Source organism: Aythya marila (genome assembly GCF_965140915.1).
Source record: "Aythya marila genome assembly, chromosome: 3".
Taxonomy (NCBI): Eukaryota; Metazoa; Chordata; class Aves; order Anseriformes; family Anatidae; genus Aythya; species Aythya marila.
In genome coordinates, this window is record NC_139044.1 from 59,879,932 (window position 1) to 59,936,708 (window position 56,777).

At 39.9% G+C, this 56,777-nt stretch overlaps 2 protein-coding genes across 4 annotated transcripts; both read left to right on the forward strand.

Moving 5' to 3' along the window:
• Window positions 1-1,875: 1,875 nt before the first annotated feature.
• Window positions 1,876-4,331, forward strand: RIPPLY2 (ripply transcriptional repressor 2). The gene is made up of 3 exons (XM_082756386.1): window positions 1,876-2,255; window positions 2,365-2,429; window positions 4,037-4,331. Exons 1-3 carry the CDS (start codon window positions 2,079-2,081, stop codon window positions 4,200-4,202), a joined length of 408 nt encoding a protein of 135 aa, XP_082612512.1. The 5' UTR covers window positions 1,876-2,078; the 3' UTR covers window positions 4,203-4,331.
• An 877-nt stretch (window positions 4,332-5,208) lies between these two features.
• Window positions 5,209-39,689, forward strand: LOC309876400 (cytochrome b5 reductase 4-like). 3 transcript variants are annotated; one of them, XR_014317166.1, is made up of 16 exons: window positions 5,209-5,320; window positions 6,056-6,209; window positions 8,853-8,953; window positions 11,073-11,157; window positions 14,757-14,798; window positions 20,398-20,452; window positions 21,901-21,958; window positions 22,062-22,155; window positions 22,792-22,824; window positions 23,503-23,625; window positions 28,978-29,118; window positions 29,253-29,405; window positions 30,004-30,154; window positions 36,797-36,883; window positions 38,278-38,416; window positions 38,936-39,689. XR_014317166.1 is itself a non-coding variant. In XM_082756622.1 (16 exons), the coding sequence occupies exons 1-16, from the start codon at window positions 5,246-5,248 to the stop codon at window positions 38,988-38,990; spliced, it is 1,572 nt and encodes a 523-aa protein (XP_082612748.1). In that variant the 5' UTR covers window positions 5,209-5,245; the 3' UTR covers window positions 38,991-39,689. The 3 variants fall into 3 exon arrangements, 2 of the variants coding, with proteins under 2 accessions (XP_082612748.1, XP_082612749.1); XM_082756622.1 differs by having other exon boundaries at window positions 38,252-38,416; XM_082756623.1 differs by lacking the exon at window positions 14,757-14,798 and having other exon boundaries at window positions 38,252-38,416.
• The last annotated feature ends 17,088 nt before the right edge of the window (window positions 39,690-56,777 follow it).

A 56,777-nucleotide genomic window follows, 5' to 3' on the forward strand; every position in this document is an offset into this window, starting at 1 on the left:
TGTTTGTGGGATTTTTTGTTTGTTTTGTTGGTTGTTGGTGTTTTGTTTTTGTTTTTGTTTTTTTTTTTCTTTTACTGCACATGTTGATACCAACTTTTATGCTTTATCAAACAAATAACACTGATGTTGAGTTCTATTATTCTATTCTTGCTGCTAATATGATGGATGAGCGGATGTTTCTGCTTTTCTTCTTCAGACAACAAACTGTGCCTCTATTCCTTCTCTTCTTATATAGCCTGTGTTGTAGTTCTCAAAAGAGAAATACCAACTACAGAAATTATTGCTCTCACTTCATCTAGGCAAAAGAAGAATCTGCCATTAGACAGCTTTGAAACATCTGTTTTACACTTCACATCTTCTGACAAAGTTTCACAGCAGCCATTTGGAAACAGAAGAAAATTAGATACCATCTTGCTTATGATGAACTTACTGCACGAGCCACTTCCCTCCTCTGCTTCTCCTAACTGTAGGATGAATATTTACAAACAGTTTGAGCCTTTTGTTCACTCTTATTTTAGTTAATCTTACTTTAGGCCATGGTGAAAACGAGGTGGGAAAAAATGCGGACATATGCAACCATAACAGTGCAGTAAAATTATTCTGGAAATTTTATTCTTTTATGCATTTGGATTAACCCTAAGGTTCTAATAAGTTGGACTTTTCACTGTGAACTACATTTTCCTTTAATTACTTCTAAAGTTATAATCATTATGATTTTTTCCACGTGGTCAAATGGTATAAACCTCCAAAATGACAGAATACACCCGTTGCTCAAGGTGGAACAGATCACAGCATGCACAAGCTTAAAAGCCTGCACTATTGCATCTATTTCTTTTATAGCAAGAGGTTGCTTTTCTTCAGAAAGATAATTCAGACTACATCTGTTTTAGACTTAAAGACCTGAAAACGTGCTATTGCCATATTTAATGAATGACTACATTTCCCACAAAACTTCTAATGTGCAGTGTTTTTACAATAGGTACCGCTAATACTATTTAGTGAAATGGACTGTGCTGAAGACACTGGAAGAAGGCACAAGTCACCTTCTATCTGTGGCTATCCTTAGGCAGTGCTAAAGTAGACACACTCTTTATGGCTAAGCTGAAAAAGGCACAATATTATTCCACAGGGTACAGTGCCTCAGACTTTAGCTGAGTCTTTTAGTGGGCAATAAATTAACGGGGTTTGAAGCTGTCCTTCAGAACTAGGGCAGCTCCATCCCTCCAACCTGCCTGGCTTCCCCAGGGCTGGTACTACTGCTATTTACTAGCTCTTATACGTGATCACTGCTGTTGATCACACGCATCAGTGACTGCGATCTTGGAAAGAGAAGAAGAAAAAAAAAAGGGGGGGGAGGGGGGATAAAAAAGAGAAATAAAAAGGAGCTCCCTCGGTACTGGGGAACACGGTACGAGTTTGGTATAAAACCTCGTGCATGTAGCAAGAGCATCTGATGCTGGCAGCGGAATAAAGTGCCAGGAGCGTATGGAAAAGAATAAAAAGGCACGTTTCGGTAAAAATACCCTATAAAAACCAGCTATGATAGCTGACGATGATGCCTCGGGGGGGGGGGGGGGGGCATGCCACGGGGAGTATCGGGAGGTGGCGGGCTAGGGAGCAAGGATCCCTGGAAGAGGCGTTTTCTCCAGCACCCCGGGGTGAAATTCCTCTGTGTGCGAGCACGGGGGACCCTCGGGGATAAAGGATCAGGGTTTTAGGGCCAAGAGGCTGCCCTGGAGGTGGTGGGGCCGGGGCGATAACGCCCGGCACCCCCTCGCCTCGCCCCTCCCGCCGCCCCCCGTTCCCACAGGGGCTCCCCCCGAGGCCGGGCAGCGGCCATGTGTGACTGTGAATCACCTCTGGGGTGTGATTCACACCCCGTCGCCAAACCTTCCCCCCGACCAGGGGCCATTTGGGGCATGCACGCGTCCGCGCCCCGCGTTTACACGGCGGCGCCTGTTTGTTGATGGCGCTGGCAGACGAGCCGGGGGAGGTGGGCTCCGCCGCCGCGGGCTATAAAAGCAGCCCCGGGCAGGGCGAGGAGAGGCGAGGCGGTGGCAGGAGCCGTGTGGTGGAGCATGGAGGTCGGCGGGGTGCGCTGCGGCTGCCCCCGGGGCTTCTCGCCCCTCTCATCCCCTTCGTCCCCCCCGCCCTGCTGCTGCCACCGCCGCCGCCATCACAGCGGCCTCACCGCCCTGCCCTCGGCCCGCAGCCCCGCGCCCTTCTGGAGGCCATGGCTGCCCGGCCCCGCTGTGGTGAGTGGGGCGGCTCGGCTCGGCTCTAAGGGGAGCTGCCGGGGGCCGGGGTGGGGTGGCGGGGGCTCCGGGCCGGCCGCGGGGGTGACCTCTGCTCTCTCGTCCCCAGCCCCGCAGCCCCCGCGGGCTGGCGCAAGGCTCCCGCAAGCTGGCGCAGTACGCGCACCCCGTCAGGTAAGTGCCGGCGGAGCGCCTCTCCCACCCTTTTTTTTTTGTTTGTTTTTTACCCATGGATAGGTGTTAAGGTGGTTTTTGGGTGGTTTGGGCTCTTCGCAGTGCTATTCTGGGCGGCAGGCCCTTCCTTGTGCAGGTTGCCAGCACTTGTGGATTTGCTTGATCTTTAAGCTGTCAGCGTGCTTCTAGGGTCTGGGGCTTGGTTGCTCTCTAAGTTGTCTGTTTTTGGATTGTTTTGTTGCGTGAAACACCCTGCTACTCATTCCTATGCCCAGGGTTACAAAAGGTGGGGTGAAGGACACTCCCTAGGCTGTCTTGGTGTGCCCATGTCCTCCCAGCGCAGGTGTGGGAGCGAGTGGCAGGAGGAGAGGGTATGAACCAAGCCAGCACTGCCAAGACAAAAGCTCGTGTAACTAACTGGTGCTTTAATGGTGATGGTATCTGCACTGTCAGTCAGAAAATGAATAAAACTTACAGCTGGATCTGTATTCAGAAGCACTCAGGGTTGTTGCAAGGTGCTTTGTGTAACTGCACAGGTAGTTCATCCAGGTAAGGTGCAGCTTTCTCCCAAATTTAGGCTCTGATCTGTCAAATACCGAAGCACAGGCGATTTAAGCAGTTATGCTGGCTGATTTCTGACACTGTTCTCGTGCATGAGTGAATGCTGCAGGGAGCAGTGGGAGTGAGATGGTACAAAGCAAGCGTGCTTTGTGCTGCAGAGGAAGATGTGCTCTGTCAAGCTGCAAGTTAGAAAGCATTTTTGTATTTGCTAGAAAACCCTCTAGTTCTCTTCCTTAATGTATTTCCATTTCGAACAGTCTGTAGTCAGCATTTAATTATGTTGCATTGTGCCAGTCTCTGAGCTCTTGGGACTTCCATTGTCTGTTTCTTGCAGTTACTCCCAAATAGTAAGCAAGAGGATGTTAGCTGAACAGCAGCATATGTAAGGTGGAGTAACATCACTAGCTGATAGCCCTTGTGACATTTTATTATCAGCAATTCTTATGCTAATTTATGGATACAGCATGGACTACTTTAAAATCTAGACCTAGGTGGTACCTTCTATAAGAAGTCAGTGGATAATTCTACTTGGACAGACAAGACTGTGGGGAAATATCAAGGCCTGGTCCTCTTAGACTTATAATTCTTTTCACCTTGAGACTTGTTTCAGACCACTGTAAACAACAAGCAAGATTGACCATTACTAATAAAACTACTAATCCAAATATTTGGGGGATCCTGTTTGACACCCATTATATTCCCTAGGAATTGTTCCAGTGAGGGCAGTACTATTTGGATTAGATCCCCATGAATACTGTTAATGAAGTACTGGAGTGGTAAGTTTCAGATGTGGATTCTGGGCTTTAGAATGGTTTTGCTGCAATACTAGTGCTGTAAGGGCATTTTTCTTTCTTCAGATGAAAATACACAATCCAGAGAACATTTTTCTGCTTAAATGTGGAGATTAGTTTCATGACTGAGCATGTGAGGGGAAAACTCTGTAGCAAAGCTTGTCTGTTAACAGAACTCCACTGCTGTTTCTTGTCTGTCAGCCTCCAAGTAGAACATAATAACAATAAGCAAATTGACCTGTATGTTTGTTTCAGACTATTTTGGCCCAAATCGAGGTGCTATGATTATTTATACCAGGAAGCTGAAGCACTTCTGAAAAACTTTCCAGTTCAAGCTACAATCTCCTTTTATGAAGACTCAGACAGTGAAGATGATGAAGATGACCTGGAACAAGACTCAAGAACAGAATCAGACTGCTGACTGCAAGAAAGGCCAACCAAGGATACTTTTAAGATTTAATTTAAGCTTAATATAAAAATGTATTATAGTATTTTTAAAGATAATTTATTTGTATGTAAGTTATTCTTAATAAAACTGGAATGTTTTGTAACTTTATCTGAGCCTTTTCCTTTGTCTTAGTCCCTTCCTGCTTCTAGGCTGGGAAGGTATTGATTAGTGTTTTTGTCTAAGGTCCAATATTTTATAGATTATGAACTTGATGAATTTGGACATCAGTATTAGGAGCAGAGAACTGTGTGGCTTGTTTTTAAGTGCTCTGGTCACGTAGCTTCCTCAGAACTTGAGGAAACAAGGAAGACTTTGCTCTGTGCCCCATGTGGAGGCCTGTCAAGGAATCAGATTGGATTAAGTATTCTAATGCTGTGTTGTTATGAAGGAATTTCAAAGATGGAAAAGAAACAACATAGCTGCTTTTGAGATGCAGACGGGAGTCCAAATCCTACCTGTTACAGTTATTCAATTTAGTCTTTATTTTTATGAAGGGGTTTAAGTTATTCATGTTTTGTGGAGAGGCCCCTGGTGGAGCAGGCTGTCCCCCTGCAGCCCATGGGTCCCACATGGAGCAGATCTCCACGCTGCAGCCCCCCCAGGGGTGGAGGAGCCCCCGGGGGAGCAGGTGGATGTGGCCTGGAGGAGGCTGCAGCCCATGGAGAGCCCCCGCAGGAGCAGGCCCCGGGCCGGAGCTGCAGCCCGTGGAGAGGAGCCCACGCAGGAGCAGGGGGTCTGGGGGGAGCTGCCCTCACCCATGGGGGCCCCGTGCTGGAGCAGTTTGCTCCTGGGGGATGGACCCCGTGGGACGGAGCCGTGTGGGAGCAGTGCTCGAGGAGCTGCCAAACCCCACTCCCGCACCCCGTGGCAGGCCCCGCTCCCGTCCCCGCCCCGTCCCGCTGACACCGCCCCATCTCATCCCATCCCATCCCGGCCCGGCCCGGCCCGGCCGTGTCGCGGCGCCTGCGCCCTGCCGCGGCTCTCCCCGCCCGCCGGGGCTGCCGGGTCCGGGCAGGATGCTGAACGTGCCGCCAGGGGCCTTCCCGGCGCCCAGCTCCCAGCAGCGGGTGGCTGCGGGCGGCCGAGCCAAGGTAGGGAGCGGGGAGCCGGGAGCGGGGAGCAGGGAGCAGGGAGCGGGCGCGGCCGGGGCTGCGGGCCCAGCGCCGGGCTGGGCCGCGGGGCTCCGAGCTGCCGCCCCGGCGGCCTCCCCCGCTGGGGCTCAGCTCCTCCTGCCGGCCCCCAGCCCCGGAGGGCGGCCAGGGGGGAAGGAGAGGCGGTGACAGCGGCCCCGGCTCGGCTGCGGAGCTGGCAGTGCCTCCTGCTTCGCCTTTTGGAGGCTGCCGGTGGTGAAACCCTTCCCGTGCGGCCTAAGGAAGGCGATAGAAATCCTTCAGGTCTTGTTCTGCCTCTGTCCCTGGCAAGCCAGCAGATCTCGCCCCCACCTTCCTCAGAGGTGAACTTCCCAACCTTTTCCTCCCTAGCCGTGATTTTCAAATCTCTTTTCTTTGTTGCTCATACGTACCAGGCCATAACCCAAATGACACTGATAAATCTTTTTACTGCCTCAGGAAGATTGGGTACCTGCAGCTTGCTTTGGGAAGAGTTCTCCATACATTTGACATTCGAGAATTCCCTTGCTTGGGTTATGAGATAGGAAGCTTCCTTAAGCAGCCTTACTGCTGTGTAGGGCTCCCCAGTGTCATTATAGTGTATGGGTTGTGTTATTTCTTGTTTTTCCCATCTTCCTTGGGAGCTCAGAAAAGTGTATTGAATGGCTTTTTCTTCCTTTAGAGCTTAATAATGTTGATGCGTTTGTTATTTTTCAGGTACCTCTAAAACCAGGAAGGAGCCTAATGGATTGGATTCGATTAACTAAAAGTGGGAAGGACTTGACTGGTTTAAAGGGGAGGCTGATTGAAGTGACAGAAGATGAGCTTGCTAAACACAACAAAAAGGAGGACTGCTGGATATGTATAAGAGGTTGGTTGCTGTGATGGTGCTTCTGCATTTTTTTGTTTAACCTCTCCTCTGTACTTATAACTAAGCGGCAAAAAAACAACAAAACAAGGTGATGCCTCAGGCAACAAGGGTTCATCAAGAACAAGATGCTAACAATGCTGACTTGTACTTACAGTCTTCAGTCCTGGAGTGTTTATTATCCTTAGCAGCTGAAGATTTTTGCTTTAAAGCATGTAGAGACATAAACATGTATTAAAAAGATGATTAGATCTGTAGGATGGTCTTTGGGAAATAAGCGTGTGTAGGCCCATGTACTGCTTCAGAAAAATTTTAGAAAGGTGAGAGACAATTGCCATACAGAGCAATTGTTGCTTGTATCTGGCATAACAAACAGCATGAGTCGATTACCACAGATATTTGCTATTAATTCTAGGAAATTTTGGCTCAAAAGTTGGAATTGCTATGTGGTGTACAATGGCAATGTGCTAAAAGTAGTTTGAAGCAATAGCCCTGGCTAGAAGAGTATTTTGTGTACTGAAGGTGAAGTTCCTAGTTGTCTTAGAGAAAGTAGGAAAATACTTGCTCTCCAGTTTAATCATTTAGAGGCTAAAATACATTAATAATGCTTTTATTTTACTATGAGATAACACTTACGTGAAAATAGATTAAGAAGATCAGAGTGGCTAATGTGACCTCTCTCTTGGAAGTGTTTCATGTTGCTGGTAACTTCTGGTAGGGAATTTAATGTAATGTCATCTCTGAACTCCAGAAAAATTAAACTAAGCTCTTTACAAGAGTGACGCTTTTTGTTGGGTCAAAAAGGGGGAGGCTAGGGGAGTGGGTTGAGAATGAAAGTAAGAGTAAAATGTCCTTCGATGCTAGCTTTTGTGCAAAATAATAGCATTGTTAATGCTTGGTGTATTGCTCTTGCACCTAATAGCAAAACTGTGGAGGCTTGTTTGTATCCTTTTCAGAAGAACACACATCTACTACTGAGGGCAGAATCACCATTTAAAAATGCCTCAGTTCTGTTTTTAATCTCTTACTCTCCCTAGATTGCATCACTGAGGCTTCTTTTTGCAAGAACTCCGTTACACTGCTTCTGTATTTGCCTTTAATTTTTCTCATCTCTGCCTTTTTGTTATTGTGGAACTACTAAAGAAAATAAAAGCAGCGTAACTGAGAATCCTGATAGACTACCTGTAGACCTGATATGAGGACAAGTATTAAAATAACACCACTGTGGAAAAGCTAAATGAAGTCTTTGTATTGATGTAGTTAAACTGTGGCTCTCTAGGAAAGAGCAGAAATTGAGAGGAACATGAAGAAGAAAATCAGGAGCTAACTGTTCAAAAACGAGTAGGGTGTTCATCAGAGAGCTGTCATATAGGGTGTGAGTATATAAAATGGGATGGTAGGGGGCTTAGAAAAGTGTGAAGGATATATAAATGAGATTTCTTTTGCTCATACAAGCCAGATGGTAAACTGAACATTTGTCTAATACTCACGAATTCCTAATTAGTTGGATTTTCCTTAGTGTGGTTTCTTGTGTGCAGTAATCAACGCTGCACACAAGGTGGCACAGTGGATACATCCATCGGAAGAGCAGGTCTGTAAAATGCAAAAGTCCTTTCTTTGTCCAGGAGGGTTCTTACAAACTAGGATTGTCCCAGGTTTGTGTTTCCCCCCACCCAGTGCTGAATGCCTACATCTTTCTCTGAAGTCATGTTTTTGTTTGGTTGTTTGTTTTTAAATATGTTACAAACTTATTATGTAAACACTGTTACAGTTCCACTTTGGTAGCTTCCTGTTTTGATAATGTTATATTTCTTGAAATACTCTGCTGGGTAGACCTGCAATAGTTGTGCAAGAGCAGCAATGTGTCTGTAGTTAAATCTGTAGTTAAACGTTTATAGCAGCATTCCCCAAGCTCTAATTACTCTGGTTGCATAGCAACACTAATTAGACTTCATTATTTCAAATCTATGAAGCATTTTTTTTATCTTACTAGAATTAGTAAGTGTAGTACTTGCTTAGAAAGAATGCTGAGTCCTTTTATTGGGGCAAATTTGTTACAAGTGTTATCAGCCTTTAATAAACATAGAGTATGTTTACTTTTTTATGTTGCTGAATCTGTACATTGGAAGTTTTGCTGCTGATGGCAGCAGTTTTTCTTTGGAGAAGACAGCTTCCTCCCATAGGCGTTTTATTCCATAGGTGATGGGTGGCAGGGAAGCCACTGTGACAGCACATCAGTGGTAATTTAATTGGAAGGGATAGCTAAAACAATTCTGTGCACTAACTGGCTCAATTTCATGTCTTTAAATTGACCTCTGGCTCTCATACCCCTTAACTAGACTGTAACACCTTCAGGTGTTTGTTTTGTTCAACTCTTCACATTTTCTCTAGATGTATATTGGGACAAGTGGAACGTCACTGTAGAATTGACACCTCTGTTTAATAAGATACGTCTTGGGCATTATTAGGTCGTGCAACTTCTGTTTCTAGTTTTGGAAAGTCATGCTGTTTGTTCTGAAGGTGTCTGTTGCTTGACATCACGCTGTGTAATACACAGAAACCTTTCCACTGGTTTTGGAGCTGGGAGAGTAGTCTCAGTGGTTGTGGAAATGTTACTCGTGTGTTTTTATATTCCGTTTTCTGCAGGACTTGTATATAATGTCACACCGTACATGGAATATCATCCTGGTGGTGAGGATGAACTAATGAAGGCAGCAGGAACTGATGGTACAGATCTTTTTGATCAGGTGAGAACAACTGGCAGCGAATGGCACTTGCTCACCAAAAGGTATTTTGAAAAAATGCATGTTTTCTGATTCTTTTAGGGCATTCCAGTGGTTCAAACCTTTTGAGGTCCAAGGGAAGGTGTTGGGTTACAGTTCAGAATTGCACTTATATGTACTGAAAGAGGCATATAATTTCAATTTTGTATCCAAAAAAAAAAAAAGTCCCTTTATTATGCTTCAATTTGACCATTTTATTAAATTTATTTTTTTAGCAGAAATAGCAAGTAAACTTGCAACAACTTGAGATACTACTGCCTTATTAAATTTCCGCATTCACTAATGGCTGTCAGTTGAGAAGCATTTTCTTCTCAGATAACTTTTTTTTTTTTTTGACAAATACGTGCAGTATTCTTTTGTCTGTTAACTTGGCTATTGCATTATCAGCAAACAAAGTATTAAGAAAAAGTGTTGGGGATGCTCTTAACTGATTGTGAACAAATCACAAAATGACAGTTGGTCTCTTCTTTGTTCCCCATTTCTTAAAATGTTTTGAAAAGACTGAAAAGAAAAGGTCTGCAAAAGGGGTGTCCTTTCTGTAAGGAAGCGCTTGCAAATCTCATATTGTAAAGGATGATTCATTGAGATAGTATTTTTTAGAAACAAACATTATGCAAAAAACCTTGCCTCACAAGTTTTTCCTGAGAAAATGGGAAAGAGCAGAAAGGAAATTTCCTTTATTTCTGAGAGGAAATTGTTAGAGCTTTACATTTCTTGAATCACAGTATGTTGTGCCTTTACTTAAAAAAATGTGCTTAGCAATAAATGTAAATAAAGGAAAGATGAGATTTTAAACTTTGTTTTAGTATTTTCGGTTAATCCTTTCACAAATGAAGTCTTGGATTTGGGCATAATTCTCTCTTCGTCACAAAGCTACTCTGGTTTAAAGAAATTTGTATTTTCTGTCCTGCAAGTTCATACAGTATGAAATTGTGGCCTGAGATTCTGTAGCAGGAGCACTGTCAAATATTGTACGGTAATACTCAGAAACAGGAATCTTGGCAGCAGAAATATTACCAGAAACCCATCAAATTGTTACCAAGTTCAGATACATATTTATACATTTTTATTTGTTTGTTTTGTCATAAGAGTGAAAAACACTGGTCAGATCTTTAAAGTAACCAGTTCACCTCTTTGTTTCTGGGTCACGTCTTTCCTGTTCTGGATAAGTTTCTGTTGTTATCCCCTCTGCTGTAGCATTCTATGTCTGTCAGATACTGATTTATTTAAGACTTTGGTTGGTTGCTAGTGTTAAATATCTGAAAAATGTAACTGTCATTCAAATTATTAATTTCTTTCCATTATCTGTGTGAAAGGCAACTTACAAGTTGTGGGCTACCTTATCTTGTCTGCTTAGCTTGTCAAGTTTAAAGTTTTTATTTTGAAATCTATATGTTCCATTTAAATTTGTCATGCTGCACTCCATTTCCTTTTCTCTTCTTGTAGTGTTGTCCTGAATGCTCTGTCAGGACTGGCTTTCCTGCCATCCATTTTCTAGGGAAGTTTTTCAGTTCTGGTCTGTAAAGCTACTGCTTTTTCTTCACTTTGACTTTCTAAAACAGCTTATTTCCCAATAATTCAGTGATTGTCAGACAGAAACAGAAATACACCAACTTCATAGGAGGTGTTGATGTGTCTGAACTACTATGATCTGTCTTTGGTTCATTCATCAGCCTCTTTCCCCATGTTTGTGTCTAAACAAGGCTGGTTTCCTTTGTGGTAAGGACAAGTTCTGTTAATTACATAGCACACATCATAAAAACACACTTCTGAAATCTTTCTTGTAGCTCAAGGTTATGATGTTCAGATACTGCAAAACATAACCTGAATAAATCAAACTACTGTCATATTCAGAGTCCTATTTTTTTGTTTGTTTTTAAGTACATCTTATCTGTAGTAGTGGTGAAAAATATGTACTGAAAAATTGAGAAACTGTTGTCTGGGTAAATAACAGAAAAAAAAAATCCCAACAAAAAGAAAGATGTTAGCCACTGTACAAAAATGGTCTTTGTATTTTAGTGCATAGAGCAAACAACAAAATAAGAATTACAAACGTTGTGAAATCCAATTTTTGTTAATATAGGTCCATCGTTGGGTCAATTATGAATCAATGCTGAAGGAATGTCTTGTTGGGAGAATGGCTTTCAAGCCTATTGCTGCTCCAAAAGGTGAGGGGTTTTAGAATGAAATGATTTCTAATATGTTTAATTCCAAAGTTGTGAAAAATCCTGAATTGTCTTATTTATGAGGAGAGTCTCTATTCTGACATAGAGACAAAGGCTGTTGCATGTACTCAGTCTTTTGATAGTACGTACCTGAAGATGAAACTTTTATAAATGAAGACTTTTACACGTAATGTACTGCTAACTTTTGTCTTTTGTTCTAAGTCATCAGAAAATAAACATATGTGTTTGTGTGTGTGTGTGTGTATATATATATTCTTTTTTCTCCCAAGGATTGCTCTCTCTTCTTTAGGTCCTGGGCGTGGGGGGGGGGCGAGGGGAGGAGGAGGCAAACTATCACAGGAAGCCCCCTGGTGTGATTCTTGAAATAAAAGTCAGTATTTTTGTTCTGGTGATTTCAGCACCAGGCATAGGTCTCAAAAGTTGTATATGAATTGAGATATGTGAATACAGTTTATGAACAGTTATCCTTTCCAGAACACTTTACTGAGTCTGCTGGAGTTCGAATTTACTTAGAGAAAATTTTGCTGATACAACAGACTCATCTGGGCCAGGCCAGCATGAAATGTAGCATATTGTCCTAAAATGCTGGTGGTGGCTTCAAAAGAATTTACTCTCCAGTGTTTTGGTTTGTAGGTCACAGTAAAAAATCACAGTATCTTAAAACCAGACACTGGATGGAGGCCCTTAGCAGATCTGCTCTGAAAGCATGACAGAATTACTGTTTACAACTATTTTTATCTGGTAATTCTGTAGTTCACAAATTCAGCCATCTCTTTTAGCTCTTCAACTTCTGGCATGGGGCATGATGCACTTGCTCAGCACACAGATCGCTTTGCCAAGCAGTTTGGTTGAGTTTGCCTGTTTGTGAAGGGGGGAAGAGGATTTTACATCTCTGTGTTGCTAGGTATCTAATGCCATTGTAGAGTTTTTAAGTTGAGTGCTGCAATGTATGGAGACACCTTGACAGTGTAACAGCTTCATAGAGTTGAGGTGTTACGAGTAAGTTACTGCCACTTTGTCAGCTGAGCTAGAAACTTAAAAATAAACCTGACTTTTACTGATCTCCTTAGTCTGACTTTTCTGCAACCAGAGGGAATTCTTGTGACAGCAAGTCAGTAAAGAAATAAACATATCTTTGTTCCTGCCAGCTGTGACAGTCCATTTTCTGCTGTTTACTTTTTCTCTGCTTTCTTCTCTAGTAGCACTGCTTTATACACTTTGCTGTAGTAAAACTTGCAAGTGAAAGGTTACCAGCTGCATGAAAGTGGTTTGGTTGCCTGTCTCTCTTTTGGCCATTTAAGGCTTGATTTTATTTTTTTTTTTGGTATTTTATTAATGACGAATAAAACTGATTAGCCTGAATTTGCTGAAATTCTTCCTAGCAAAATTCTCAAAGTGTACCGTGATTTGTGGTGAGTTCTGTATCCTCATTTAAGTGGTGAATTATCAAAAACATGATTGACCAGCTTCACTATCAGAAAGTGATGCTTCTTAGCTTGTGTCCTTTCAGCAAACTGTATTTGGCAAAGTTTGGGTCTGAAAATAGAACAAAACAGTGAAGGTGCATGTCTTTGCATGTAGGATTAAATAGGCCCATATGCATGGAGGGATGACAGGACTTCAAATTACAGCCTAATTTACTTTCTTTTTCATGGCAGAGGGTGGGTGAGCTTTTGGCATTAGGGCAGGCATATGATAAGAGTAAGTCAGATGTAGGTTTGTTGGGGCATTGCTGGAAGGCTTGTGATTGTTCAGCTTAGTTTTGTTTCCTGTGTTCTGGATTTTCTTTGGAAGATAGTACAATTGTTTACTCACTGAACTTTTTTAAGGAAGCTGAAGCTTATTCTTGCATACACAACTAGCAGGAGACTCTGAAGTGCCCCTTCTTCAATGTTATAGAACAGAAGAGCTGTGCACAGAAATGTGTAGTGTTTGTACTTGCTGAGAAGGCCCATGCAGTAACTACAGTAGTGATCAAGCATGCAAGAGATTTATTATTTCAGAATCTCCCTTCTGCTTCTATCTTTCTCAACAAAGAAAGATAATTCCTTTATCTTTTTATCTATTCCTCTTCCTCACAGCTTTAAGCTTTTTGGCATTATTTTGCTTGCCTTCCCTTCAGAGTACTCGGCTGTAAACATCAGCACAGACATTGCTTTAGTACCTTTAACTATCGCTGATGTTTCTCTCAGATGTATGTAAGTATGTGGCTGTATGGAACTTCACAGGTACCATAACTCAGGAGTTGGAATGCATGTATTTGTATTGAGTAAGTGAGATGAGACTGAGAGCTATAGTATGATCCAAGGAAGAGGGAGGTAGGGCTGTGTCCTGGAAATGCCTCAATCAATTGTCCTTAAACCTGCAAATGCTGGTTTCAGTGCAGTGTATTAAAATGTAGTGAAATGAGAGTTTACTTTTGAACTCAAAACAATTCCCTTTAATGATAAATGAGATTTTGTGACTTGCCTATCCTGGCAGAAAGCTTGAAGCTGTGTATAGCAGAATATACAAAGAAATACAGCCTAAAAAACAAAGGGTTTGGGTGAACTGTCCCGTTCATCCTGTGGAATGTTTTCACCTCACAGTGGCACAATGTGAAAGATTCTGATAAGGGCAATACTTGATCAGCTCTGAAGTCCTTTTGCAATACTATATGCTTGGCAGATTGTTCCAGGAGCATTTTATTTATTGCTGTTGTACTGGCATTTTCCCTCTAATGCTGGCTGCTGTGATGGAGAGAAGTGAGAGAGGCTCGAAAGCCCATAATAAGGGGAGATTATGTAACTCATCATTTTGCCTTCATGAAAAGGAGCAGGAAGATCAAATTGGATGCTCCCACTTCCCCAAATCTTGCAAATATAAAAGGGGTCTTTATACTGGGAAAATTTGAGATATGCATATAGAGAAGGCAGAAGGGACTTGGGTACATCCAGAGGACTAGAAGAAAGATACATGGCCAAGAGACACTATGCCTCTGCCCTTGAGAGGAGCACCATATGTATGAATTGTCACTATGTATTCATCTACTTGGTCTGTATCTGCTTTTTTTCTACTAGTACTTATATTTTTTTGTTGTTGTTGAAGATAACTTGTCAAATAAAGCTGCTTGACAGAATGAGCTTAAAGGAAGATTTTCCTTTTCCTGGGTTTCTGCCAAAGATTGGATTTAGATAGTTGTAGGTCAGACTCAGCGTCTACTATGTGTTGTCTTGAGACAAGTGTCTTTCAAACTCTGACAGACTTAGCAAGCTTCTTGGCTATCAAGCTTATAATTGTACAAGATAATCTGTGGGCTTTGTTTTAAAGAGCCAGGGAAGTTCTTATGTTTCTTACCCTTTAGTGCTGTGCAACTTTTGTCATTTTAAGCTTTTTTTTGAATTGCATGTAATATTTTGGAATGGTAATCAGTGCTGCATTTAATTGTGCTGACTTGATATCTGAAGCATCCTGGTGAATCTGTTAATGTTTTGGAAGGTTTATTTGGAGAGCCTTACTTTGGCTTATTTTTATAGTATGACGTGTGCAAGTACTGTGCTGCAACTTCTTACTGTCGTGCTCCTTTTTCTTAATGCTTGTAGACGTTTCTTCTATCCTGTCTGAAGAGAAGAAACAGGTTAATGGTAAGTATTCACCTGGGGCGAGGTGGGGAGTCAATCTTAAACTTACCTGAGTATTGTATAATGCATGATGCTTATCCAGACTTCTGTGTCTATACATTTGAATCTGATGTTGAGGCTGTAGTGATCTTTGGGAATTACAGAAGGCAAAATCCTAATCAGACATCGCAAATTCAGTGAATAAAAGTGTTAGAAGATGGTGGTGCAGTGCTATAGAAAAGGGAGATGAGAGGTGGACAAGCTTTTTACTTGAGAAGGTAAATGGGAAATAACTGTGTGCTATTGAAATGTGCCGCTTCCACAGTGCCAGGCTTTTTAATCCTCAGTATCAGAAACGCTAGGTGGCCCTGCAGGGGAGTAGCAGAGATGTGACAAAAACTTGGGTAACACATAGAATTAAATTTGTCACTGGAAAACGAGTTGAAATGGAGGTGTATTAGTTGAGCACAGCGTGACTGAACTACGTGAGGTGTAACTGTGGGAATGACTGGGCTGTTAATTGATGTAGCTCCGAGAGGAGCAAATGAAGTCCTGTGATATACAGGGAGAATGACAGTAGTCCTTGCAGAGATAGGGAAGCATTCAGGCTTTGCATAAGCTTTCACTGAGCCCTCCGTGATTACTGAGGGTAGCTTTGGTTGCTAGTGATGGAGAACTGTGCATTTGATTTTGCTCTTTTTAGGGAAAAGTTATGGAGTGATTAGTCATCTTGGCATAAGAGGCTGCCTAAAATAATACAGCTTATGAAGTCCGATCAGATGAGGTGGGATGGGGGAGTGTTGGTGGAGGAAATAAGATGAACACCTGTGAAGGGAAGTAACACACTTTGCGCTGAAGGTTGACCTTTTAGCATGAAAGGGTATAAATTGGTCGTGGAAAAGTGTAGGCTGAATCTTAGGAAAAGGAGCCTGCAACAGACAAATTTTGGAATGTCAGGAGGAGCAGAAACCTAGATGTGACTTGAGATAGAGGCAGAGAGGCTCTCGTGATGGTGTGCCCACAAGTCCAGGCATGGTTAGAGGACAGCTACTCATCCATGCTTAGTTGGATGAATTTGAATCTTGTTTCCTTCTGTTCTCATACCATCTTTCTTGCTGTCCTCTTGTGTTCTGAGAATGTCATATTTGTCTTCTAAAAAGCAGTTTACCTTACAGTATGCACAAGCTTGAGCTACATAATAATGCCTACAACTAAATATACACCATGTAAAAGTAAGCAAGACTGATTTTACTTGTTCCTGTTTTGCTATATAGCCCTATAGGATGTTAAGCTAAACTTTGTGCCAGGGTTTGCTGTGTGACTTCAGGAATGAACAAGTTGGAATGTATCAGCCTTGCTTTGAAGGGCAGGGAGAATTAGAAGACAAATTTTGGATTATTTTATCAGAATTATATCACTTGGCAGCAGCTAGTAGTCATTAAATACACCATAAGTATTTTGATTCAAGTAGAAGACTAACTGTAGCATCTATTTCAATGTTTATCTCCTCAGTTATGTTTGTTCATGAAATCCTTACTTTTTGTGCTTGTCTAGCTGCCCGGAGCTTTTCTGTGCTTCTTTCTTTATCTGCGTCTACTGTGAACATGAATAATAAGCAGTACTCCTTCTTTCTTCTTGTCTTGCTTCCCCTTGTGCTCCCAGAAATACTTTTTGTCCAGATTATGTGACTTGTCAAGAGACATAGGAAATTATTCTGGTTGTGTTTTCCAGTGAAACTGCCTGATTTTGAAATTGCCTGATACTGATGCTTGCTTCTTGTATTCAGTTTACCTGTTTGGCAAGACTTTTTCCAAAATAGGAAAGATCAGTTCCTGGGGTTTTTTCACTGACTTTGCCTGTTGTGGACATATTTATTTTACCGTCTTAGAAGTCTGTTATACTCAATTGCTTTGTCTTAGCGTAAACTGAAATCAAAGTGAGACTAGAAATAGGCAGCACTGTGTGAAATTTGGGAAGAGGAGCCTGCATGGGCACCAATTTATTTTTTAGGAAGTTGTGGGCACTAGTGAAGGCATTTTTGTTGTATTGATCTAAAATATATAAATGATAATTGTATTGTGTTGCATGTTCAGATCAATCAACTTAAATGTATCCTTGACTTTTGTGAACATCAATTTTGTGTAATATAAGGGACAACAAAAGCTGAAGTTTCCAGAATATATTATTCATGATAACAGTCTCAAAAGTGGATGTGCTCCTGGACATCTCTTCATGTATGAGATTCAGACAAAAGACGTCAATATTTCAAAACACTGCCATTCCCAAGGCATGCTTGAAAACTTCCTATTTGTTTGAAAGCAAGTTAGCATCAAGCACATACTTTAAAAATCTCTTCAACTTTGCACCTTCAAGCTAAACTGAATTTGTTTTGTACCCCAACTATTAAGATGAAAATTTCCATAGTATTAATGATAAAAGAAATGACTTTGGCAATTCTGCCATCTGAAAACAAGCTGGTGTTTGAGTCTAAACACATCAAACTTGAAAATACAGATGGTACGTAAGAGGGTAATGAGAGGAGAGTTTGAGTTAGGGCTTTGAGAACAGAAACCTAAGTCTCATGGTTCAAGCAGCTGGAATTCTTTTGTGTAAGTAATATATGCAATCCTATTTTTCTCATTAATATATGGAGTTTATAAATATGGACTGGGCGTGTTCTGGGCCTTTAGAGGACAAAGAAATCAATAGATAAAGTTTTCACTGAATCCTAAAGTAATTTAGGCTAGAACAAGCATCTGGAGCTAGTTTGGTCCACTCCCCTGCTCGTGGCAGGGTGAACTTTGATTAGAGTGCTCATGATCATGAGTGCTCATAACCCCACCATCATGGGAAGAGAAGAGGTTTGTGGTGGTGTTTTGTTTGTTTTCTTTTTTAATAACATAAACAGAATTTTCCTCCGTGCTATTTGTCTGTTGCTTTCAGCCGCTTCCCTCGGAGAAGCACCTGGCTATCTTTTCTGTACTTCTTCCTCCCCACACCCTTTTCTTTAGGTAGTTGAAGATCGCACTGAAACCTGTCCCTTAGCTGTTCCTTCTGCAGGCTGAACAAGCCCAATTCCCTCAGCCTCCTCCATATATTTTGTGCTCTGACTGCTGACCATCTCTGTGGCCATTCCCTGGAGTTGCTCGTGCATGTCAGTGGCTGCCCTGCACTGGGGAGCCAAAACTGGACATAGTACTCCAGATATGGTCTCACAGTTGCTGAACAGAGAGGAAGAATCACTTTCCTCAAGCTAGTTGCAGTGCTTTTGCCCAGTATACAATTGGTTTTCATTGCCAAAAGGGTGTAGTATCTGTCCTGTCTCCATTTGTCCATTAGGTCCCCAGGAAGTTTTCTACAAAGCTGCTTTCTACCCTGTCAGGCACCCAGCCCGTTCTGTTATACAAGATTATGTTGGTCCAGGTGCAAAACTCTGCATTTGCTTTTGAGCTTCATGCATCTTTTGGCAGCTTATTTCAGGGTCCCTTTGAATTGTAGCCATGACCTTTAGTGCTTCAACTGCTTTCACTGATTTGTTATCATCTACATAATTCCTGACAGTGGGACAGCGTGCGTGCTTCATGTTGCTAATCAGGATGTTGAACAGCCCTGGCATACCCTAGGGAATGCCAGCTGTAATTAGCCAGAAATCAGACTTCATATTGTTAACAGCACCTTTTGCAACTGGCAGCCCTTCTAATGCTCTGTCTAGATCTTAGTCCATCTTGCTAACTCGGATCTCTCCAGTGTAGCTACAAGGAGAACCTGAGAGAGACCATCAGTAGCCTTCCTATCTGATCTGCATGGGATTTTGCTAGCAAGCTGAACAAGCTAAAGTTTGCTCTCATGAGGTGCAGAGGTGTGCTTGCTTCTCTCAATATCTTAAAACACCTTCATTTCATAACTGCCATCAGCTTTTGGATTCACCTCCAATTATTAATTATTTATGACCACCATAGTCAGAAGAATGCTTAATTAATTGGGTCTTTGATCACCTGAATCATTCTCTTTTTGTTACAATGTGATTTCATGTTTTCACTTAAAATCTTACAGTATTTCAGAATAATTCAAAATTAACTTGGTTTGCGAGAATGTCCTGTCTTATTCTGGCTGTTCATATATTTCTGTTGCCCTGCAAAAGCATACAGGAGTGTGTATGATCATAAATTTCTCTTATCCGTAGAGGCCAGTCTAAGCACACAGTATATGTCTCTGTTGTGGTTTAACACCATCAGGTACTCAGGCACCACACAGCTACTCTCTCACTCCCCTTCCTCAAAGGAACAGGGGTAGAAAATGCAATTAAAAACAGCTCGAGGGTTGAGATAAGGACAAGGAAACTGCAAATCAATTATTCTCACAGGCAAAACAGGCAGAGTGTAGAGAAGATAAATTTCATTTATTGACAGTTGGTAATAGTAGAGAGGCAAACTAAAAACACCTTCTCTCCATCCACCTTCTTGCACCCCTTCCCCCGAAAAGTGCAGGGGAAGGGGGAATGGGGGCTGTGGTCAGTCCCTGATGCTTCATCCTCTCCCTGTGGGGATGCCATCCTTCCCCAACTGAGCCTGCAGGGGCTGCCCACAGGCAGCAGCTCCTCAAGCACTGCTCCCACACGGCTCCATCCCACGGGGTCCATCCCCCAGGAGCAAACTGCTCCAGCACGGGGCCCCCACGGCTGGGCGGCAGCTCCCCCCAGACCCCCTGCTCCTGCGTGGGCTCCTCTCCACGGGCTGCAGCTCCGGCCCGGGGCCTGCTCCTGTGGGGGCTCTCCATGGGCCGCAGCCTCCTCCAGGCCACATCCACCTGCTCCCCCGGGGGCTCCTCCACCCATGGGGGGGCTGCAGCGTGGAGATCTGCTCCATGTGGGACCCATGGGCTGCAGGGGGACAGCCTGCTCCACCAGGGGCCTCTCCCTGCACAGGCTGCAGGGGAACTGCTGCTGCGTGCCTGCAACACCTCCTGCCCTCCTGCTGCCCTGACCTGGGGGTCTGCAGGGCTGCTTCTCACTTCACACTCTTGCAGCAGCTGTTGCCTAGCAGTTTTTTTCCCTTCCTTCAATCTGCTCTCCCAGAGGCCCACCCAGCATTGCTCCCTGGCCCAGCTCTAGCCAGCAGCAGGTCCCTTTTGGAGCCAGCTGGAGCTGGCTCCAAAATTTAATAATTTAATTTAATAATTAAAACATGTAGCTGAATTCTGTGAAAATCCTTAGCAAAGCACAAGGTAGAGCAATGTAGGCTGAACAAATAGTTCTGTTAAATTTATTCAAATAATGTTTTTTCCTGCTTCGCTGTCACAAAGTATAAAAGCACAAGCTAATACCTAATGAAATGGAGACCAGCTTACATGTACCAGGAAGCCTGCATGCACAGGTTCTGTGGTATATGGAATTCAATTTCTGAAACAGAACTTCATGTTCTAGGAGCCTCCTCTCCAGGAGCAAGTGCTGAATAATAGCAAAACTTTAAAAAGTGCACGAATACTTCCAGCTGTCCTGTGGAAAGAAAATACCATCTGTTGAGGGGTATTTTGCATATAGAATACTTATTTTTCCATATATATTTATGGTTTTTATTAAATGAGTGTCGCAGCACATGTTTTAATGATTCTCTGCCCTTTGTAGGTATGGTTTCTGAGAAGAACATACCGGGTACTTCTGCTAGAGATTTAACTCCAAGGTAAGCTTTTATTTTTCGTTCTTTTACACATTCTATTTAATAACTCTAGGCAGTTCTTAGTAAGTGAAGGCAACTTTTTACATGTTTAGATCTCAGTGTTTTGGCTAAGGGAGTATGTATCATAACCTTCCTACTTATAGGAGGATGGTAGAGGTTCAGGTTTAAACAACTTGCCAGAGGTCATACTGACCTTACAAACAGATTGTAATGCATGTTTCTTGGCTTGCTCTAGTTTCTAACACTTTTACTGCCCTGCACTGTATATAAACTTACGGTTTATTTTCACTGGCTCCTCAACCTTACTTCTTGAGAAAACTTCTAGGAAGTAATTCCAACTGGGGTGATCATTTTTTTTTTTTTTGATTTATTTGTCTGTGGAAGTACAAGTTGGCATGCCTTGGAAAAGAACTTCAATTCAGGCTGGAATGCTTTAAGATGTGATAGTGCTATCCAGGTTTCTGTGATTTGCAAATGTAAAACAAAGTAAACCAAAAAAAAAAGCACTGTGATAAGTCTTGAGGTATTGTACTACTCCATTGTTCCTTGAACCCTCAAGGCTCAGTTTCTGACTTTGCATCAAAATCTCCTGTGAATGGATAATCTCTGGGCTAGTTACATGCAACCATCCCCTCTTTCTGGGTCCAAGAGGTTCAAACAGTAGGCAGAAGTAGTTAGGTAACAGGGAAGGGAAAAGACGGTAGTAATGTAGATGGGAGAAGTTACCTTGTGGTGATAGAGTTGATTTGGACCAGGACTGCAGCTTCATGATGCTGGAGTCAGGTCAGAACTGTAGATGTCATACGGTGGAGAGCCAGGTGTAAGATACCCACGTGGATGGACCCCATGAAAATGGGGAGAGAAAGGAAAAGCTTTTCTAGGTTTGAGTGGGCAAGTTACTGTGCCGAAGAGGTGCTGGAAAGCCTGGCAAGTTAAAGGTAATGCAGGCAATCAAAAAGAATGCCCTTTGACTGCTTACCTTACCCTTCATTAACTTCAATGTGTGGGTTGTTTGGGAACATGGGAATGTAGAACTTCAATTTGGGGAGACAAAGGGAATTGTGATTTTCTGATCTGTGCGTGGAATCCATAACTCTTGGAACCCTCTTTGGCAATTTAGTAATTTCGTTTGAAGTCAAGGACTTTGACCATCTTTCTAAGTAGATTAATTTGTTGCAAAGAGAGGATGCATGTGCTTTTTAAGTAAAGCCACTGTCGTATAACTTCAACTACAATGTGATGACTATCAGGATGGGTAATTAGACTGCTTTTATATTGTCTTTTCAAAATTATTGGCTCTGGGATTACCTCTTGAAAAAACAATACATAATGTATTTGGCTGGTAACTTTGTGAAAGAAACTCTGCTTGAAAACTGCTGGTTAAGCATATTTTGGTATGATGGAAAAAAAAAATATAATTTTCTTTCTCTCTTGTGTATTTTGTTTTACAGTTATGACTGGTTCCAAACAGATGGTTTGATCACTATTGTCGTATATACTAAGCAGAAGGTAAATGTATTTTATTAAAGAGGTGATTACAAGATCCAGTTGTGATCCAGCTTGAATTTTGGGAGAATTTAATTAAAATGCTCCTTTTCCTTGTCTATGAAAGGATATGAACGCAGAATTGGTGATAGTTGATTGTCAAGACAAAAGATTAAGGGGAGAGATCATCCTGGCTGACCACTCGTATCTTATAGAACTTGGTAGGTACAGTATCTTTGCCATTGAAAATAATGAATTTTCATTCTGCTTTACTGAAACCTTCTCATCAGACCATACGTGTTTTATATATACCAATTAACGTTTTATTCCTCTTTTATTGCAGATGATTACTTAAAAGTAGCCTAATGTCAAGGAATTACATTATTGACTAGCATTTTTGTGTTTAGTGTGTATGTAATTTCTTAATTTCCGTTTCTTATTTGATGCCCTAAGCCATATAAAATAAAATGCAGTAAGAAATTGGTGTAAAAGTTGTGCAAGATTTTCTGCAAGTGTATATTCCTGATGGTTATTAAAATGCCCTTATTCAAAAAGGGCAAGCAGAACGATTTAGAGGAACGTAGATTGTTAGTTTCACATGAGTCATTGTGCTTTTTTTAAAAACAAACAAAAAAAACAAAAACAAAACAAAAAAAAAACAATGCTGTTCTTAACATTAAGTATTAGGTTGCAGAAGTCACTGAGACTAATATGAAGCAAGAATGAAATGTCAGGGCCAGATAAAGATTTGTAGGGTTCTAGGCCCATTCTTCACTCAGTATTCTAGCCTTAAGCTGTATGTATATGAGGACTAGAAGGTAATGTTTTTACTTTATAATAGTTTTTCTTTATTTCAGACTTGGATCATGCGGTTCGAGAAGGCTTTGATGGTAAGTTGTCTCTTGCAACTCTTCCATATCTCTTCTAACATCAGAATATAGAACTTGAGTTTATTTTTCTGACTTATCAGATATTTCACGGTTTTTCTTACCATCAGCTTCTGACAGTGTCAACAAATAAATCCATCAAATTAAATTCTTTTTTTCATTTTGGCATTTGGGTCTGTAAAAGTAATATTGATGGTTTTCTGATCCCTCTAAGCATCACTAACTGATAAAATAATTACAAGTTTCTTCAGTTACTTATTAGTAAACCATTCTTTGCTTAAAGTGGGATTTTCTTAAACTTATTTGTTCATTCAGATGGCCTTTAAAAGAAAGGAGTAAGTAAATAATAGCAGTTAACTATTTCCGGTAAATAAGGATTCTGAATTCATGAGCATTATTTCTGACCAGATGGGCTGTGAGTATTGTCACAATGTACTTAGTAAATATGGTCCATTCATCATACATGTTAAGCTACTGCTTGTTGTTTTAAATGCACTTTAGAACATTACACAGAAATAGCTGGAAGTGCATTTAATTTGCTATTATAATTTAATGCATGAACTCTCTGTGTCTTGAGAAATTACTGATCCTTTTAAAGTTTAATTATAATGGAGGAGTAAAATTATTTTGTTGCACAAAATGTAAGTAAAAGTAACAGTATGAAACAATTTTCTTTTGTAGTGAATATTGCTGAAAAAGTTGGCAAGGTAGAGATTATCTTAAAGAAAAAGGATAACGTTCATTGGAAAGTGCTGGGACGACCCTTGGAGAGTCATAATACGTTTATCAAACGCACAGACAGAGGTAAACAGTTTCATGGCCATGTTACCTGTTCTTTTAAGACTTCTGGGGGCAAGTTAGGCATACTTGGTTTCTCCCAAGATTTTTTGTTCCTGTAGTCATACATCATTTCTTTCAAGAATGTTTTCTGGTCTTGTTGAAAGCTGCTCAGGTATTCGCCTTGAACAGATTCAGGATAGAAGCCTCTTTTTATCTTTTTTTCCGCCAGTTTGATTTGTTTGTTTTGTCCCACAGTAGAATTGGAGGTCTTTCAGGTTTGCTGGAAGATTGGGAGAACCTAACGGGGGAAGGTGAAAACTGCTTGAGAGTTGTTGACATCTCATGGTTGGCTTTGTGCTTAATATCCCTTCTTTCATATGAAAACCTCATCAGACCCTGAGGAGATGGTGCACAGCCTGGTGTCAATCAATGTAGCAGTAACTGTAGCAAAAGAACAAAAAACCTTGCTTCCAACTGTTACTACGGATGCATTTTTAATGCTGTAATGTTGTTCCAGCAGCCTGCATCTTTGTACCTTGCCCTATGCTTAAATGAGGCACTTGAAGCCAGCTCTGAATAAGCTACTGTGTTTGTATGAATACATTTTGTGGTAACAGAATAGTATGAACATGAGGCAGCATTCAAATGCATTACCCTGATCTCTGTGATTCATTTTTTTACAGCTGAATTAGGAATTTCTACACAATTATATAATACAAAGATGTTCCTGATGTTACTGCAACTTCCCTGTTTCTCAAAAGCTCTTTTGGCCCTCTGCCTACTTTCTGACTTCAGTCTGCCCTATGTGTAAGAGCAAAGCTTTACATTTTAAGAGCTAATTAAATGTTGATCACTGTGTTGTATACCTCTTACTGTCTCTTATTTAAGGTAATTAGGCCTTTAAAGTTGAGAGATTACAGTAGTCCAAAAAGGAAGACTGTATAAAAGCACCTCTCCTAGGTACTAGCTTAGGTTATTTATATGCAGGTTGTAGTTTTGCTTATGAGTGTTTCAGAAACTGTTGAGTTATCCACTTTAACATTAGAATTTTCAGTGTTCAAAACAAGGAATATACCAGAAGGTTTATAGAAACAGAATGTTCAGTCTTAAGCACTTCTCATTTATTCCATCTCTGCACTTTCAGCTCAGCCATAATAATTAAGACCATACGATGCAAACAGGAGCCTCCAACATCTACGTTTGCCTAACTTTTGTGTGTATAATCTAGTCTTAAATAGGCCCTCCTAGTTAGTGCTTATAATTGTGCCCCCTTGTCTCTAAACTGTAAGGGTTTCAGTTTTGATTCCACTTCTATGGGAGCAAAATAGTGTTAAATGTAGAGAAATGCCTCTTACACTGAGAGCATAGAAATAGTAATTAACAACTCTAGATTTTTTTTTTTTTTCCTATCTTTACTGGATGTAAAATTTTGGTTTTGTATACAAAACTACTTTTTCTGAAGTATAGAAACTTTATCCTGGAGCTAAAATAGTGTAGACTTCCAGCATGGTAAGTAATTCTGACCTCATAAGTGAAGTAATGCATTTTTATATGGAGTTAAACAGGTCTTTGAAGAGAAGTTTGGATTTTCTTTAATAAACTGCAGGAACGGTTAGTATGAAGTGTGTTGTAGATACAGAGGTTCTCCTTAATGCTACTACAGCTTAGTATGGTTTATTTTGCATTCTGGGATAGTCATATTATCAGAGTTAAACACATGCGGCTTGACTATTTACCTATGCCCAGGTTAGGAGCACTTTTAACACATAATGTTATGTCAAGAAGTACTGGGAACCATAGAATGGCTTGGGTTGGGAGGGACCTTAAAGATCATCTGGTTCCAACCCCCTGCCGTGGGCAGGGGCACCTCCCACCAGACCAGGTTGCTCAAAGCCCCATCCAACCTGGCTTTGAACACCTTCAGTGATGGGGCATCCACATGCCCCAGTGCATCACCACCTTCTGAGTGAAGAATTTCCTCCTAAACACTGCAGTAAGATAACATAAATGCATATGATGCTGACCAGAGTCCAATTTACTATATATTCATAGCCACTTACACCAGTCCAGTGCATAATTGTGAAATAGCTGAGAAAGGTCTGGAAGGATTGTATAAAAGGGCAGAGGAAGGATGTACTAGTTTAGTAAAAAGCTGTACTTATGTGATGTATCTATCAGCTGCTATATAAAACACAAGCATTAAAAAATCTGTGCCATAAATGAAATAACTTATCTTTATTCTGTTGGGAAGAGTTCCTCAAATTTTGTCGTGGCTGAGGAGAGCAGGTGGAACAACTGCTGTGAGGTATATAGTGACTTTGTGTGGCATGTCTGTACCGAACTCTGCAGACACGTGCCTCTTCTAGGCAAGGAGGCAGGCTAGAGCAACAGAAGCAGCACTGGTGTTGAAGTAGGGCCTTGAGATCTGCTTTGCTTCCAAGACCTGAGCTGTCTAGTTAAAGCTGTTTTATAGCTTTATATCTGGCATTTTTGTGCTGCAGTATGTGTATGGTTGCACAGATGATTGCGTTAAATATTCCGTTTTTCTTTTCACTCAAGTTTACATATTTTCTACTACTTTCTCTCAGCATGCCCATTTACTTCCCTTGAGTGTGAGAGTCTTGCTTAAAGACAATATAACTGATAATGTGTAAATTCTTTCACTGCTTAAAAGCATCTGAAAATCTGGAAGCAAATCGAAAAGTAGTTGCATTAATTTATTTAACATGTGTTATTTCAGTTTTATTCAGCTTGTGTAGGTTCATAGTTCTTTTGATAAGTTACTGATGTTCTAATAAAAGTAGTAATTTTATTCAGAATATTTCCACACTTCCAGTTGTGTTAATAGATCTCATGTCATGTGTGTGAATCAAGGTGCTGTAGTTATTGATTCCAGCAGAGGAAGATGTTCAGCAAAGAGTGACATCTCTAACCTGATGTCTTGATCTTTAAGAGAACAGAATGAACTATTCTTTTGTAAACATGTCCGTGAAAACAAAATCTTATTGAAGGACTCCAGATGGGCAAACACTGGTACTGAATTAATTCTTTCATCCTTTTGACTGGCTTAGGAGTAAATGAATGGTCCAACCTCTGCAATGCAGCTTTCAAGCCTGGAATCCCTCAGCTTTGAAGAGCTCTTATGGCCATACACAGAAAACTATTTCTGAAAACTAAAGTGTTTAGGATTTTGCTAGAAAAGTTTAACACTGTCAGTAAGTAGTATGATTAAGCAAAAGATATAATTAGAGAAGATCTGGTGCTGTGACATTGACACTCAATGTCTGCACAATCCTGAAAAGCCTGATGAAGTCTAACATCCTACTTTGAAAACCAGAAGTTGCTGCTATGCACTTGCATCATGCTACAAAATTGTGAGAGCAGTGCCTTTTCCTTATGTGTAATAGCAAATCCTAGGTAAAAAATCCCATCTGCCAGTAAACTTGGCTTCATGTGTAGCTAAAAGCAACTGTTCTCCAGCTTGCTATCAGATGCTGGTGTTGTGAAAGGCTTTTCCACATTGCCAAGTGTTTTTGCTTGTGAGTCAAAATTAGTGGTCCCAATAAAATTTGTTTTAATACAGTAAAGAACACAACCTAAACAAGGAGTTTACTCAGTCCTAGAAAGGTCAGAATTTTCAGAAGTCAGATCAAGTGACTTAGGACAGAAGTTCTGTATGGAAAATTAGAAATGGGGAGGTAAAGGTTAGTTTGTTACATATAGAAATAGTTGGAATCCGTCAGATCAGAAAGGTCAAGAAATGGTGAATCAGTTGATGAATCAGTTTTTTAACCTCTCTCTTTATCTCTCCCTCTCCTTACAAATATCTGGAACAATACTAGCTGATGCATACTGTGGGATATGCTGCCAACCACCCATATCCTTTCAGATAATTCATAAGTCTGAAGATTTGACAGCAATCTGAGCTTACATTATGCTAAAGTGTGCTCCACTGTATGTTATTTGTGTACTGTAAAAGACACGGTATACAAATATAATATACAAAATATATACTTAGCAATCTTAGTATATAGTTTTTCAAAAGAATGATAGAAGAACAAATTACAACAAACATTTATAAAATTTCTTTTATACCTGGAGAGCTGCTGCTGTTTTGCTATACATCAAGATTAGTATAAAATTGTATTACTGCCTTTCATTTTTCAGGGCAATTCTTTTGGTACATCTGAAAGGTTTGCTCATTGAAAATAAGCAAGTTTGTAGGATGTTAGATGAAAGATGATGAGTATTGCTAACTGAGTATTGCAGTTAAGAAATATCTTGCTGTGTTTGCCTTCACAAACAGCTGTGTCGACAGAAGTTTGTCCTTTACATATGACCTTGTAATTGGTTTAAGTCAGCATATGAACATATAACTGGAGTTCATCATTTCTGCTTAGCTAAAAGGCAACAAATCCTGTCCAAAATATTGGTGATGCTGAAGTGTGCTTTGCCTATATAGGCACGTATGTTAGTTTTATCTTATGTCAAGTGTAAGCATTTAAGCATTGGTATTGTGTACCTAAAAACTGTGCAAAGCTCTTAGCTAATAAATGCTGCTAGGCTGTTAGACTTGTGTATCTAAAGGTGAAGAGGCTCCACTTGAATGTGGACACTTGAATTTTTAAACTCTCATCAGTAATTAAGTTTCTGCTGTAACCTGTTTTGCATTTTGAGCAGCATGGTAGAAATTTCTGTGTGTGTTCTGAATTGACAAGGTGTTCTGTGGCACTAACGATACGGTTATTGTAAGCAGACCAAGCTAGGGTAGTAGCTGATGAAACCATTCTGAAAGATACTCTTTGGTCAATATATACCATCTTTCTGCAGGAACTGTGAAGATACTTCCCTATTGGTAGCCATGTCAGAAATACTGGCAGTGTTAACAGAAGTGAAACCGCAACAGTGCGGGGTAGTCAGCGGAATAAATACCCAGGGTGTTGGGTGGGTTTAGGTAGTCTGCTAGTGAAGACAGTGGTGCTGTGCCTCACTTTCTTCTCATTTGCATCACCCAAGCTGTTTTTAATCTGCATATGACTTCATGCTGAAGTCCTACTGTGAATTAAGCGTAGATACAACGTGGTACAAGTGGTTCTGCTTTCTGCTAGTATTTGGTGTTTTTTTCTACTTCTTAGCCAATGCTAACTAGTTACGTGCAGATTCGGTCTGTAAAGTGCCTAACATGAGGCACCTACAGGTGATTCCTGAGCCTAAAATTAGAAAAGTTATTTAGAAAAAGTAATGATACAAGAAGCATCTGTAGTCTTTTTAGAACAGTATATAGTGAAATACATGGCTTTTTCTCTCATTAAAATATGTGTGAGAATAGAAAGACACAGGCTGAGGCTTAAGTAACAAGTAAAACCTTATTTTTAGGACTGTTCTACAGGAAATGCAAGCTGGTTTCTAAGACAGAAGTTACCCACGACACCAAGCTCTTCTGCTTAATGTTGCCTAAGAGCACCCATCTACAAGTTCCCACTGGACAACATGTTTACCTCAAACAAGTCATTGCAGGTAAGAAAAATTCAGAACGTGACCATGGATATATTAACTTAAATTTCTATTTTGAGCCTATATAGTTTGCATTAAATTTGCTGGATATAGACTACTTTTCATATTCTTCAGTTACATTTTTGTCTTTTGTTTAGGGACAGAAGTAGTGAAACCGTACACGCCTATATTGCCTTCTTTAACGCTGGATTTCAAACAACCATCTTGCCATGATGGTGCACATATATATTTAATGATCAAAATTTATTCCTGTGGACTGTTCACACAGGCACTTGACCATCTACAAATTGGTGAGTGTATAGTTTGGGGGGATTTGTTCTTGGTTTTGCAGCAATAATTTTATCTTTTCAGATTCACTGTCTGGGTATTGTGATGTTCTTACTGCTTACCTGCTATTAAACTGGGGCATGCTTAATAACTCTTTTTAAGACCTATTCTCCATGCCCCAAATGTACAGGCTTATCCTCAGTGTAACTAGGAACCGTCCATTACATAACATTCTCTGGACTGATCTTCTAAATATGTTCATTTTGTATTTGAGTAGTTATACTCTTAGAAAATCTCATCGTATTTTTAATTAAAGAAACTAGTTCTGTTTTTTTTAGACTTCAGACATGCTTCCTTTTTTGTTTCAGATATAAGGAAGATTTTTAACAATGACTTCACAAATGTTTATGTACTCGTATAATGTAAAATCTATCAAAACAAGACATCTTAATTGAACATCTGTTCCTTTAACAAAAGTGATCCATATTTGATATGTATGATAGCTTTCTGTAAAGAACCCTAATGCTAAAACAATGGAATATAAAGGGATCTTTTAAAAATCAGAATGCTAGTTAGTTTGTTCATCTCATTAAGATTTACCATTCTCTTTTGACTATATAGGGGACTACATTTCTGTCAGCAGTCCTGAAGGTAACTTCAAGAAGTCACAAGTTCAAACTTCAGAAGACCTCTTTTTGCTGGCAGCAGGCACAGGCTTCACACCAATGGTTAAACTGCTGAATTTTGCTCTGACTGAAGTTAGTTGTCTCCGGTATGTACATATCTTATGATTTAGCACCAGGCTACTGTAATTTATAAGAAGAATGAGATGAAATGTGAGAGGCAAACTTCAGTATTAATAAAACAAAAAAAAAAAAGCATGAAAGTATTTTTCTTTTTTATGCCAAAAGCTGGAATGCTTTAGGGAATGCTCTGTCAGAGTCTTTGGGAACTAGCACGTTTGGTTATTGGCTACTGTCAACAAAAGGGGTTGATTTGCATTTTGGATTTTAGTTATAATATAAAGGAGTTCATCAAGTAGAAAATCTGATTTCTTTTTTAAAACTAGTTTTACATTTGAGTGCTTTCTGATGTTGAAAGTTGCGATGTAGGTATTGTTTTCTGATTGAGAAGATTTATGGTTGTTTAGTTATGGCTTCTGTTTAACCTTTCAGAATACCTTTCATACATTTATATTGTTTTCACCTGGTAAGCAATAGTAACGTATTTTTACTGGAATAGTTCCAGTTTTCACCAAAGTGCAATTTATGAAAGCATGGGATTGAGCTTATTCAGATGCAGAAAAACATGAGTATTGGAGATCTGTTCTGTATGCTGCTCATAAAATCTCCAAAAGGAAACAATACTTCTTGCTGAAGTGAACTTGTTCTTTTGGCCACTTAAGTCCTTCAGAACCCCAGAACTAGTACTTCTTCTTGACACAGTTGTCCATGTGTATGCTGAACGTACACTTCTGTGTGGTCTTGCCTGGCAAATCCTAGTCTTTGCCGTATGTGGAGAGAACATACTCATGCCTTCTTCAAGTGTGTGTTGTCAAAAGTACATTTCTACAATATCATTCCTTTCATTGGTTTAGGCAAATCCTGCTACAATTTCACTGCATCAGTCAAACTTTTTATTTTGTTTAGTCGTAGTTGTTCCCTTTTTGATATCAGTTCTCAAAATTGTTTCTTTTTGATATATGGTTTTGTTGCTTTGGAAACCTGGCCCTTTAAAGTCTTCCATATGTATCTTTCTTCAGGTATCGCTCCATCTGTTTTCATTCACGCATGTATTTGATTGTTTTCTTTGTTTGTCACACTTTGTTTTCTTTGGGAGCCAGGAGAGTAACTATTAAACCTACCATTGCTGAGGCTTCAAACTTGGAGAGCAACTGCTAGCTGGCTCTATTTCTTTTGCTTGTCTGTCTCCTGTATAATGCCACTCTGGAAATTTCTGCTTCTCATCCTTTGTGCTCAAACCAAAAAAGGACACCGGAGCATAAATTTACTATCTACTTCATTAACTGAAGCATGAGTTGAGACACAGATCCCTTTCTGTGCCTGAAGTCCTCATTGGCCTGTGACTTAAGTCCATTGGCTTCAAGAGATGACTCTGAGGAAGTCCAGAGATACAGTAAAGCAAATCCAGCGAACAGCTGGAGAGATCTGAACTGCTCTTGTGTTTGAAGCCTGGGACAAGTGGTCACAGAAATCTTTGAAATAAGAAACGTTGTCATAAGAAGGTTGCAAAACTGGAGCAATAATACATGCAACTGAGCATCCACCTGGTCAGTTAACACAAGACTTGGTTGCATCGTTTCTAATATTCCTCCGGGCTCCGTTGTGGTGAACAAATGGACCCAGTGCTTCACTCAAAAATTACCAGCCTTTTCTGAATTGCAGCTTTGGAAACCCTTCTGCATTTTTAACCTCTCACACAAGATCAGCATGCTGATCCTTCCATATTTAGTAACAGTTTTGTGTTCTTCCTCCTTTGTTTTACCTATCAGTGTCTCTTACCCACTTGGGGATTGCTAGAGTTTTCAAGACTTGGAGCAATTAGTTGAAAAGTGTCCCTCTGTGGGCAGGAATCCCTTTGGAACCAGGCTGCTGGATAAGTCTTCTATACTTTCAAACTACACAGAGGTTTTGTGTTAGTTACTAACTTCTAAAAAAGACCAAGTTGTACATGAAGTGGTAGTCCAGTATTGTTAAGTATCTTTACTATGTAACCACAGAGAAACTGAGGCAGGCCACCTCTTCTTTTAATAGTATCTCTGCTCAAGTTTTCTCACCCTTTCTTTTGCCATTTAGTTTCTACATGCCACTTGATTATGTTTTACAAAAACATGTAACTGTATGTAACTGTAAACACTTCCTCCTGTTTTCAGCAGGAAACTCCATTTGGCTTGAACTTTCACTGTAGACATACATCTAGGTAATGGATGAAATTTTGAGTAGTGATGGCATTTTGTTTTCTGGTAATTTTGAGATTTCCTCAGCTTTTCAAATCCTTAGGTACAGTTCTCAGTCCCATTTTCAGTAAATAACAAACTGTGCTATGGTTTGATGTGAGACAGACACTAGCACTCTCTATTGGAGTTCAACCATTTCTGCAGCACCTATTAGGACAATGTTTTTTCTTGAGAGGAGAAAAATGTGTTAAGATAAAAATAAGCTGGGAAAACTAGGAGCCTAAATTAAAAATACTCAGATTTAGATCAGTTAGCATAGTTTAGTTTTTTGAGATATGACCATGCTGGCATCTTGAATTTGGATTTTGATTATGTTCAAGCAGACCCACAAGCAATTCTCTTGTGTGAATAAATGCAGGGTATACAAGAGATTGTTGCTTGTGTTGGGTGTGGTCTCTCAACACAAGCAGGTTTTTTTTTTGCTCTCTAAAAAACTTGAGCAACATGAGTTCTAAAAGAATGCTTTGCCACGTGTGTCTTTCTTTAAACTGTAATGTAAACTGAAATGTGATAGTGAGTGTAAAAAGTCCTAACTGAGGACAGTGTGCCATAGCTCAGCTTTAAAAGGAAATGCAAAGAATTACTCATAGGGGCATGTTTTGAAAGAGATGAGCTCTGTTTGCATTGCTTTTAGCAATGCTTTACCTCCAGCATCATGCTTTGCAGATTTTCTTAACAGATTACATTTTTGTCAATGTGAACTGTTGTAGTTTGGGAGATTACAGAAATGGAAAATATGCCTGACCTTTAATTTTCTTTAAAGCTGTTGCAGGGGACAGTTTTAGAGACTTGCTACTGTTTTCTGTGTCTTTGAATTCAGACTCTCATAATAGGTATTAATTTGTAATACAGGGTTTTATTCAATATAAACAGAGGATGTTTTGGCTCATTATGTCTTCATGAAGCACATTTTGAAAGAGTATAAAGGGTTTAAATTGGAGGCCAGTCTTCTTAGTAAAACTAAAAAGGATTACGTGGACTGCAATAATCTGTTTGTAGAAAAGAATCTAAAAGCATACTTTATTCTTGTATTGCTATTGTCCAGTAATTACACGTAATCCTCTTTTGTGAGGACAGAGAGTATGTGCTGTTTGCCTACAAGGCTCTTCCAAAGCATCGTTTATTGTCAGTAGCAAACGATACAGGGCTGCCTGGCTTTGTGAAATAAATTTATCATCTGACAAAATGCTTGGGAAATACTACAGAGTGAATTCAGATTTTTTAAATTTTTTTTTTTTTTACCTTCTTGAGTGGAAAACTAGCATGTGAGGTAAATATAACATGAAAGTAAAACCAAGGACAGAAAAACCAGTAGCAGAAGATGCAAATCTTGACATTTTGTCCATCACCAGAATAAACACGGTAGGTAATGTGTGTGAAAGACTTCTACAGCACAGACAGTGCTCATATCTACTCTGTCATTGAAGGATGACCAGAAGTGCTTATTTTAACTCTCTTCAGCATGATTTCTTGGGAACTCAGTACTAGCAGTTAGTTCAGGCTGCAGCAGCATGTTTTCTTACTACTTTCTTACTAGTCAAAGTAAATGTTTTTTTTTTTCTTTTCACCTTGGAGGCTTGTTAGGCGTTATAAACAATGTAAATGTATATTAAACATATATAAACAATGTAAATGTAATTTTCATCAAAAATTGTCTTACTGTAAAAAGTAACAATTGCCATAGCTTTGGATTGCATATGCTGGAACACAAATTACAGAAAGAAAGGTGAGGAAGGATCTGAATAATGACTTAATGGTCACCTCAGCTGCAGAAGCAGTTTCTGTCTAGTTCTAGGCCAGTGGTAACAGGACCTCTGAGGTAGTGCTGCTAATGTTGGAGAACCTACAGCTTCCCTAAGAAGCGTTTTTTAATGACATTACTATCTTGCATCATTGGATTTCCGTTCTTACTGCCTAGCCTACGTCTCCCTATAATTTTTTAAGTCTGTTATTGTCTACGGTAAATATGGAAAGCAATTTATTATTTTCCTGACTGCAATATCTTTTTGTGTATGAAGCCATAATGATCTTTATTCATCTTGTTTTTTTCTCTTAAAGGTCAAATTGTATTTGGCTGAAGTATTCATTTTAACGAGTATCTATGCAGCTTCTTTTCCTATTTAAGGTGACACTTTTGCTCCTTTTTACTTGTGGTGTATTACCACAATCAAGTGGATATATGTTTCTTAAAAAAGGCTGAAGCACAGAGGCACTAAACACTAGTTAGAGGGCTAATGCTCTTCTCAACTACATGCAGAATGCTAGTAGGCCGTTCTTAATTCTCTTCGATATTTGTATCTAGTTTTGTCTCCAGTTTTTCATTCCTAAATTACCACACTGTTTTTATATTCCTTATAAATACAACGTTTAACTTTGAACAGCCTTCTTTTTTGTTGTTGTTGTTTTATAGCTTTTGATTTTTTAGCTTTTTTTTTTTTTTACCTTCTCTTCTTCCTCTGTGTTAAAATCATGGATGGATCATTTTTACTCCTCTTCCTACATAACTTTCTGTAAGACATTACATACCTTTTTTTTTTTTTTTTTTAAGTTTATTGAAATCTGCATCCCTTGAAGTTGGCAGTATGTTAGATTCTTCCCATCTACTTTCAAAAGACTGAAAGTTCCTCTTTTCTTTTTTTTTTTAAATCCAAAGTTCTGTCATCATTATCTCAGATAGCTCTTCTGTAATGGTGGGTATTGTATCTGAATCTTCACATGTTCCTTTTAGCTGTTTTTTCTCTCTTTTGTAGCAAAATTATGATTAGTTCATTCCATGTCTTTGGGTTCTCTTTATAATGCTTACTGAGCAGTACTGCACCAAATAAATGTATATACAATGAATGGGGAGTTTCAGTAGGGGTGTCCCAAGGCATTATTCCTCAAATAACCCAACCTCTACCTTAATGCTCAAGGACTAAATTTCACGTCTTTCCATGCTTGTTTTTGGTGACTCTTTTCCCCACCTGAGTAGTACTTGATGCTGTAGTGCACCATGCCAGCTTTGACAGCATTACATTCTTGAAGTGAGCTTTATTATCTGTGTTTTCAGGGCAGTGGGCCCTGGGAAGCATGTAAGGAAGTTGGATTTTTGGCACAGGCTAGATTCTGAATAAGTGATTGTAGTATTTAAAGATGCAGTATGGCTGATTTGGGGATGATCTGTTCTATACCAGGGAAGTTTTCCAAAGCTTGTGTATTGTAAATTATTTAGAGTTGTATTGTATGGGAAACTTCTCTCGATAACACAGTTGATACTGTGTATTATGTGCTACTGTAATACCTCAATATTTTATTTTTTGGCAGCTGAAAAAGAATGTTGTACTCGTAAGTAAGGGCTGTGTGGTGAGAAGGGCCAACAGGCTTAGCTGAGCCTCAGTGGTGTCCCCGACAGATACCCCTGTGGTTCTGCATGCATTTCTGCACTTGGGATCTTAGTGCTCTTGATTCCTGCAAGTACAATGCTGAATTTACTGCTTCTGCAACCACAGCAAAAGGCACTCTACTCAGAGCTGTGCCCCAGCAGAAGAAACAACAGTAACTTAAAGCCCTGTGGGATACAGTTCGGGAACTCCTTGCATTCAACAGCAGATCATCTGTATTGTATCAGTTGTATGCTGGGCATTAGTCTGGCATTAGCAAAAAAGGAGAAATTAGGTTTATGTAGCTTTATCAAGTGGTGTAAATTATACTTTGTATAGTTTGTCTCTTTGCATTTTACCTTCATGGTAGCATAAAAATCTGAAAAGATAATAGCACTCACCTTAATAGCAAAATTAACTACTTATTAATAGCAAAATTAACTACTTGGCAAATATAAGGCTTATAAACAGTAGATTTCAATGAAAATAGGTTTTATAAATTGGCAAATAACATCTGAATAAGATAATCTGGTACAGAACTGCAGTTTTCTCTTCAAATTGGTAAGCTAGGTTTCTCTTACTACTTCTATATGCTTAATACTGTCTTTAGGAATTTAATATTGACATAAGCTTCTTGACATGCCACTTCTCCATAAGCTGGGGTACATAATATAAAAAGCGTGTACAGAGTTCATAAACCAGCTGTTAATTGCAGTTGTAGTGCTCAGGCAATATCAAGAAACCATTACATAAAACTTGACAAATAAATATATTGTATTCTCAGTCAGGCCTTAGTAACTTTAAGAGATTTTATTTTTCTTAGAGCAGTAGTTCCTGAAGTAGAGGTTGCAATCACAGACAGGGTTGTGGCATTTAGAAGAGAGGTCACAAGTTCAACAGCTTTCATGTACAACAAGAAATTTATAGTGGGTTAGAAGCAAAAAAAATTGAGAATTGAATAGTTACATAGTCGTCGTTGTAAAAGTCTTCTGTATAATCCCGTAACTTCTGATTCTTTAACGTGTGTTTCAAATGCAGAAACAACCTACAATTAAATTTTTATTTATTTCTTTTTAAGGACAGTCAAGTTGATCTTCTTCAACAAAAAGGAAGATGACATACTTTGGAGAAACCAACTGGAGGAATTAGCTCTTAAAGATAAAAGGTATTTACAATCCTTGTGCAGAACAACTTGTATCATCCCAATGTTCAGGAGAACAAACCTTGAGGCATGTAGTAACTGTACAGCTCTGGCACAAGGATAGATCCTGCTTCTGGAAACTTTCAGCTAGAATTTAATGAGACGTATGGATTGGAAGGAGATTTGATTATATATGCCACAGATATAAGCAGGGTATGTCATCATTCTGGTAAGCAAAGAGTTTGTTTGATGACAGTGTTTAATAGATGTTTATTGAAGATGGAGTGTTAGATGAGATGATTGCTAAGATTAGCTGAGAAGCATTTAGAAGGTGAAGAAAATTAGCCTTAGTGATAGAAAATAGAGATATGCAAAGAGGAGGATGGAAACAGTAGACATGGATCGTCTACCTTGGGAAGAGAATTTTGAATTTACTGAGAAGTCTTGAAAAGTCTTTGGTGTCACTTGGTTGCAAAAATGCTTATCTAGAAATTCAAAATTCAGATTAGACCCTACCTTTATTTTTTCTTGCTGTTACTTTTCTAAGTTACAAAGTAATTATGGGTTAAAATGCACTAGCGCATACGTAATGTTAGCTTTATTTACCAGACCGTAGTTCTGTCAGGAGATGTAGGTTTTTTTTTTTCAGGTTGCTTTTTAATTTCAATACCCTTGCTTTTATGACTAGCTAAATTATCAATGCCTAGATATTAGGTGACAGAAGTATGTTTTGTTCATGCTTGATTAATTCTTAGCTGAAATTGTATGAACAAACAAGTTTACATTGTTCCTTCCTAGCATTGATGTGAAAAATCAGTATTATTTCAAACATAGTGATGTCTGGCACCTTCAAAGCTTTATAGTCTAGACCCTGCAAATTTACATCAAAATCCCTTTCTCCCTTTCAATAGGAGCCTTACATACACAAGTGCTTGTTTTTCACTCAATAACTACTCTTAGTGGATTTTTGAAGCTAGTTAGAGTATTTTCTCATTAATGAAATTGTGCTGACATTTTCACAAGTTTGACTAAGCATTCTTATCTCCCTGTTGATGTATTGAGCTACACCAACCTTTGTATAAGTAAATAATGGAAAAACAAAATCTGTGCTTTAGTATCTTGAGTGATACCAGCTATTTTTTTATTTTAAGGTGGAATACACAACTGGAATTTTTTGGAGGATTGCGTTTAATAATTAAATACCCAATATTGGAGGTGATTTGATTGACCTAATTGGTAGGAACAACTAAATGTGTGTGAGAACTGATACTGCACAGTGGGAGTAGAGCACAACAAGAAAATAAACCTAGAAAACATCAATGTTTTCTAATATCTTGTATAGCAGATTTCTAATCAAAGGCAATGTTTCTGAAATACTCTTCTGCTTTCCAGGTTTGAGGTTCAATTTGTTCTTTCAGAACCAACGAAGGACTGGGGTGGTAAACAGGGGAAGATTTCTTTATCCCTTCTCTCTGAGTGTGTGAAAAGAAGCAGAAAAGACTCCAAAGTGCTTATCTGCATCTGTGGCCCAACACCTTTTACAGAACAGGGAGTAGAGTGAGTATTTTAGATGATGAATTAGAGAACGATTAATTTTTTTTTTAATTCGATCACCTAAACAACCAGAATGTTTCTGACTTGGAAGTTTTTCAAAAATGTCTCTTTTGCTGTGTAGGTTTTAGCTTAACAAATTGAGTTACTAAAATTCAAAGCTGCTGTTCTATCACAAGCAGTTCTCTTGATTTTTGTTAATGCATTTAGTTACATCTGTACCCAATGCTTTCATTATGTCATATATTTAAGGATAAAGGGCTCTTAACTTTTTCTTGACCGGTTTCGAAATATTGAACCAAATTGATGTCACTTACATTTCTGCAGTGCTACTGCAGAATTTGTGGATTTAATGGAGGATGGATTTGTCCAATAATCATTTTCTTTTGAGAAATCTGAGATACTTGATTGTGCACGTCTGAATAAAGACAAGGTAGTGCTAGATAGCTGCAGTACTTCATCAGTGTCTGTGGTGTGTTTTGGGTTCCAAATACTGATCTTACAAATTTACTTTGTGACTTTCAGGTGTCTGAGGGATCTTGGATACTCCCAAGAAGAGATGCACGCTTTTACTGCATAAAACCATATGAGGATATCAGTGGCTGTTTGTACCATACAATCTTTATTTATTTATCTTCATGAATTTAAATAAGTGAGAAGCAATTTTGTAAAGACTTGAAATTTCACTCTTGGTACCAAACTGTTTCTTGGAGGAAATACATCTTCGGAAAAAAAAATTTATACTGTGTTTTATCTTGTCTTTGTAAATATTTTTGCTAATACTTTAGTCATCCAGGATGTTAATTTATTGTAGAGGAAAACAGAAGTGTATAGCATACATTATGTAAGGTATTTCATGTTGTTTGTCTGTGAATATTCTTAAATCTATTGCAAGCACTGATTTAGGTTTTTGACCTGAAAAGCTTATTATTTCTTACTGTAAAAAGTCTGCAGAGCAATACTTTCCAAATTTATACATTGCACTGTAACTCAGGTAACCAGTTATTAAAAAATGTTCATTTTCATCTGAAATCTCTATTTGACTTGCAGGTGATACAATTATGTTTTCTGGCTTTGTAAACAAAGAACAACAGTAACTTTGGTTAAAACAGAAAAAAAAATTATCTCAGATATTAATAAAAAAAAAATTATGTTACAAAATGTATTTTTCTAAATTTTCTTTATTTTCAGTTTATAATGTGATACAGAAGGATTTTCAGAAGCTTAGGACACCAACCGAGAACTTATTACAGCAGTACAATCTTGGTCTGCCATGAAGTTTTTTATGTGGCCACATTGATATTATTCATCACTTACCCTGAGCTGTTCTGAGGGTAAAAGCAAGATAGCCTGTGGCCTACAGACACCATGGTAAGGACCATGGAAGTACCTAAAAATAACTTTACAGGTTACAGTGTTATTAAACATACTGTAGTGAAAGAAACCCATAGATTCTAATACCGTTATTGAAAGTATGTCATGAGCCTGTAATTTGCTGTCAAATAACAGTTTGGAGAGAAAAAAAGTAGTAAAGCAGCTACGACCGTTCTAGATGTGTCAGTAATATCCATACACGTTCTTTCATTATTTCTGTTTGCATCCTCCTTTTATGTGCTGAATGGGTATTTATTCCTAAGAAGGCAGACTTGTGATTGTGGGATATATAAATTGGCTTTCATGGAAAATATCTTAATAATGCCTTTTTGAAAGGTTAAGTTGCTGTCTGACAGTGACTGACTATCCTAAACTGAGCTATCATCTCTTTAGTGCCCTCTCATGTATTAGACGTGAAGTTAGAAAAGGATATGACTGTCAGTCATTGCCCAGAGGTCTCAGCTTATGTCAGTAGTAGCGTCATTATTTTGTCATCTAGAAGGATCTAAAAGTTTTCAGCTATAGTTTTGCATTTGTGGAGATTTGTATTACAAAGCCCGAGTGCTCTGAACAGTTTTCTTGTCCTCTGAGCAGAAACATCAGTGCTACGTTGGAAAAACAAAATGCTCATAACATTGAATTGTATAGGTGTGTGTTTTTTTTTCTGTCACAGATACAAGATTACTGTGGTGACTTCAGAAGTTACGTTTTGGTGTTAATGACTAAAAATTACATCTTCCATAGCATGCTGAGGATTTCTAATGTTCCCATCACTCAAGAGCTGATGGGATTGCTGTGCTAAAGGAAGCTTTTCTGTCACCTGTGTAAAAGGACTTCATTAATTCCCTCTCTGTTGGGCTTTCTGGTTTTAACAGGTTACTTTGCCAAAAAGATGCCTTTTCTGCTCTCACTGACTGCATCCACATTAATCCAAATGGGCAAAATATTTTGGATAAGTAGCTGTAGTGACTTGGTGCTTCAGTGATTTCTATCCTTTGACTTAGGACCTGTATTTGTACACAGGCTATGACTTCCCAAAGGCTTCATGCAGTCCATCTAGTGTTCATAGATGTGGAACTACTTCAGAGCAGGTCTAGAAGCTTGTGAAGTCTGCAGTTACCGTATGTGGTTTCTGAAAGCTTGTTTCCAGTCTGGTGTACCAGTGGGAATTGCTGTTTACAGTTGCCTCTTGAAGGAAATGGTGCTCTTGGAGACTTCACTGCTGTCAGAAAGGATGAGGAAGTAGATTCTGAAGAGGTCAATGCTAGAATATGGAAGCTTCTAAAGAGACTTTGGGAACATGTAAGTCCCAGTGTTACTATGCCCTAGTACAGTGTGTGTTAGGAAACTGTCTAGAACTGGTTTCTTTGCAAGCTTAAAACCTGTTGCTGAGGGCTGTTGCGCACATTTAGCAGCTGTATGCGAAGAAATGAGCTATCGTGCATTTACCCTTGGCTTATAGGATCTGAATGCTGCAGTAATAATTAATCAGGGAAAGGAACCAAATTGGTAGCTACTCTTGCATATCCACCAAGGGGTTGAGTGCAGAATTACTCTGCTGTGGTGGCTCTCTCGGATCATGGGGCTGGGGTAAATTTCCTGGATCGTGGGCTGCCTCTGTCCACATGAAAAAGAAGAGTCTAATTCTAGGGCTTGTTGAGAGTGTATTTTTCCTGGAAATATCATTAATCAAAGCTGAGTAATATTCAGAGGCTGCTGTTACTAATGAGGAGCAAAAAATATTGTGACATCCTTGGAGGTTTCAATATGCAAACTTGTTACCTTGGAAAACATTTGAACAGTTGCCTTCAGTAGTTAGTCGATGCTTCATTCATTGGCAGTCACTGTCAAGCTCTGAATTCAGAAGTGTTTCTGTTCATGATAAGAATGGAATATCAAAAGCTGGTCTAGTGAAGGGGAGAGGCTGGAGGTTCCTGTGTGAGATCATAAATAAACATCAAGTTATCGGTTTTATTGTTTGGACAAATGCACTAAGGGGATCGCATTCCACTGCAGAAGAGAAAAAGGCTGATGATCCTGCGAGGTGTGACATGTTGAGCATCAAATAGTGAGAGTGTTCCTGCTTTCTTTTGTGTTGAATGAATAGACCTGTCAAATTACTTTCTTTAAGTAGTACAAAACTAGTGTTCTTATGCAAAGTTTCATACTTTGGCATTTTAATTGTTGCAAGTTACTGTCACTGAGCTATTGTGGGTAACTTGATTTATTCTCATCTGTTTGAAGTGTTGTTTTTTTGTTTGCTTTTCAAACATCTGCACTACAGTTGTGTTATGGTGGCATCTAGTTCTCAAAAAGCGCCTGAAGTACCATCTCACAACTTCAGATGGTTGTATTCTGTGGCTGAGTGTTACAGAGGAAGAGATCAGTACTTCGATATTTTCTGTAAGTTCAAAAATAAATTATCACAGTATATAAAATAAATACACACAGTATTTGTAACTAATATTTCCTTAGCTAGATCATCACCGTATGGCATAATTTTAAGAATTTGTACATCTCTGGGACTGCAACAGGCTTATTTCCTGAAAGGTGGATTTTTTTTTGTTTGTCCAACACTGATAGGATTTTCAGTCCTTTAGCATGATTTAAATGACTTGCTGTGACATAGAATAGACTTCAAACTTTCAGTTAGTTAAATTGACTTTTACAGTAAGTTTGTGCTCAGCAAAATAACACTACCCAGCTTCTGTTGAAGCTGACCTGCAGATTCAGAATTACTGGATGGGAAGAGGCTCTTGTGTACTTCACAGAGAGTGATGAGAAGAGCTACATTTTCCTAGGAAACAAGACTAGAAATGGAGGGTGACATCAGAAAAGTATTTTCCTATACTGTTTTTATATCAATGACCTGGTTAATGTCAGAGAAACAGTCTCTGAAATTGATGTTGTTCAGTGCCATCTCTGGTTGGTAGTTCACCAAGAAACAAACTTGTTTTAGTTTACCAAGAGGAACTTTGAAACATTTATCAAAAGGCATACACTTAGTCACTATGTGGTCAGTCTCAAAAAAGGAACTCATCTGGAAAATCTTTTACGGGGAAAAATAGACCTCTGCAGTCTCCCACCTCTTTGTTTGGAACACGTTCTTGGTTAGACTCTTCATGTAATTCTTGTTGCATTTACAGGTGTAAATATGTTTTGCCTAATTAGAATAGTAGCTTGAAGAAATAAATACTCTAGTGTAATATATTAGTAGTCTGCCAAGAGACTGTACTTAAAATACTTGATCATCTGCACATGAAACATGAAAAATACAATAGTATTTTTCATACTATGTGTCTGCACGTGTCCCTGCAATGGGCAGGGACACCTCCCACTAGAAGGTGTGTAAGAAGGTGTGAAAGAAGTTTACAGCATATTTTGTTGTTGAAGATATTGATTGAAATTCCAATTACACAGTTGAATTCATTAATACTTGTGTTTTATAGTTAGCTGCTGTATACTCTTGATAGTGAAAAGGACAAACTGTAACAATAATTTGTTTGTCAGTTGTATTTTAAACTGAACTGCTTGATTTTTGTTGCATTTAATACATGTGAGGAAGACCGTTGTTTAGTTTTTATAGGAAAACCTGATTTGCGTATAAATCAGTTCTAGTTCTGGAATACTTCCATATTTTAGGGCTGATTAAAGCAGGCTCAGAAGAACCAATATGAAGTGGCATAGTTGATTATTTCTGTGCTGCTGCTAAAAGAAATGTTTGTATGTTCATTAGGAGAGAAGTGTTTATAAAAAAAAAAAAAGATAATAAAAAAATACTTAAAAAAACATCCAGTAAAATATAAGGGATTTGAAGAATGCAATCATTCAGTCGCTCTTCATTAACAACAACAAAAAAGCACATTCTGCACAAACACAATATTAATATTTTGCTTATTTCAGAGCATCAGTAGTTCCTACTGTTCTGGAGCAGGTTCTGGTAAGGCAGAAAAATTTGCTGTTTTCTCCTCCCATGCATTTTTTTCTGAGCAAAATTGATTTTTTTGGAGGAGCCACAGAAGCCTCTGCGTAAGTATACCTTTTGTCATAATAACCCTTAGCTGCTTTTCTTGAGAAATTCCTGCATTATAAAATTGTGCAGCAATTGCCTTATTTTAAGATAGACACGCATTTTGTATTTTGTATCAGTGACCTTTTAACATCACTGGCTCACATTACAAGATGTTAAAATGAACAGTTTGTTCTAAATTGGATAGTTTCTCCTACTCTAGAAGGCATATCACCAGTATCCTGGAAATATATCTGCCCTTTACATCAGAATACTATATTCTGGTTTTGTAGCTTTTGAAAAACAACAACAAAATAGTAATTTGTGGAAGGTACAGACATAAAGGCTGCATACTAGATCAGAATTTGAAGGGGAGTTTTCAGAAACTATTCTTTACGAACCCACTACTTCATAAAATAGCATTGTAGAAGAACACTATTTTCTGCTCTCGTGCTTCTCTTGGTAGGTGGGTCTGTAATGTGTGGTCCTTTGAGCTGGGTAGTTTGTGAAAAGGGAAAAGGAGAGCAATCTACAGATGTTTGTTTCACCTACAGTCTTCATTGCTCTGGTCATGTCAAGGATGATATCCCTACGGTGATGGTAGCCCTTCTAGGAGGGCCTCTTTATGCATGGCAATCTGAATTTCCAATTAGGAAAATACCTATTTAAGCATCTTTCTGCAACAATTGAAATCCAGATTACAACCTAGCATACAGTTGAGAGCAGTCATAATTGAATATCTTTACTGGAGTTAAGTGGAAGGACATTCATTTGTCAGTGGACTTCCTGGTCAGATAAGCAGAGTTGCTTGTTCCACCCAAGGTGGGCACTCAAGACTTCAGGCACTTTAAAGGTTTTTAAGATGTAATTTAGGATGAATCGTCATACTTCTAAAATCTTCTGATTTCCTTTGTAGTTCTGAATAGAGCTCACATTACTCACAATGTGTTTTGCACAGAGTAGCTTAGCAACACTTGGCAATTTGACATTATCTTAGCTTTCTAATCTAGGCATGATACAGTGCTGGAAGTGGCTGAAATTTAAGTTTTACTTTTGTCATTCAAATACCTGAAAGTGTTGTTGCAGATTATAAATTTTATAACTTTCTGAAGCGATGAACATTGGTCTGAATGTCTACAATCAAGATTAATTTGTCTTAACAAATGATTTTTTTTTTTTTTTTGAAGGCAGAGATGCTCATGGTCTACCTGTTTGTATCTAGGTAGCATCACAGCCTTACGTGGCTGTTAAAATGGAGCTCCTTACAGCCTGGTTTGCTGCTGTAATCAGACTTCCTTATTGCTGGTTATATGATCCAACAGACACATTCCTGAAACTGTTCTGCTTTGCTGTGCGAGCTCCTGTTCACTGAGTGTATTGCCAAGTGGCTTCTGTGACTTTTAGAAAAGAAGCTGGAGAAATAAAGCACTTGTCTTCAGGTGAATGCTTCAAGCACTGTTCTTGAATAGGATTTTGCCAATATCTTGGATGGGAGAGCCCGTCATGCAGTCTATACTCCTGGGGGCTTTCAAGACCTGTCTGCATACAGCTCTGAGCAGCCTGGTTTAATCTCAATTGATGCTGCTATTAGCAGCAGGTTGGACAGAGACTGCCTCAGGTTGCTTCACACCGAAACTAATCTTTAATTCTGTGAATGTTTCCAAAACCTTACTTTTTCCTTGATAGCAATTCCTATTAGTCTGTATTTCAGTTTCATGCAGATTCTGTTATTAAAGATTATGGTAACCTGCCCATCACGTTTTGAATGAAAAGTTAATAGAAGGCGAAGTATGAGGTATCCTTCATTATTTTTTTTTCTTAATTCACAATGTAAGTATTTTTCTCTGTGTTGAAAGTCACAGAGTGTAGGTATATGAATACATGAAAACTACAAAACACTGCTGAAAGGGTTTGTAAAAGGAAATCCTAGTAGACTAGAACTGTGTGATTAGAGATTACAGGGGAAAGCTACAGAGCCAATAGTAAACATAATACAGCTGGAAAGAGATGTCTTAGTTTGCATGAAACTCTATTCATGTGTTACAAATAAGGGGGAAAAAGTCAAGTTAGTGAAGGCCCAGGAATCAACAGTTTTCCTCTGATAAAGCAGTGAAGGGTAAATTGTGTGCACATTTAATGAGTAGGTCAAACTAAAGATGATCATTAGCAGGAACCCATGACAATTAGCTGCAACAGCTGAACTGCCCCCGTTTTGTCAAGTGGCTGAGCTGGGTGCTGTGGAAACGGGTGGTGCTGTCCCCTATGTCTTCTGGAAAATGCGGTATGCTGCTCTGTGAAGCACCTTCAGGTCATTTGCCTCAAACAGATGCTTTCTCATCTGTTCCTCCAGCTAAATAAGTTCTCCATCAGTTTGAGTTGATGGAACTTGCCAAGAGGAGTGAGCAGAATACCAGGGCTGATGCAAGGGAAGGGCTGAGTTTGTAGCTGGGATTGTAGCTCAGATGCTCCTGGACGGTAGCATCTCAGCCCACAGTAATGCTTGCGTGTAGCATCAGATCTTCTGACTGGGACAGTCAGTCGCTGACTGGGTGGTGATGGGAGCCTGCACTGCAGTGAACTTTGCAGTACTGGTGTCAGCTGGACCAAGTGAGACCCTGGAAAGCATTTCTGCTCTGTTGAGGTAGTCCAGCTGGCCCTCGGTGCTGTGTGAGTGCTTCACAACATGCACAGTGCATTGCTATTGAATGTTTCCAGTACATACAAAACATCTCTTCAATATTCTACCTGTGCAGAAAATATTTTTCCCGGTCTTATGTCTCTGTTCCTGCAGGAACAATTTCTATTAGCTATTGACAAAACCTTACCTATGTACAATTCAATCAGTTCTGTAGCAGGGACCACAGTGGGTGTTAACACCTTAATGAGCACAAATTGGATGAAATACAGCGCAATTGCTTGGGAGAATTTCAAAACCTGTCCCAAATTCCCAGCTGCTGAGCTCCTGTGGCAATTAGTTAATTGTGAAGGTTCAATTACACAGTCCTAGCATGCTGGGCGTGCACCTAGGTACAGCCCTCACACCCTGCTGTGCCACAACTCAAACTAAAAGTGAACTTGATTCTCATGCTTACAACTCAGAACTGAAGCTTTGTAGCTCTTGTTACCCTATGCTCACATTGAACCTTTTATCTTGCAAGCTGATTTTTAGGCAAGATGCCCAGCTCATCTGAGGTCTTCCCAGCCATAGATTCTGCAGTCAAATTCTGGCTGATCCAGCATGAGCCCAGGCATTTTAATTCCAAAGACAGCAAGAAAAGTAAAAAAGCAAGAAAAAAAAATAATAAAAAATTTAAATACCCTATGCTTCAGAGGTTTTGGCTGTGTATTTCAGGAATTGCCACTGGGGGGTTGGTTTGGTTTTGCTCTTTGTTTGAATAGGATTAAGCATTAGTGAGGGAGGGATGTGGCAGCCCCCTTCTATGGGGGGGACTACCAGTCTCCACACCATATTTTGTTATCATTGACATAAGAATTTTTCAAAAATATTCATAAGCCGTTGCTGAACCTACAAACAATTGGATGTATGGCCATCCTCCATGTGTGGAAGTGAAATTTCCAACATCATTAGAAAGCCTGTCTCATTATTTAGGTCTTTAATCACTAGCAATGTAAAATAAAAATATATGATTAGAAGTGTGTGAACTGAAGCAGAGATGTTTGCAAGTGCAGCTGTAGTCTGGATGCATCACCTAAGAGGAAAACCAGAGAAAAAACTCTAATTAGCAGAATTTCATGTTTTAACAAGCTGAAGTTTCAACGCAGGCCTGGATGCTTTGTTCCTATGGAAACAGATTACTGTCTCCAAACAAATCGGGCATGCTGAGTTGCTGTGGAAACACAGGTAAGAATTTATGGTAGGTGCAGAAAAGTGCTGAGCTGGCAGGGCTGGGAAGTTGCTGCCTTGCTTCTGATAGGAGCCAGTGCCAGATGCCCCAGAAGGGAGTGAAGAGTTTCCTGGGATCCAGATGCTGGTATTCAGCTTTAAAAGGGACGAATATTCATCCGAGCTCCAGCTTCATATCCTTATGCTTTTAATCATGAAGAGCTCTGTCCTCTTTTGTAACAACTCAGTAGACCTCTTGATTCTGTTATTGATGATTGGGCTTGTAGAAGTTAAAGAGGAAATTTTATTTTGATTTAATTTTCTTTTTTTCTTTATTTTTTTTTTGAAGTCAACTTGCAAATGTTTCTAATTGAAATATGTGCTGTCAATCCTGTCCGTATCTGCAGGCTGAAAACCAGGTCCTTTTGGAGGTGCTTTCTCCTCCTTGAAGCAAAGAAATATAAGATGTGCTGAGAGTCATAGGGAGTTTAAAAGCAAGTAAAATGAGAAGATTGACTCAGCTGTGGGAAAATGTAGAGAGATGTATATGTACACCTGGGAGAAAAGGCAAGGAGGAGGGAGGGGAATGACAGTCCAAATTGTAGCAGAGAAATAACTGCATGCTGTGCAAAGTGACTAGACTCTTAGTCATGCAAGAGAAGATTTTGGTAATGTATATTTAAAACCAGGTACATTTTTGGGAGCACAGCATGATGAAAGCATTTTCCTCATGGAGTCGGAAGAAGTGCCTGTCTTGTTCCCTCTAAAGAGGCAAAAAAGTTGCTACACTGACTGCACGGCTCACAGCTGGCAGAAGGAGGGGAGCAGTCCTGCTTCCCCTGCTTTTAGCTCTGTCATCGTGACTTGCAGGGCAGCACAGTAGAACACAGAGTGAAATTTCAAGCATCAGCCCCAAGAAAGATGAAGCAGAGACAAAACGTTTTAGAAAGGAGTCATCTGCTTCAGTTCAAGTTGTGATAACTATACCCCAAATGGTGACCACTGCGAGTAAAAGCCAAGACGGGGCTGCTCAGATGCATACTCCAAGTTGGCAATGAGGGATATAAGAGTAACAGCTCTAAATGTAAAATATTGGGGAGATGAAAAGGAAAAAAATATTGGGGACTTATGTGAACTTCAAAATGGAAAAAAGCTTTTACATTGAACACTTCATGCATTTTTTAATGCTGTAAATGATTAAAGGCCTCCACAGATGCCCTTAGATAACTGGTAGGACAGTGATACCTAAAATGTAACTGTGCTTTACATTTTTGGGTCAAGATTTCTAAAAATTAGGAACCTGAAGGTAGGTGCCTGAGTATGGAAGGCATGAAAACTAATTCTATGAGGTACAAGGAGCAGCCGTGCTCACCTCAGTGCCCACCAGCTTGAATAACTGCCATTTGTGCCTAAAGTAACAGCTATGTCCTACATCCATAGCAGGCTCAACTACTCAACAGAAGTGCGTCTAATGCCTCTGGTAGCTCAGACTGTTTGGAGGAGAGGAGTTTTCTCCTAAATGCCACAGCCACCAGTAGTTTTATGTAAGGTGGTCTTTCCCCTACCCACCACCTTTGGCTCTTCAGCAAGATGAATGAGTAAAAACAGAGAATAGATCCTATAAGGTAGCATGTTAAAGTAGAAAAAAAGTGTTTAAATAACATTTTAAATCCATCTACAGTCCTATCAAGATTCTATGCCATTTCTCTTAGGGCAAATATGTCTATTAATAGGATGTCTCCAGTACACTTGCTAAATGAACAGTGTTCTTTTTCTATGCAGACAGTCCTAGGAAATTATTTTCCTGTAGAGAACATTGAATACTGAAGCCTTGAATAATAGATTTCCTGGGTAGTAGGACTTATATGCAGAAATTCCTCTACATATTTTGAAACCAGTGAAGCAAGCTTAATAATTTAGTATCTTCCCTGTTGTTCTTTTCACAAGCTGTAGAAACCTTGCCATCAGTGCTTCAGAGTTTACATGTTAAAAACAGTATTTGGCAAGCTACTGCTGTGTCCTCTTCAGTAACAGCCAGGGATTTTGTCAGCCATCCCAATCGTGCATTCTGGAAACCATGCAGCTCTGTGGGGGTTGCTTTGGCCCTGTTTGAGTTCTCAGCATGAGGGATGCTGGTGCTACTGCAGTGGTACCTACCCACCTCTGGACTTGATGAATACAATAAAGATGGACCCTGCCAAATGCTTGCACCTCCTCTTGTGTTTACTGCAGGGTGGTCAGTAGTGTAAGGGCAAGTGATGGCCTTGTCTGGCAGTCAAATATCTGCAATCTCCCAGCAAACCACGCCTTGTTAAGATTTAAAAAACAAAAACAAACCAAGCCAACAAAACAACAACAAAAAAACAACATCCCTTTATTACATGTTGAAAACAAGAATGTGGTGTCTTGTCTGCATAAGGAAGATATTTGGCAATCTCTATCTTGGTAGCACCTTGTAATGAAAATAAAACATCTTGGTAAGCACTTAAATCCATGTAGCATTCTCTCAGTTAAATAAGAAAAACATTGTAATAAAATGTCAGTGTGTATCTATGGCTACAGAAGAGCTCTTCTCTTCTTGCCAATGTTGTTTCTTTCAAAAATGACTTCTTAGACTTTCATAACTAATGAAGATTTGGTAGCAAAACTTGTAACTGGAGACCAAATTTTTATGTAGTCTCTTTCTTGTTATGAGTAGCTCAGATTAACTGCAAAGAATTGAGTGCATCTCCTTTCCTTTTTCATTCGTTGTTGGAAGTGAATAAAGCTCACGAATCCTGTGCATGGCTGCTTGTTTTTCAATTAGAAACTCTAATTTTGTTCATTCTTCAAGGCAGATGGGGAAAAAAAAAAAAAAGTGAAATTTTTACACTGTAAACTAAGCATCGTTAAAAATAACTGAACTGCTTGAAATACTCAATTTTCCATTGGTTATCAAGCTGTTGATGAATACTGACTACTACAAAGCCTTGTTGAGATTTTCTGAGCTGCGGTTGTTACACCATAATCTGAGGCCGTTGGGCAGGTTTGATCACACTAAAACAGCTGATCTGTTAGAAGGCCAAATGGTGTGTCAGGGCATGGTGGTGAGGTGTCCTGATCTGACAGACTGTACAAACCAGAGGTTTTTGGTTTTAAGGTGTCTTAAGGCACCTTAGGAGAAAATATACCTGGAATGTGCCAGGAGTGGTTTGTTTGCCACCCAGAACAACACTTGCTTTAGATAGATACTTCTTGCTGTGAATAAGAAGTGTGTTGTGCTCAATAGAACAGGACACTGCCAAGACCAGAGTATGTCTCAGGTGGGCAGACTCCTACAGAAAGAGGCACACAGTGCAATTTTTGTCTGTATTCTGGCCAAAGTTGTATTGCTAATGACATGCAGTGTTCTTGGCAGTCTGAGCAACTTCCTAAGTAAAAGCTTGTTTGCTTTTGTTTTCTCTTCCACGTAGGCTGGTATTGCGGCAATGTGTGCAAGTAAATTTTATTTACTCAAGGGAGTATGCATGAAAGGTAAATTCAGAATTTTTATTCTTTGAAGTTGTGTACAGTGAAGCCCACAGAGTGAAAATTTAATAAATATTGTATACATATTGTATACATATTTGAATGTAGTGCAATCTCCTCTTGGACAAGCCATAATGAGCTAATCTAATTCTAAGCATGGCAGCAATACTTGTGAATTGTGCACAGGGACATGAGCACAATATAAACACTACAAGAAATGGGTTGTTGGAACTAGACCCATAAAAGAGGGGTTATCTGGGAGTATCTTGTATTGTGCTGCTTGATACATGAAGGACAGATTCAACACTCAACCTAAAGCTAGGCTGAGATTTTTTTTTAATGAAGATGTCTCAGCCTCCACATCCTTGCTTCATCATCCAATGTAAAATTGTGTAGCAGGCACTGGGGGACTTTGCCAGGATGCCAAGAATAAGTTGGCATGTGAGAGCCCTTTGACAGTATGCAGGGTGGGACTTGCTATCCTGTCAGTGAACTTACACAAACATCCTAGGAACCTGGAGCCAGGCAAAGACTTCAGTAGAAAGAAGAGAGGCTAGTCTCTGGGTAAGAAGGTCCTCAAAGACAGCTGTGTTTTAGAGGTGTTCATTCCCCATGGTTTAAGGATTGTTTTTTATTATCCCAAAGAAGATAGTTGTTGCTCAGCAAAGTGGACAGCCCTGTCTTAATAAGTAAATAAGTGTAGATAAATGTTAATCAAGACTTCTGTAGAGCAGCTGTTGAACTCATTGCTCTATGTGAGGGCAGATAAGGCTGGCCCACAGTCCTTTGGAAGTGTGTTCAGAAAGGGATTACCCTGACCAAATAAGAATGCAACCTATGTTTCTTGTACCTCAGCAGATGCTTTGGTTTCAGACTTTTGGAAGAATAAATAGAGTAATAATTGCCTTAGCCTAGTTCTATGTCTGCTAGTCATCTATCCCTTCAAAACTGAAAAGGATGCTCCTGGCAGTAGGGTTCAGTGAGAGAACTCTTCTTTCTAACCCAGGTTTGTGTGAGGCAAGCCAGTGAAAATGGCTGTGGCAACACAGGCAACTACAGTGTCAGCTCTTAGACACTGGTGAAAACTACTTCTGGCTGGCCATATGTTAGTGTCTGTCCTAGTACTTGTGCCACTGCTCAGTCTGAAAATGTTACTCCTATGGGGTAAGAAACCTATTAGCCACTAGTGAGTAGGGCACCATCCTTAAATGCAGGACATCTTCAGTCTCTTCTGCTTGTGGAGCAGCAGGGTTGGAATACCCTGTTTCGCAAAGCATTTGTGACCCCTGAGCTGTAGAGCAGCAGTGACTAGCCCATGAGCTTAAAGCAGTGCAAGTAGGGCTTCTGTCCTGGGACTGTGCTGGCATAGACACGGAGAACTAAATTCAGGTGAAGCATCATGGCTGTGACTCCCAGGGGACGTGGTGTTCCCTCCTGTAGTGCCTTTAGAGAGGGCCTGGCTTCATGTGCACCTAAAGCATTATCAGCTAGCTCATCTGCTGAGCACACCAATCTTGGCAAATCCTTTTTGAAGAAACACTATTGACTGTATATATGTTTGTGCTGGCACTGAATGTACTTACCAGCCTGGCTGGTAGTTAAAACTAGCCTGATACAACAAAGAGCGCTTCAGTGCACTTACCTGAAGTTCACTAAGGCTCTTCAGTATCTGTCTGAAAACAGAAATCAGAGCCTCAGAGCATTTCTTGAAAAAAATGCCAAGCTTGATAACCAGAGAAAAGAGCTGAAATAAATGCAAATGTGTTGACTAGTGGGTATTATTTTGCTGACATATTCACAAGGGTGTTTAAATATAGGAATGTGATGCCCTACGAAGTGCTTTTAAAACAAAATGAAATTGGCGTGTAATTCCATAATGTGCCTGCACAGATCCAGGGGTGATGTCAAGGTGCTAAATGTTAGCTTCTTTTCTCCTTCAGCTTCTATAATCCTGATGTCAGGCCATGAATGCACATTCTCTTGCTGTCATCTGGGCCTGCAAAGGACTGTTTTGATGAACCTACACAATAAATGCATGTCTTCTTCCCCCTTTTCCCCATTGGGGAAAAAGAAATGGCATGAAAGAACTAAATAAAATTACTAATTTGTTTGAAACCTTCCTTGTTTCTTCTTTAAGTGTGGTGTTTTTTCAAGTCCAGGTTGTTCTTGAAGACAAACATTAGAACTGTTTTTAATAAAAACTACCTTGTCTATGAAAATAATCTGTTCTGTATTGCAGAAATATAATTACCACAGATGCTCTTTGAATGGTATAATTTAAATCCTTTTTCACATGGAAGAAAAGGAAGAAATGATTAAAAGCATTCCCATCACCTAGGAAGCATGGATGTCTTAAATGAATTCAGCTCTTTGGTGGCAAGTGAATTCTCTCACCCCAAGAAGCATTTCCAAGCATACACACAACCACCTGCATGAACCTTAGGGAGCAGTTGGTATGGGACCTTTGTTTCAGCTTTGGTGCAGGTAGGTGCAACAATCTGAGCTGTATATGCAGTACATGCAGAAAGCAGTTTCTGTGTACATCATCTTCTAAAACAGAGTCTCTGCTATTGCACTGAGATCATAGTAAACTAAGTTCAGCTGGAGAAGGCAGTAAGCAACCTAGAGGCACAGCCATTGCTAAGGCATGCTTGGGCAGAGATGGACGATTTCTTCCTGTAGTATGGTTCTACCTTACCTTTTCATCTATTCTTCGACATCCTGTTTTAAAGTGACTGTCAAGAAACTCTGATCTATTAAAAGGCCTGGAAGTTTAAGGTGTGTATGTTGTAAAACCTGTCCATCTACAGTCATTCTTTTTCTCATTTAATAGTCTTCGTGCCTCTGCAAGAGGCTAGGTTTCAAATGTCTTTCTTCTGAGGTGCAGTCACACCTCCCAGAAAGCTGTATTATATTTATTCCCACTACTCTACATGACTCTGTTTCATTCCTTTCTCTCAGTAAGGTACTTAACAGATCGAATGTGTTAAGACTCTGCTTATTGTTGCTCTTTGCTTCTACTGTCACAGCTTTATCACTGATACTATGCACCTCTTCTCACCATCTTATAGTAGGTTTTATTCCCTAGATGTGCAAGACACTTTCTGAAGCATCTGGTAAATAAAACTATTTGGCTGGAATTGCTATTATTGCTGTTCAGGAAACAACAGCTTGATATTTATATTTAAATCGCTATCATCTGCTGTGCAGTGTGTGATACTCCTGTAAATCAAACTGTGGTAGGTTGCTGCTGAAGAAATCTGCAAGAGGTTTTCCTTTTAGCTGTCCTCTTTCAAGATGAGATATTTTTTTCCAAAGTGATCATTTCCTGTAGTGCAGACTATTGAAATTGTGTTTATTAAGTCTTGCCAAACTGGAGCTAACTGTTCTTGAATACTGTTCCCCACAGAGCTTTCAGTGATGAGGTGACCCTTAGTTTGGGGTAGATATTCAGCTGTCAGTGTTTTCCTGGGATTTACTGCTATCAGTTTTGATTTCTATGTTTCCTTTCCATCCGTAATTGAAACAACCTTCTCCAGAGTGAAAATGGTCACAGCAAAGGAGCCTGGACAAAGAGATGGGGTGATGGCAAGGAAAGGCTGAAATAGTGAACATGTGCTAAGCGCCAGGACACACACAACCTTTTCATCAGCTGATTTTGACTTCAAGACTTTTCTGACTAATAAATTGTATGTTGTAGTTATTTCTAAAAACTAACACTTACAAATCTGCCATTGCTATATGTTAGTCAGTACTCAGACACTTGGGTTACACCAGTACCCATTAACCTGGCTGATAAATAAAAAAAAAAAAAAACATATTCAATAAGCAGATGAGTTGACGACAGCTATCTGTTGTTAAATTAGACAGAATATCTTTGTGTATGAGTCCAGTAACTGAAAAGCCCAGAGTATAAAATTTAAGTACCTGTGAGTTAAACTTGGCATCAGTAGGTAGGCAAAAAGGATGCTCTTGCTGTTAAGAAAGCAGTAATTTAACAGAACTGCAGCTTCTCTTAGCTTATATCTCAAGATTTTTTTTTTTCCCCTCACACTGGGAGGGGAAAACTGTGAGCTGTACAACATTCCCTGTTCCTTTATGAGTGTTATGATATCCCTAACAGCAAAGGGGAAAAGCCAACCAACCAACCAAACCAAAAAATCCCACCTCATCCACAAGTAAATCTAATACTACTCTTCCCTTCTGGCTAAGAAAAATTAAAAGGAAAGTATGAACTGAAACACTTCATCTGTTGTGTAGCAATGTAGTCTGCTTGCTATCACATGTTTTGTGAGCTTGAGTTTTTTATTCAAACTCTAATTAAGAGTGTCCCAAAACTAGGACTATGCCCGTAGTTAAGCTATGTAGGAAAGGGAATTTCCCCACACCCATGCATCCTTTTTTTTTTCTTCTTCAGTAGATTGCCATTGTTGCTCTGCCTTCAGAGTAAATCACCGAGGAACGGAAAGGTGTTCCATCTTTATAGGTAGCTGGGGTGACAGAAAGGTGAGAGGCATGATTCATCTTCCTTAACTATCTAGAAACCAATTCCAGGGTGTTCAGGTAATCTTGGCTTAGAGTCAAAGGACAAGGGATAGGAAGCTGTGCCTGCAGAGCATGTTTCACCCAATTGCAGACAGACACATCTCCACTAGGTATTAAATCCCGTGTTTCCCTCCCCTTTCCCTGCAGAGGAAACCACTTCTCATAGTTCTCAAGACACCTGTATTCACCAACGTGTATTGGGTTTGCATGGCAGGGTTTTGGTAGCAGGGGGGCTGCAGAGGTGGCCTCTGTGAGCAGAGCCCAGCAACAGCCCGCTGTCAGATCAGAGCCAGCTCCAGCTGGCTCCAAAAGGCCCGAGCTGAGCCACGGAGTGACACTGGGTGGACCTCTGGGAGAGTAGAAGGGAAAATATAGCTGTGTGGCAGCAGCTGGGAGAGAGAAGTGAGGAAATGTGAGAAGCAGCCCTGCAGCCCCCAGGTGAGTGCAGCCGGAGGGCAGGAGCTGCTCCAGGCACACAGCAGTAGTTCCCCTGCGGCCTGTGCAGGGAGAGGCCCCTGGTGGAGCAGGCTGTCCCCCTGCAGCCCATGGGTCCCACACGGAGCAGATCTCCACGCTGCAGCCCCCCCATGGGTGGAGGAGCCCCCGGGGGAGCAGATGGATGTGGCCTGGAGGAGGCTGCGGCCCATGGAGAGCCCCCGCAGGAGCAGGCCCCGGTCCGGAGCTGCAGCCCGTGGAGAGGAGCCCACGCAGGAGCAGGGGGTCTGGGGGGAGCTGCCGCCCAGCCGTGGGGGCCCCGTGCTGGAGCAATTTGCTCCTGGGGGATGGACCCCGTGGGATGGAGCCGTGTGGGAGCAGTGCTTGAGGAGCTGCTGCCTGTGGGCAGCCCCTGCAGGCTCAGCAGGGGAAGGACGGCATCCCATGGGAGGGACCCCACGGGGAGCAGGGGCAGAGAGGGACCGTGAGGGAGCAACGGAGATGAAGTGCTATAGACTGACCGCAGTCCCTGTTCCCTGTTCCCCTGCACCACTCGGGGGGAAGAGGTGGAAGAGGGTGGATGGGGGGAAGGTGTTCTTTGTTTGTTTGTTTATTTCTCACTTATCTAGCTTGTTAGTAGTAGGTAATAAATT

Bases quoted from the DNA above. Each gene is read 5' to 3' on its own strand.
- RIPPLY2 (XM_082756386.1), top strand. From the start codon at position 2,079: ATGGAGGTCGGCGGGGTGCGCTGCGGCTGCCCCCGGGGCTTCTCGCCC. The intron at 2,256-2,364 runs GTGAGTGGGGCG...TCTCGTCCCCAG, and splicing joins GGCTGCCCGGCCCCGCTGTG to CCCCGCAGCCCCCGCGGGCT. The intron at 2,430-4,036 runs GTAAGTGCCGGC...TGTTTGTTTCAG, and splicing joins CAGTACGCGCACCCCGTCAG to ACTATTTTGGCCCAAATCGA.
- LOC309876400 (XM_082756622.1), top strand. From the start codon at position 5,246: ATGCTGAACGTGCCGCCAGGGGCCTTCCCGGCGCCCAGCTCCCAGCAG. The intron at 6,210-8,852 runs GTTGGTTGCTGT...CGTTTTCTGCAG, and splicing joins CTGCTGGATATGTATAAGAG to GACTTGTATATAATGTCACA. The intron at 23,626-28,977 runs GTAAACAGTTTC...CCTTATTTTTAG, and splicing joins TATCAAACGCACAGACAGAG to GACTGTTCTACAGGAAATGC.